General features: G+C 31.8%; 4 protein-coding genes across 5 annotated transcripts; 3 read left to right on the forward strand and 1 right to left on the reverse strand.

The window, feature by feature from the left end:
- The first annotated feature begins 10,715 nt into the window (after positions 1-10,715).
- Positions 10,716-13,112, forward strand: LOC8277871 (microsomal glutathione S-transferase 3). Its single transcript, XM_002526148.4, has 3 exons — positions 10,716-11,176; positions 11,279-11,451; positions 12,882-13,112. The coding sequence occupies exons 1-3, from the start codon at positions 10,985-10,987 to the stop codon at positions 12,955-12,957; spliced, it is 441 nt and encodes a 146-aa protein (XP_002526194.1). The 5' UTR covers positions 10,716-10,984; the 3' UTR covers positions 12,958-13,112.
- Positions 13,113-27,770: 14,658 nt separating this feature from the next.
- LOC8277872 (auxin response factor 8) lies at positions 27,771-41,430 on the forward strand. Its single transcript, XM_015723585.3, has 14 exons — positions 27,771-28,364; positions 28,573-28,688; positions 28,812-28,910; positions 28,991-29,047; positions 29,152-29,307; positions 29,411-29,495; positions 34,110-34,200; positions 34,276-34,440; positions 34,514-34,636; positions 35,466-35,541; positions 36,519-36,666; positions 39,544-40,574; positions 40,654-40,844; positions 40,956-41,430. Exons 1-14 carry the CDS (start codon positions 28,322-28,324, stop codon positions 41,056-41,058), a joined length of 2,484 nt encoding a protein of 827 aa, XP_015579071.1. The 5' UTR covers positions 27,771-28,321; the 3' UTR covers positions 41,059-41,430.
- Positions 41,431-46,712: 5,282 nt separating this feature from the next.
- LOC8277873 (pentatricopeptide repeat-containing protein At5g66520) lies at positions 46,713-48,634 on the forward strand. Its single transcript, XM_002526150.4, has one exon. The coding sequence runs from the start codon at positions 46,793-46,795 to the stop codon at positions 48,281-48,283; it is 1,491 nt and encodes a 496-aa protein (XP_002526196.3). The 5' UTR covers positions 46,713-46,792; the 3' UTR covers positions 48,284-48,634.
- Positions 48,635-50,936: 2,302 nt separating this feature from the next.
- LOC8277874 (cysteine-rich receptor-like protein kinase 2) lies at positions 50,937-58,257 on the reverse strand. 2 transcript variants are annotated; one of them, XM_002526151.4, is made up of 8 exons: positions 57,711-58,253; positions 53,240-53,643; positions 53,016-53,135; positions 52,780-52,907; positions 52,489-52,702; positions 52,086-52,317; positions 51,586-51,736; positions 50,937-51,464 (listed from the first exon to the last, which is right to left on the reverse strand). In XM_002526151.4, exons 1-8 carry the CDS (start codon positions 58,091-58,093, stop codon positions 51,144-51,146), a joined length of 1,953 nt encoding a protein of 650 aa, XP_002526197.2. In that variant the 5' UTR covers positions 58,094-58,253; the 3' UTR covers positions 50,937-51,143. The 2 variants fall into 2 exon arrangements, with proteins under 2 accessions (XP_002526197.2, XP_048231017.1); XM_048375060.1 differs by having other exon boundaries at positions 51,263-51,501; positions 57,711-58,257.
- Between the last annotated feature and the right edge of the window lie 2,691 nt (positions 58,258-60,948).

Raw genomic sequence — 60,948 nt, forward strand, 5'->3', positions numbered from 1 at the left:
CTAACTCTTCACCTTGAGTTGATGGTGCAATATTAGGCTGCTAAAATTCTGGTGGTTCTTGGCCATCTAAGCTCCATCCAAAGGGTGAATGAATGCTCAACTCTTGATTGTAGGTGATTCCATATGAGTCATTTAGCCAACTTCCCGTATAATTCACCTGTTCATAGTTATAAGAACAATGAGCAACATCACTATATAATGGACAATCATTACTCAAATGTAAACCATAACAAAATTCACAAAAAACTTGAGATGAAAAGGATAGGAATGGAGAGTTGATCGGTAGCCCTACAAAACGATTCCACTCGAGCTTCTAAAGATGCGCGGGTATCCCAATATTTAGCACTCTATTGGTTCCTGATCCCATTTTCCAACGTGTCATACAAAGAGTTTGAATTTAGCATTGAACCTCCTTATCATCCACTATCTGAATTATAAACTTAACTAAATAAATATGTACAAACAAAACAGAAATAAATATAAATAAAAAAAATGGCTAAATTAACAAATAGCAAATTTCACTCTAATTTTCAAACATTCCTCGGCAACGGCGCCAAAAACTTGATATGTGCTACTTATGTTAGCTACAATCTAAGGCAGTGTACCTATCGATGCAGTCTAGCACTAATGGCGAGTATCAAGGTCGTATTCCTCGGGAAAGTGAAAGCCCAGAGTTACTCCTTTGTTCTTTGTTATATTAACCTAAAATGAGTGATGAATAATTTCTAAACTAACTAATAGCTACAAGCTAAGTTCTAAGGGAGATGCAGGAGTAATTGATAAATAAAATAACCAAGACAAGAAAGCAAACTCAAAGGGAACCTAAACTAGTTGGCAATTAAACAAAAGATAAAGGATTGGTGAGTCTAATTATGCTACCCGTGGATGAATTCTTAACCGAATTCGGTTTCTCTCTCGAGATAACCGAATTCCTAAACCTAATAACCTAAAGTTGGAATCTCTTCTTAACGATTGATTCTTAAATTATCATTAAGCTTTAATCCGCCTCTATTAAGCTTTGTTAATTCTTAATCCGGCTAGTTAACTATCCTTATCTCTAAGCGATTATTAACCAGTTCTTGCTATTCAAATTCCAATTGCCAAATGGACTTCTCAATCACACAAAGCAATCTAAACACATAATTCAAAACGTCTAATGAATAATGTATTATCTTATTAATACTGAAAGCAAGAAGAATATAAAACTAACCCAAATAATACAACAATATAATATCAAGCCAACATAGTAAAGAAATCCCAATAGATTTAATCAATCTAGCTAATCATGTTCATTATCAAAATCCACAAGAATTCAATTACAACAATGAGTAAAGGTAGAGAAACCCGAATACACCCTTGGATGAGAGTAAACAGCCCCAATTCCTCTTGCTCGAATTGAATCGATTCTTATTCCTCTTGCTCGATTTGAAAACCAATCAACGAACCTCACTCAATCTTTAATCTTTGAAGGGAATCCGATTGAAACCTTGATCCAAGTCTCCTTTTCCCTTGGTTCTAGCTCAGAAAACCCTTAGAGAGAGAAGTATTAGGGTTTGGGACGTTCTTCCCTGCTCTCTTCTTTCTTTCCTCTCATTTTTCTTTTAATTAATTCCCCCTGTCATCGCCAACACGGCCATGTTGATGCCCGTGTTCTCAACACAGGCTAGTGTTTATGCCCGTGTTACTCTCTGTGGTCGTGCTCCCTAAAAACTTCTTCTTCTTTGATGTTTCATGCACTCAACACGGCCGTGTTGGTTCCCATGTTGGGAACACGACCAGTGTTGAAATCAACACGGCCATGTTCAGCTTCCTCATGCGCATACTTAGCTTATTTCGGCAGCTTTAATGTCCAATTATGCTCCAATTCTTCCCTTTATCATTCTTTGACTTCTTTTGAACTTAATGCACACAAACAGACGTATAGGGTGAGTGTTCAGACCAATTCACATCCAAATGTCTATAAAATCAATCTTAAAAACCCCATTTAGATGTGTGTATTTTACCCACATCAATTAACAAAGCTTAATATAGGCTGATTAAATCTTAATGCTAATTTAAGAATCAATCGTTAGGAAGAGATTCCAACTTTATATTCTTAAGTTTAGAAATTCGGTGAGCTTGAGAGAAAAATCGAATTCAGTTGAGAATACGTCCACGGGTAGCATAATTAGACTCATCAATCTGTTATCTTTTGTTTGATTGCCAACTCGTTTAGGTTCCCTTTGGGTTTGCTTGCTTGTCTTGGTTATTTCATTTATCCATTCATTCCTGCATCTCCCTTAGAACTTAGCTTGTAGTTATTAGTTAGATTAGAAATTATTCATCATTCATTTTAGGCTAATATAATAGAGAATAAAGAAGTAACTCTGGGCTTTCACTTTCTCGAGGAATATGACCTTGATACTCGCCATGAGTGTTAGACTGCGTCGATAGGTTCACTGCCTTAGATTGTAGCTGCATAAATAGCCCATCAAGTTCTTGGCGCCGTTGCTGGGGAATGTTTGAAAACTAGAGTGAAATTTGCTATTTGTTACCTTAGCCTTTTTTATTATTATTTTATGGTTTTTATTTTTATTTATTTATTTATTTATTTTATTTGTACGTATTTATTTAGTTTAAGTTTATGATTCAGGTAGTGAATGATAAGGAGGTCCAATGCTAATTTCAAACTTTTTGCATGACATGTTGGAGAATAGGATAAAGAACCAAGAGAGTGCTAAAAGTTAGGACACTCGTGCAGCCTTAGCAACTCGAGTGGAATCGTTTCGCAGGGCTACCGATCAACTCTCCACTCCTATCCTTTCATCTCAAGATTTTTGTGAAATCTATTATGGTTTACATTTGAGTAATAATTGTCCATTGTATAGTGATGTTGCTCATTGTCCTTATAACTTTGAACAGGTGAATTATACGGGAAGCTAGCTAAATCACTCATATGAAAGCACCTACAATCAAGAATGGAGCACTTATTCACCCTTTGGATGGAGCTTAGATGGCCAAGAACCACCAGGATTTCAGCAACTACATCAGCAGCCTAGTCTTGCACCTTCAACTCAAGATGAAGAGTTAGTTTCAGAGGAGCTAATGATAAGGTTCTTTACAAGTCTTGAGGATATATTCCAACAAACAAAGAGGGTACTTGAAAGTCAACAAGCCGCGATTGAGAACATAGAGCATCAAGTAGGCTTGATCTTCAAGTTACTAGCTGTAAAACAATTGGAAACTCCATCAAACACTACTGAATCCGTGGAATATTTGAGTGCCGTCACTTTATGTTCAGGTGAGAATTTTTATGGTTTATCTACTATGTTTGACGATGATGCTTATGTGCAGGAGGACTCCTTGAACATGGAGATAGAATCAGAAAAGAAAGAGGCAAACATGATTAATTTGAAAGACTACCAACAGGAACGTACAATTGATGATGCTGAGTTACAGTTATAGGAATTTTTGGTGGATTTTCCATAAGTCCCTTCGATGATGGAAGATAAGCACAAGTTATCTAATGAATAAGTCTTGGAGTAGCTCGAGTTCCTTCTAGCAAGTGAACCAAGCTAAGGACTAGAGAAAACTATTGACATTCCTGAAGAAATTGCCCAACCGTTCATCCTTCCAATTGGTGAAACTTCAGCTTTCAAATTGGAAGAGCCCCTAGAGCATCTTGACTGCGTGCAACTATATAAGGAGCGAGTTTTACCCATCATATTGGCAGCCTGCTTGACAGTCGAGAGGAGGAAATTGACGATTATCCCTCTAAGCGAATACTTAAAGCCATTTGTTTGGAAGAAGGATGGATGGTCGTCGATCAAACCCGTTTGCTTTTCACCATAAGTCCAGCTAAGAAGACTCATCACATCAAAAAGAAGCGCTTTTGGGAGGCACCCCAAATTCTATTTTTCATTTTTAATATTCTAACCTTTCGTTTTGAAACATTTTATTGGTTTTAAGTTTTCATATTTTATTTAATTATTATTCTCAGTTCGATTATTTCTTTATTTTATTATTTTTAGATTCTACCGAGGAGGCACTAAATTTCCACTACACCAGCCTCGGCGGATGATCAGGGCAGTTCCCTAGAGCTTTTTATTTTCTGCATTTATTTACTTTATTTTTCGTACATGTCATGCATTTGGATTGTATTGCCTTTGTTTCTCCTAGTTGAGCATCTCATATGGGGTATCCATAACATTTTACATTGAGGACAGTGTGTTCTTCAAGTGTGGGGTGGTTGTGGGTAAACCTTATAATCTTTCTATCCCCTATAGTTTTTAAATATATCTGAAATTGCTATCACTAGGTGTTGTGTATTGTAAGGATGTTAGGATACTGTGTCTTTATGCACTTAAGTATGCTATTTTTGAGCTGATTGATGACTTGATTTATAGAATTGTAGTTACTTTTCTTTGTTGTTCATTGTCCTTGGAAAACAATTGATGGTGTTTTACACATCAGCCCTATCGTTATTCAATTGTTTTTCGAATTGTCGAATTTTAACTTAAAACGTTGACAATATCATATGCATATGTTTCTTAAGTAATGATTCAATTAATGATGTTGCGAACCAATTGCACCTAATACCATACCTCAAAGTGAGATTTTGAGCCAATTGAGCATTCATTATACTTAAGCTCTTTATATTTCTTGTTTGAGTGTGCATTGTACTTGACTTTGCTTCTAAAACTTGCTTTGTAATGCTTGTTGAAGTTACATGAATATTGTGAATACCATGAGATGATTTGGGAGATTTAGGATTCACCATATTTAGCCAAAAGCTTACCCTTTATATTTCCATTAGTTAGCTAGTTTTGAGCTTTAACCTTTTCTTCATAATCTACACCTATACACTTCAATTATACCATTCTTTGCATTTATCTTTCCTTTACCCTTATGCTGGAATTTCTTTTTGTGATTTGCTCACCCTTATGTGGAATTAAAATGCCAGTTGCTATGTTAGAAAATTCACTAAGTCTTTTTGACATTTTAGATGCTCCCTTCGATCCAAACTGTATTTTTATTCTTTACATATGCAGGAGCTTATAAGCTGCTAGTTTATTATTCAAAAAAGAAAATGAAGAAAAAAAATAAATAAACAAAATTCTTTAATTATTTATCTCTTTATTGGATTTAAAGCATTTTCGAGTGTTATTCTAGAAGTGAGAATTTTAGTGAATAATTCCTCTGGTATTGTTAGGCATTTAATCCTTTGAGCATATATTGTTGTTTATCGCACGAATTCCAGCATTTTCATACTTCTTTCCCAAATCTCTATACCTTTACTTGAGCCCCATTACAACCTTGGTAAAGACCCTTTGATTTTGGTATTTACTCATTCACAGTAGCGAAGATATGATTTATTAGCAAGCTTATAGTGAGCGGGTGTTTGTGCATTTGCTTTGAGGGATTTGTTTTTCATCTTATATACACTTCGAGTGACTTGAGTGATCCCTGTGAGGCACTGGTTTGTGATGTTTATATTGAGTTGTCATTTAAGTTATTCATGCATTAATATTATTTCCATTCTTTGTTAATGATTTACAATTTGATTTATGATTGAGTATCCTTTGAGATGTGTTGAATACTATCTGTTGTGGACTAGGGACATAAACTGTAAGGAATTGCAAACTGCAGTTTTATGAGGAGAGTTGATTTGATGTGCATAGTTTTACACATATTTGCTTGCATATTATTGCGTATTTTCTTAGCAACTATTGTGCTTTTATTCCAAGATCACTCGTGTTTTGTGTTCTTTTGCATTTCAGGAGAATTTATAGGACCATCATTAGTATTTGAGCAATTATAGATCAATACATGCGAAAATGGACGGAAATTCATCAAGATCGGATAAGAGCTCACAGTGCATACATTGAGCACGGCCTGGACTCTAGCCTTGACCAACCATGAGCTTTTGGTCTTCAAAACATGGCATTTTAGGAACGATTTCCGTAGCCACCACGGCCTCCAGCACGGCCCTTGGTGGCTGAGCACCGGTAGGGGCACGGCCGTGAAGAAACCCTAATTAGTGAGATTCGAATGTTCAACATCGCCTGGACTCCTTGACCACGGTCGTGCTGAGACAAATATATAAGGAAAACTATTTTTTTTAGGGTTAGCTAAGCAAGGAGCAAGAGAGAGCCCCGACAGCTGGTTCAGTTTTTGCATAGTGCTGAGTCTGTGAGAGAGTTGCAGAGAGGAAGAATCCTAGAATCGCAATGTTCTGAATGTAAAACAGTAGTGGAGCAAATCAAGAGGCAATTGGGGAGATCAATCGTAGTGCAGATTCAGATTTGGAGCTGTTCATCCAATTCGAGAGAAAAGGGTGTACATGTTTCATTTTCATTATTCTTTCATTGTAATTGATTTTCTAGTTGTTTTAAACATGAACATGTGTAGCTAGATCTGTTAAATCTATTGGAATTTCTTTACTATGTTGGCTTAGTATTAAATTGTTGGATTGTTTGAGTTTAGTTTTGTATCCTTCTTACTTTCAGTATTAATAAGATAATGCATTATTCATGAGACGTTGTGAATTGTGGTGTTTACATTGCTTTATGTGATTGAAAAGTCCATTTGGTAATTGGAATTTTGAATAGTAAGAACTGGTTAATAATCACTTAGAGATAATGATAATTAACTAGCAGGATTAAGAATTAACAAAGCTTAATAGAGGCGGATTAAAGCTTAATGCTAATTTAAGAATCAATCGTTAGGAAGAGATTCTAACTTTAGATTTTTTAGTTTAGGAATTCGGTAAGCTCGAGAGAGAAAACGAATTCAGTTGAGAATTTGTTCACAGGTAGTATAATTGGATTCATCAATCTGTTATCTTTTGTTTGATTGCCAACTAGTTTAGGTTTCCTTTGGGTTTGCTTTCTTGTCTTGGTTGTTTCATTTATCCATTCATTTTTGCATCTCTCTTAAAACTTAGCTTGTAGTTATTAGTTAGATTAGAAATTTTTCATTATTCATTTTAGGCTAATATAACAGAGAACAAAGAAGTAACTATGGGCTTTCACTTTCCTGAGAAATACGACCTTGATACTCGCCATGAGTGCTAGACTACATCGATAGGTTCACTGCCTTAGATTGCAGTTGCATAAATAGCCCATCAATTATGCTAGTTTTCATAAATATTTAGTTTAATCTTTTTAATTATATATGAACATTATTATCCTTTTATTTAATAGGTGTAAAATCAATATGGAAGTAAATAGATAAACATTATGTTTATATTTGTATTATATATTAAATTTATTATTATAAATTGAAAAATATTTATGTTTATGATTTTAAATTTAAAAATATTTATTATTTTATTTTGAATAATGATAAATTAAATAATTAATTTTCATTTATAATATAGGTAACCCACGTTAATAAAAGAAACTAATTTTACCTAAACGTACATTGTGGTTTATTATGCTTCTTATGCCTTTTCTCACTTTGAATTATTTCATCGATTTAATTTTTTTCTATTCTTTCTTCGCTTTTTAGTGTAAATACTACAATTTTGTTTGTAATATTATTATCACTGTTTTCATATTAAGTATATGTTTAGCCATGAATTCTGTTATGTTAATAAGCTTTTCATAATATTGAATTCTAATATCTGTACAGCTATAATTTTTTGTTTCTTTTTATATATTTCTTGAGATATTAGTTTCTTAGAATGTTTATAATCAATTAAAATGAGAAAAAATTTAAGTTTCTAGGAGTATTTAGAAGATTTAAATAACTGTCAAAAGACCAAATTTCTGTAGTCACTAAGAAGATTTAAAGAGTTGATGCAGACTATTTCTTTTTAACAAAATTAGCCCATTTTTATTTATATTCCTACCCAAATTATATAAGTAAAATCTGTTAAAAGATTTCTAATACTCACAATTTGTTTATCATGAAATAAGACCTTTTATGATCCTCCAATATTGTTCTCTAGCATTTAAGCAATGCAATTTTGTCCCAATAATGTGAGTTTGGCTTTCAAAAGTGATTAATTAAAATGGAGGAACATATGTGATTTAAGACATTCAAACTATAAGAAAAAGAAAAGCTTTTGAGAAAAAGTATGAAATTTATTTATATTGCCTTATAACAAATATGGGAAATGAGCTATAAAAGAATTATTTAACTTGAATATTATACTATATAAAATTTATACAAATGAATAAATTCAATAGTCTAAATAATATTTATTATGTGTAAAACTCTGTTATTTAATGTGTGAGGTTTGATTTAAACTCCACAATTTGAAAATCAAATAAGAAACTACAGACCGGCATAACTTGGTGATAGATGTATATATTAACTTAAATAAGATTTTAAATTCAAGTCTCCCTCTTTTCATTTATAACTCAATAAAAATAGAAATTTTTTTAACAAAATTCTCAAAAGATATACAATAATAAAATTGCAATTTATTTCTTATAAATAATACATAACTAAGAATAATAAGTAAATAATTTGAGCGAGCTCTATGGAGATCACTCCATTAATAAATATTTATATTCTTATGAATGCATCCTTTTATTAATATTAACAGTTATATCTTGCAACTATGAAGTAGTAAATATCATAATATGCTATTTTAAACAAAAATGGTATTTATTAATTTAGATTGTGAGATAGATAATAAATTTTCTTATAAGAGATAAGAATCTACTCAATATTTAATAACTATCAGTTATTATGTATATTTTAATCTTCAATTAAATTTACAATTGACTTACACAGTGTTATGGAAGTTGCAAATTTTATTATGCCCTCAATGCTTTAATAAATCATTAATTTTCATTTTTTTTACTCTTAAAATAATGATTTAGGCGTATATATATATATATATATATAAGCGCTTAATTCATCATTACTCTAAATAAGATTTATTTTTCTTCATAGGTTCTTTATGCACATTATTTTATTATCTATTAAATTTAATTTGACAACTTGGTATTTTATTAGGATGTGTCTAAGTTAATATTTGCAAATGCACGAACCATTCCTATAATAAGAAGTTCACAACAAGGTCGATTTCTCAAAGAACTATAAGGTCACTTATTATATAAACTAATTATCAACATAAAACAATAAAAGTAAATCTAAATACTGTAAACCAGTATTCTGAGAAAATAAACACTTATTTTCACCATATTACATATAGAAAATATATCATTAAAACTCTAAAATATCCTAAATATCTATATATAGTTTGAACCTATCATATTATCAGTATATACGCATTGGATTACATTTGATGTCTCGGAATTATGCTATAAAAATATTTTATAATTATAACTTGGAGATGGTAATTATATAATCAAATTACCTTTGACATGCACATAATAATTTCATAAATTATTTATAAAGAGTTTTTATATATAAATATAAGTTTGACATATATAATTTTTTCAATAAGAATATTTTTGCTATGTCCTTTTTATATAGTTATTAATAATTCTCATTTTAGTAATGTTAATAATTTCATTATTATTAGAATAACTTGCCGACGTGAAGCTACTTTTTTAATCTATAAAATATATAAAAGTGAGATCCTAACTTATTTTATTTAATGTAAAACTTATTATTATTATTTTTCTAAAATGTAGTGAATTAAATGGTTTCTTGTTTTCACATTTTAGTCCTTGCTATCTTAAATGCTAATAAATCTATTTATATTACTTTACCTTTTTATCTCGTTCGTAGTTATGTTACACTAATTTTATTCTTAACCTTTATATATATTTAATTTAAATCTTATTAATTTTATGTTTCATAATTCATGATGGATAATAAACAAGTTATTAATTCATCACCATTATAACTATATATAAGTGATCATATTTTCATTTTTTATTCTGCCATCTCAAAATAAAAATTGAAAAGTAAGTGAATCAATCAAAAAACAAATTATTTTTCAAGTAGCATTCTAATAATTTTGTGGCATAATTTTCAAAACAATAAAAGTTTTTTAAAGAGTCACATAATATGGCTAAATTACATTTGCGGTCACTAACCCTTGCATTTTATGATAAAAAAAGTACTAAATCTTCAGTTTGTAAGTAAATGGTTACTAAACTTTATTTTTAATAACAGCGATGAGTTTTTCCGGCAAGTATAAGAAAAAATTATATAGGCGATTACTAAAATTTACACTTTACAATAAAAAGGTACTAAAATTTTAATTTTAAAAGATACAATAAGTGGTACTTTTTGTAATAAATTAAAAGTTTTGGTACCTTTTTGTTACAAATTGTAAAATTTAGTGATCATATATGTAATTTATCTTTTAAAAGCGTCTAAAAATCCAGTGTTATTAAAATTAAGATTTAGCAATCATTTAATTACAAATCAAAGATTTTGTACGTTTTTGTTACAAATTGTATAATTTAGTAATTGCCAATGTAATTTATCCTATATAATATCTATTTATTTATTTACGGTTACAAATGTTTTTGTAATTTCTTATTTGATTATACTGAAACTAAGTTTGACTTGCTATTCTATGAATTTGATATGATATGGATATTAAAAAAATAAATTATTTTACCAATAATGTTTCTTACAATTAAATTAAAATAAAATTTGTTATTCTCACACGAAGTGGAGGCTAATATCTAGCTAGAGTAGGAATTAATGTCTACATGTGCGGACAGAAAGGATCAACCTCGAACTGCCGGGCGACATGGCGCTGTATGACTCCAAAGGCCGAATAGCTAACCTGTATATATGCTGTGAATTTCTTGGGAGATAAACCTGGGCCGGCCTTCAGTTTACAAGTTGGAATTATTTAATTCCCAAGCTACCTTGAAGAAAAAGCTAGAACCCAAACGAAAACAATAAAAAGAAATGGGCTAATGGATTGGGTAACAAGTCAGATTCAAGACCAAGTCGACCTCAATTCTTTGATAAATACAAGGAAGGAGAGTAAGTGGGTAATTCACTTCTAATAGTTTCCGAAGTTAATCAACCGTACAGGAGGAGAAAGGGAAAGAAAATGGCCGAACTGCAAATGGTGGTGCCAAAAGAATATGGATATGTGGCTTTAGTTCTGGTAGCTTACTGCTTTCTTAATTTATGGATGGCAGGTCAAGTGGGTAAGGCAAGAAAGAAGTACAAAGTCTTTTATCCAACACTATATGCTTTGGAATCTGAAAATAAAGATGCAAAGCTCTTCAATTGCGTCCAGGTTTGTCTTTCTTTTGTGTTTTTATGTTCTTACGTGTTAAAATGATTATGGGTTTTATGGTGAGGTAATAATATTGGCATATGTACGAGATTATTTGTGCAGAGAGGGCACCAGAATTCGCTGGAGATGATGCCAATGTTCTTTGTGTTGATGATCTTAGGAGGGTTCAGGCATCCTAGTGTTTCTGCCATTCTTGGCTGTCTTTATATCATTTCTCGTTATTTCTATTTCACTGGCTACTCTACTGGTGATCCCCAGAAACGTCTCAGTATTGGGTTAGTTTATTAGTTCTCTATTTTCTCTAGCTTTTTTCTTTCTTTCTATGGTGATTTATTTATTTGCTTTAATTCTTAATTCTCAGTTTTGTTTCATTATTGGAGCTTTGTGGGAATTAAGTGAAAACTATAGATCTTTTTTTTCCTCAAGTCAAGGGATTAGAAAGAAACCAAATCAAAATGCATTGAAATTTCACTCCACTTATCAAAACCTGTGAGAACTGTTTAGGGATCAACTTTCAAATGTAGATAGAGATAATACTTCTAAAATAAATTTACTAAAACCTATTGGGTCCAACTGCTATTTTAGTTCATGCAATAAAAGAAAAGTCAACAGAATTTGAGGTTCAAGGTTTATTTATTCTATTTTTGTGATTCAACCTAGAGATTTGAATTGTTATGGTGAGGCATGGACTCGAATTGTATGATCCGGAATGCAAGGGTGGAAATTTAACTTGAATCATAGGATTCCAAATCTCCAGTGCTGATCCATGGTTTTGGCAAGTTCTAGTAAGTTTTCCTTAATTTAGAATAGAAACATGTTTAGAAAGTTTGGTGAGAAGTTAGCAGGGAATGCAATTGGATGATTGGTAGTGATTATGCAACTTATTTTGGTTGATTTTTATACAGACTTTGGAGTTCCACGTTAGCAATTCTAGAAATTATTGTGCATGAATTTGAGTTGACAGTGTCATATCACTTGGCATCTGCGGGTTTCTAGGTTTGGAGCAAAATGTCTTCTCAACGATATGCTGCTATCTATTTCAATGACGAGACCTCCTCTCGAGAATATGGATGATGTGGTTTTTTTGTGGTTATTTTATATAAAGAAGCCTTAGTCTTTAGGGTGAAGAGTTCATATGAAATAATTGATGGTAGTTCATCTCCTGCCTTCGATTCTAGCCAGAAATGAGTTTGAATGTGGAAATGGAATGGGCCACAAAATTAGAATGTTTCTCTGGCTTCTCTCATTTATGAACGTCTTTTGACTGATGTTGAAAGGAAGCTTCACCATCTTGTGCAGGATTCTAAATCTTTATTCGCCAGTTCTTATAGTGATCAAGGCAGTTTGCTTCTCATGCCCTATCATTTGCAAATTCTGTTGCTGACATGATATCCAATATAGCCTTCTAGGATGCCATCTCCTTTAATATCCTCTAAAGATCTGCTAAAGTTTGCCTCCACATGATTTTAGCAGTGTTAGTTTCCAAAATATAATTTCTTGTTCTTGCTTATTTTTCATTTTCATAGCTCTGGCCCTCTTCTATTCCCTGGAGGGGGGGAGAAAACAGATAGTCTAGCTCAGTCTTCAATGTCTATTTGATAACTATACTAATGTGGAGTTACTTGAGATTTCTTAGCAATTTTAAGGACTTTCTTTCTGGTATTGCTAGTTAGTGATTACATATTTACATTTTCTTTCTCTGCAGGAAATATGGGTTCTTATCTTTGCTTGGACTTATGGTGTGCACAATTTCACTTGGCATCAGTCTCCTTCGAGGATAACTTCTTCTGCCTGATATAAATGCTTTCCTGTAATGTTTCATGCAATCTATGGTTCCTCCTTTCTTGTAATGGCTTTCTTTGTGCTTTAAATAAGTGCTAAATCTTTTCAGGAACAGCTGTGTTCAAAATATAAAAGAAATGCTCTTTTTTCATGATATTTGATATTGACAATATTAAACTTGGATGTTAGCAATAATTATTATGGTTATCAGAAAGCCAACCCAAAACCAAATTAGTCCAAAGTAAATATGCAATTGGAATTCTGAAGGTGCTGTCTTCTTTTATTTTATTTTTCCTTTTCTAAGTTTATGAAGAAGTGAAAAATAACGATATATCAAATGCCAAAAAAAAAAAATCACTTTTCACATGCTATTTATAAGTTTGACAAATGTAATTGATTTGTTTAAAGGTCTATTGGCCAACGAATACAAATTTGTAAAAAATTTATAAATGAATTAGTAGTTTATATTAAGTTTATAGATATAATTTAATAATATTTTAAATATTTAATATTAATTTATATACTTTAAAAAATAATAGTAAACTAATTATTTTTAAATATCTTTTATTTTTTAAATATTTTATTAGTGAAATAATATAAAAATTATTCTAGAATATTTATTTATTAATTTTAATATTATATAAATTATCAATATAATTGATATTACTATTTTTAGAATTAGAAATTATTATCTAATTAAAAATTAACTTATTAGTGAATATAATATTTGAAAATATTATTTCTATAATTAGAATCATTATCTAATTAGAAAATAAATTTATTAGTTAATATAATATTAAAATATAATTAGTATGATATATTTTAGAATAATCATTATTTAATTAAAAAATTAATTGTTATCTACTTAGAAAAATAACTATTATCTAATTAGAAAAGTTATTTTTTATGATTAGAATAAGTGTTTAATTAGGAATGTAACTTATTAGTTAATAAATTAATGGAAAAAACTACAAAATTACACATAAACCTAAACTCCATGTGTCAAAAATAGTACACATGTCAAAATAAAAAATTATATGTAAAAAATTAAGTACACATGTCAAAAAAAAATCTAGATTTTAGAAATTAATATATATGTTATTCTTAGTTATTTGACATAGACAATAAATGGTGTTGATCTAGAGTCGTGATGTAGCAGAATTGCATATCAAAAAGTGTTGTATTTTCGAGATATATAAAAGGTGGGATTAAATAATTAACGAAGTATGCTCATATTGTTATTTAACAATTTAATGTGTTGATCGTTTTGCATAAAATAATAAAGGGGGTTCAAGAGTTTATCAAAACTACAAAGTTGAAAAAAACGTTAGTTTTCAATACAAAAAATGATGCATAGTTTGGAGTTTGGTAGTTTAAGAGTATGAAATTGGCAAAATATATAATTTGGCCCCTATATTATTAAGTTTTATTTTAATAAGTTTTTGCATATCTATTTTGTTTTATGAAGCCCTCCAACCTTTACATTTGTCCACATTGAAAAGTTTTTTACACCCATTTCGTGTGTATTCTATTGTCTAATGACGTTTATTATTATGGTTAAAAAATAAAAGAAAATCCACATGAAAAATGATGGAGGCAATATTTACTTGCCTACGTGTACATGTGACTTCTCAATCTCAATAAAATGGCAAAATTATGATAGCAAGTGCAAATTAGGAAGATGGATTTTGTACCTGTCATGTTTTATTATGCAAGTGGTAATGTCAATGGTTTCAAACCTTTTATTCCACCCAACAATGATGTTGTTCTACCTCAGGATGAGCTAACTTGCCATCTTTTTGAAGATGTAATCATATACTGCTTTTGCAGACAACGAGCTTGATTGCTAGATTTAAGGACTCACAATAATCATGAGAAGAGATTCTAGAGGTTTCCTACTTTGATGGTAGTATGTTGACTTTATTAATTATAATGTGTTGAGTTTTATAGGATACATGTGACTTCTTTAAATGGGATGATAAGTGGTCAATGAGAGGTCTATAACCTTGGTGAATGAGCTTAGAACACTTAATATGCATCTTCAAGCTCTGGAAGTTAACAACTTAAGGCACAATAATATGAGTTTGGGGGATATTTAGTTGCTTTTTTGGAGATATGTAAGACAATATAAGAGATGTGTGCTTAATGTCTAGTTTACACTTAGTGTAGTTTATAGGATAAAAATCTGGCCATTTTATTAAGGTATAAAATTTTGTACCAATCAAAGTATTATGTAATAAAAGATTTGGCAATAAACTTAGATTGCTAATAAAATTAATATCATCCTATCATTTAAATAGAAAATTATTTAGATTGGAAGATGAGTATCCAAAAAAACTTAAGATTCTAAAAAAAAAAAATCAACCTAATCAAAAGCGAAACATTATCCTAACACTTAGATTGCAAGTTGAGTATCCAAAAAGACTTGCAAGTTGCCTAAGCACAATTGATCTACAAAAGCTGCCTAATCACAATTGAACAAACAAAATTACTTAAGCTTTTGATATTTTGAACTTCACTTAACAAAAAATAATAAATGTTATTTATTGTTTGCCATAGTAATTGTTGCTCTCCATTATGAAGTAATTTATAAAAATTCATGAACTCTTTAAAAGTAATTCATTTAAAAAAAATCTATAAATGTCTTTAGAGATCTTAAATGAATACACCCTCCTAAAAAATATTCAACTAAGACTAGAGTATAGTTTCATCCAAAATTTATAATTACTATTAAAGCTTAGAATAACAAATTTAAAAGAAATATAAAATAACAATATTATTTGATTTATCTTACTACAAACCTTAGCTTATGATTTGATAATTGTTTCGCATTTGTTTATTTAATTAATTAAGATTCAGTTCTTTTTTTTTCTTTAATAGATGTCGAGCAATGGAGACAATATAAAAAATACAACAGATAGTGCAAGTGTCGCCCCCATAGAGCACTAATAATGGTGGGAGTTCATCAAAACCATCAATGTCACAAGAAGTTTGAAAGGTGCATGGTATTAAAAAACGATTATGGGTTTGAGAGCATTTTGAAAAGATTAATGAAGAAGAGTATAATGAGTGAAAACCTAAATGCAAATATTGTCCTAATACTCTTATATATCCATCTATTATTGAAACTAGTTGTTTGAGCAGCTAGTTATGTAGGTGTAAAAAGTCTCCATATAATATGCATAAGAGGCGAATGACTTTAGCTTTTTAACCCCAATTACATCTAAATAAGGGAGGCATTACACACTCACTTGCATCTTGAAAGTTTGATTAAGAATAATATAAGAAATTTCTAGTTGGGATGGTTATCATTGATGAGTTGCCTTTTAGGCATGTAGAACATGAAGGTTAACATGAGTTTTATTATGTTATATAGTCATATTTTATAGTTCATTCAAGGCACATTGTAGCTAGAGGTTGTTATAATCTTTCAAAGAAGAAAAGAAATGATTAAAGAATTATTTTAAGAAATTGCCTTCAAGAGTATGTCTTACAACTAATGCATCCATTCATTGTCCATTTTATTACTGATGAGTGAAAATTACAAATTTGTTAATAATTTTTATCATTCTAGTGAAATAATGTGTTAGGGTGTTGAAATATGATTGCTTGACTAAGAGATTGAAAACATATTTACTGTAACAATTGATAATACAACCTTAAATGATTTGGGCACAAGATTTAACAATTGGAAATAACATGTCTTACATGGTAAATACTTGTATATGAGATCTGTTGCTTATACTTTAAGCTTGATTGTTTAAGAGCTTAAATGAATTTGATAATTTTATTATGAGAATACATTTTGTAGTGAGAGTAAGTAAGGGCTTCTCTTGCTAAGATGCAAAGATTAAGTCTTCTGCGGAGAAAGAGAAAATAGAGAAAATGACCTTTCTATGCTTAGATGTGAAAACTAGGTGGAATTCCACTTAACTCATGTTGGAATCCACCTGAAATCTCAAAAGGAATTAGATTTATTAGAGTTAATAAATAGCAAGCATATGTCTAATCTTTCTTTGAAGAATGGTGTGACAACCTGACTTAGAGAAGCGGTCCGACGAGGGGGGGAAGTGGACGCCGGGGCAAAGATAGAATGCCTGGATAAAGAGCGGCTTCTGGCAGACTTCAAGGATGGCAGCATTCTAAGGTACGAGGGTACATGAATAAATCGAATTGCACATTGAAATGGGACGGGGAATAGTTGATAACATATATGTAAAAAGTTGAAACTAATCATATAAGGCGTTTTTTTTTGTTTGTTTAGCTATGGAGTTGTAGGAACTCCAAAGTTAAACGTGCTTGGTTCAGAGAAATTCCAGGATAGGGGACCTCCTGGGAAGTTATTAAACCCGCAAAGGGATAAAACTGTGAGTCCAGTGGGGGCTAAAGCAGACAATATCTCATGTGATCTGGTTCCAGGTCGTTACAAATAGAGTACTCTATGATAGTGATTATGAGTATTTCAAACATTATTGTTGATGTGTGCTACTTTGTGTTTGCTACAATCTAAGGCAGTGTACCTATCGATGCAGTCTAGCACTAATGGCGAGTATCAAGGTCGTATTCCTCGGGAAAGTGAAAGCCCAGAGTTACTCCTTTGTTCTTTGTTATATTAACCTAAAATTAGTGATGAATAATTTCTAAACTAACTATTAACTACGAGCTAAGTTCTAAGGGAGATGCAAGAGTAATTGATAACTAAAATAACTAAGGCAAGAGAGCTAACCCAAAGGGAACCTAAACTAGTTGGCAATCAAACAAAAGATAAAGGATTGTTGAGTCTAATTATGCTACCCGTGGACGAATTCTTAACCGAATTCAGTTTCTCTTTCAAGATAACCGAATTCCTAAATCTAATAACCTAAAGTTGGAATCTCTTCCTAACGATTGATTCTTAAATTAGCATTAAGCTTTAATCCGCCTCTATTAAGCTTTGTTAATTCTTAATCCGGCTAGTTAATTATCCTTATCTCTAAGCGATTATTAACTAGTTCTTGCTATTCAAAATTCCAATTGCCAAATGGACTTCTCAATCACACAAAGCAATCTAAACACACAATTCACAACGTCTTATGAATAATGCATTATCTTATTAATACTGAAAACAAGAAGAATACAAAATTAACCCAAGCAATCCAACAGTATAATATCAAGCCAACATAGTAAAGAAATCCCAATGGATTAAATCAATCTAGCTAATCATGTTCATTATCAAAATCCACAAGAATTCAATTACAACAATGAGTAAAAAGGTAGAGAAAACCCGATTACTCCCTTGGATGAGAGTAAACAGCCCCAATTCCTCTTGCTCAATCTTAAATCGATCCTTGTTTCTCTTGCTTGATTTGAAAATCAATCAACGAACCTCATCCAATCTTCAATCTTTAAAGGGAATCCGATTGAAACCTTGATCCAAGTCTCCTTTTCTCTTGGTTTCAGCTCAGAAAACCTTTAAAGAGAGAAATATTAGGGTTTGGGACGTTCTAACCCTAGCCTCCTCCTTCTTTTCCTCTCTTCGTTCTTTTAATTAATACCCCCTTATCGCCTCCAACACGGTCGTGTCCCTGGCCATGTTGGGGACACGGGCTGGTGTTCCTGGCCGTGTTACTCTCTGTGGCCATGCTCCCTAAAAGCTTCTTTTTCTTTCATGTTTGATGCATCCAACACAGCCGTGTTGGTGGCCGTGTTGGTAACACAACCATGTTAACCTTCCGTATGGGCATACTTAGCTCGTTTCGGCAGCTTTGACGTCCAATTATGCTCCAATTCTTTCCTTTATCATCCTTTGACCTCTTTTGGACCTAATGCACACAAACATACATATAGGGTGAGTGTTGAGACCAATTGATGGGAATTGTAGGTTTCATCAATTAACTCCACAATAGTAAAAATACTATGATAAGTTGAATTAGAAGAAAACTAGAAATTACCAATTTAATCCACAAATTCGGATCGTTCAAAGATTGAAGTAAGAAGATGGATGCTACTTAACCCCTTTACCAACAAGGATAAAGATACTAAGATAGACTTTGAATTTCCTCTTATGCCACAAACAAGAAAGTTTGATAAATAACAAGAAAACAAAGATTTAGATTTTGACACCACAAGCTAGAATTCTTGGACTTTCCAAATGTCCCTAATTAAACCCAATATGGCTTGTTGAAGCTTCTTGGATTTGGACCTTGTGATTGGGCCTTCTTGTACTATTAATGGATCTTGGATCTCTTTAAGCTTTGAACTTGGATTCACATCACCAATTCACATCTAAATGTCCATAAAATCAATCTTAAAAACCCCATTTAGATGTGTGTATTTTACGCACATCAATTGTCTTTTCTTAAAGCGTTGGAATATTGATTTTTTCTTAGTGTAATATTAATAGTTTGAGCTTAAAAATTGGCTTCTATAATATAAAAATATTGGGTAAATATTAATGATATTACCATCATATTATTTATATTATAGTCCTTAATCCTAAATGTAAGTTAGAGTATGTAAATTAGATTATTGACACATCATATGATTGCGAGACTGCTAATACTTTAAAAGAAAAGGTGAATAAAATTTTTTATTCTATTTTTGATTTTTATGGTTCATCCTAAACTTCACTTGATCTTGATGTGCAACCAATTCAGCAGCCTCAAGAACTGGTTCAAACACAAGGTAAAAGTTTGAACAATGATAGTGCTTTTCTGAATTCTCTTTATGAGAAGCAAAAGGTGTATCAAGAGGGAAGTGAGTTAAAGGTAAAATGGACAAGTGCTTGAATGAGGATGTATTACCTACTCCTCGTTATCTGATCCCCAACCACTCGGCATAATATCTTAAATTTGAATGTCAACTGAAGGAGGCCTCGAATAACGAACCTTGTAATTAAACTTGCACGAAGGTTTCCCTAACAGGTCTTCACATTCATCCTGAGGAGGTTTCTCTTCTTACCAATCCCATAGTCTATGAGGTCTTGAATTTCGTGCTTCAGATGATTGCGTTGATCCATCAAATGTCCGAAAGTTTGCTTATACTCACAATATTGATCATTGTGAGGGATAGAACCACTTCTCGATAATAATGGCATGAGTTTCCTGCTCCTTACTAGGTGATTGAACACCTTAGATAATGGTGCTCCTAGCTAAATGAAGGCTCTTTATAGGCTTTTTGGTTCTGGCTCTAGCTTAGTTTTGGGTAAAGTATGTCTTGGAAGGAATTCATGATCTCCTCTTTACTGAAGTTAGAGGTGACCGTGGATACTTAGTTTAAGGGTGGTGTGTTATTATAATTAGGCATGAGACTTCTTTTAATGTTGGGATGGTCAGGGTTAGTTAATTTTTTAGCATTGATGAAGTCTTATATTTCATGTTTTAGGCGGATATAGTTCTCAATGTGGTGTCTGGGTGCTTGATTGAATTTGTAATATGTGTTTGGCTTATATCCAGGTCCGTTGAGGTTCGGTGAATTTTTAAAGAAAGTGGGTTGGAGTAGGCCATTATATACCAACCTTTCAAAAGAGGCTGCTTGAAATTGGAGAACCTCATCGGTTACTCGACAACATTTACATCAAGAGTTTGGCTCCCTCCAACCTGATAGTTCGTCCTCCTATTAGTTCGAACATTCTTCCTCTTGTCACTCTCGATTTCTTCAACTTCAAGCCCGTCATCATATAGGCCCATGAAAGTTTTCAGGTTCATTATCTAAAGCCTCTGACCTAAGCTAGAAGAATATTTTGGACCACCAAATGAACTTGGTCTTTCTCAAAAGGTTTGTTCTTCATCAACCCAGCCTTATTCCTCTACCTAGTTAATAGATTAAAGAAGGGCTTTTTTTAATTTTTACTTAGTGGACTCAAAATCCCTTATTGACACTTTGAAATGAGTGTTATAATTTTATTATTTAATAAAAGAATTATACAAATATCGCCATTCAACTTTGGCGACCTTTCTAATTCATGGTACTACTTTACAGTAGGTCCTTGTAAGGACAGTGCAAATAGCTTGACAACTTGGGTCTTACTTAATTGAGTAGTTCCCATGATAGTAGCATACTGCTTCAAATGAACCTTCGGATCACCAGTCCCGTTAAACTTTTTCATCTCAAGCATTTTGAACTTGGCAGGCAGCTTGTCCTTACCCATTAGGACCAACTCATCAAAGTCAAAGGTCGGGTCTAAACCCTTGATTTCCAACATCCCTTGTATCTTGTCAAGCCCTACACTCAAGGCACTTGTAGCCTCATTACTAGCAAAGGCAGTCTCCTTCTTAGTCTAATCTAGCACAAACTTATTAAAATCCCAAAAGTATTGGGGCACTCCCTTCCTAGTAGGATCTCTAGCATTAGCAGCGGCGACAGTAGTGGAAATTTCAGCAACGATGCAACTAGGTTAACCACATAAGGATTAGCTATTGCAAGAGACAGCTGGTGCAACTAGAGCAGACGGCGGGGCTTGATTTGCATCCATTCCAGCCAAAAGTTGTTGGAGCTCTTTCTAAATTATAACCCTTAGATCATCGATGATAGCGTTCTTGAAGATCTCAACATCCTACTTATTAGCTCTTTTATTGGTCATTTCAGGTATAAGTTCATAGAATATTATTGCCTTGCTCTCTGAAGGTACTCTAACATACACAAAATCTCTGGTGAAATTTGTACCTCTCCAGCCTACCGCTCTCTTGTCTTTTCCAACCCAAAAGAGAATCTATATGGCTTCAAAATAAAGAGTTTTTATGATGCATGGAATGTATGGTATGCATGCTGCATGAGCAATGCACAAGATTATGGGTTAGCAATCACAAAACATTTACAAAGTACTATTCTTCCAACCTTATTACTCTTGTGCACGGTTCAAGGTGAGTCTTTCTTTTCTAGAATTTTGGACCTGGCCTTTCTATCAACAAGGGATAGTAGTCCCAACGTGTGTGTAAAAAACTCTCGGAGCATATTAAAACAAACAAGGTGATATTTTTCAATATAAATGTAAAACTTGCGTACTATTAGTCTAAGGCCTCACATCACATGTCTTGGGCCAAGACCCTCCAAAATGGAGGCTTAAACACTTATGAGGGAAAATATCTCACATAGGAAGCAATTGGATCCCTAGGAAAGATTACTGCAATCATTACCATAGGCTGAATTTTGGGTAAGGATAAAGGCTCCCACAAGTAAAATATATTCTTCTTTTACTCGTTTCCCCACTCAAGGGTCCATGCGACGAAGGAATTTACTAATTACTTATGAGTGATGGTTAAACAGTGTCGTAACTCTAACGTTCAAGTGGAACCAAAAAACTACTAACTGACGCTATCGAGGCTATAGGGAGCAAGGTGCACAATATATAAAAATAGTGTAGTGATGCAAGAATAAATTTTTAAATAATAAAATTAAAAATATGGATACACTAGAATCAACTTATTTTATCCCTAGCGGAGTTACTACTATAGGCGGCGATTTCGGATGCGCACCCAAGTGTTTCTAGTAACTATGACACTGCAAGGTTTTTCAACCTAATCTGAAACATGCTAACTAGTCATAGAGACTAGCATGGAGAAAGGGAGTCGCCACCTAGGTAGTTTTATAGGACACTTTTACTAATTGAGTGGCGTTTTCATATTTCATAAGGAAGCTTTACCACATCTAAATATGGATCCAGAATCCAACTTCCTTATTTGTGTATCCATGTTTTTTAATCTTATTGTTTATGGGCTACTCCTTATAGACACAACAATTACAAATTTATAATTAACCACTACAGCATGCGAGGTCCACCTAAGTATAGGCGAGGGTTTCAGGTACGCACCCAAGTGTTTCTAGAGACTACGACACTGTAAGGCTTTTCAACCTAATAGGAACATGCTAACTAATCACAAAAACTAGCGTGGAGATGGAGTCACCATCCGAGTAATTCTTTCGTATACTTTTACTAATTGAGTGGCATACTAGATTCCATAAGGAAGCTTTGCCACATCTAGAGATGGATATGAAGCTAACTTCCTTATTTGTGTATCTTAGTCTTTAATTTTATTAATTAACGAGTTATTCCCTATAAATGCGACATATTATATTTTACAAGCATTCATTATAATATGTGAGGTTCTTTTAAGTCTAGCTCAATTACTAAGCCCAACCCAAGCTTGATTTATTACCTTACTTAACTAATTAATTATGTACAAGGCCCACTTAGTCTAATCCAATTATAAGTAATGCATTTAATTCCAACCTTTAAACCTAAATAGGCTACCTTTTATGCTGAGGCCTAGTTGGGTGATCTTAAATCTAATGTGGCCTAATTAATTTAGTTAAAACATGGCAAAACTCACTAATACTCTATGGATTTTAAATTTAAGCCCACTTAACCTATGAACTATTTAGCATCCATCAAGTAGAGAATAAAAATAAAATGCAAGAAAGTAAATCTAACTACTACAACCCACCTACAGTTAAGAAATTGAAAGAACATGCAACCCTAGAACCTTCATATAAGCATATGGACTAAAACACATAGAAAATACAAAAAAAGAATCAGACAGAAGGTAATAACATATTACATGGTAGACTCTAGATTTGAACATGTAACCTTAGAACCTTTATATAATCATATAATTATTCATATAAAAAACAATAATTCATATAACCCTAATCCTTCTAATCATTAAATTCAAAATTCAGCATAATCATATTATCATATGTTCAAAACCCAAGACAGATCACATTATCCGATTCAAATCCAATAAAATCAACATGTTAAATCAAGAGAAACCCTAATTTAATCATGTGAATCATGTTGTTCATTCCAAGATAAACCTAATCATGTTTCTAGAATCATAAATCAACATAAAGAAACCAGTAGAAAGAATATCGATTTAATGATACTGGATGTGAGGGGAACCCTTAGGTTGTCATCATAGATTGCTACTCTACGAGTCGCTAGAGATGATGAGGCGGTTGAATTGAAGATTGGTTGAGAATCCAGTCCTACTTAGGCTTGAAAAATCTTCTGTCATTCAAAAAAAATATTTCCAAATCTCAATTCTTACTTAGTGGCTTTTCCTCTCTATTTTCTAAAACTTACTCTACTTTTTGAATGTCTATAAATTCTCTTAGGTTGCTAGCAATCTATGCTTAATGAATATAGGTCTAATGATTAATGAGTGTAGCTAACCCTAGATCTAGGATGTCTTATTCTATTTATAGTAGTAGGGTCAAGAAATGCTAAAAAAGTAGATAAATACTTATTTATTTAAATTAAAAAATTAATCATTTATCTTTTCGGTTATCAGATTAATATCCAATAAAATAAAATCTTTAAAACTTATATAACTATCAATAAATATATTTTTAAAATCCTAACATATATCATAAATATCTTTTATAAATTTTTTACCAATTTTGGTGTTTTTGGTAAAAAATATGCGTAAAACGGCGTCAGATTTTAAAAAATAGCCAATTGGCACTATATAGAGCTCAATGGCTCTACGCTAAGCCGATAAGCTCTATATAGAGTCGATTTGTCTGTATGCCGGCCGATTGCCTTCAAGGGTAAAAAGTTTTAAAATTTTAATAATTTAGTCCCTAAACTTGTAAAAACTATCGTTTCACCCTTTAAACTTAATTTTTCTACCAATTGGGTTCAGGTTGGTTCTAGAAAAGTAATTTTAGTTAAATTATTCTCCATCCTAACTTAGATTCACTCGTCCTCGATCTCCCTAGACTCAAGAAAGACAGCAACTTTCATCATTGGATTTTCTATAATTCTTGCGATATTTTGATCTAGAAAAGAGGTGCTCAGAGCTGCCCTAGGTTTGTCAAAATTTATAAGCACCCACGTGATTAAATAAATTGAGACAAATTATAATATCAAGGATATGGTAAAAGGATATATTGATGAGCTATGGAAGCCATGCCCCGTAAGCTTAAACTGATGTATAAATTTTGATTCGATGTGGGGACCACATCCACTTGAGTTTTGAGTCCTAAGCTTGCTTTAATTCTCAAGGACTTCGCTTACTTAAATTTTTGAGGACTTCGCCTACTTTAATTTGAAAACTTCGCCTGCTTAAAGTTTTGACAACTTTGCCTGCTTTAATTTTGAGAACTTTTCCTGCTCAGAGTTTTAAGAACTTCGCCTACTTCAATTTTGAATTTCTACTTGACTTACCCTCTTTCGGGTAGTAAATTTGAATTTTTAATTGAAAATTCCTACTTTGGGATGCAACTCACTTGACAAATGTCTTTTGGAGATTACATTGATAATTAGCCCATCCGGGGACTAAAGCATAGTTTTGGAAGGTCAGGGATCAAAATGACATTTTCACCTTCTTTAGGATATATATATCCATCTCTCATATCTACTTCTTATCTTCTCCTTATTTTATCTCAAAACCCCTCTCTACACTTTTTTCGATTTCTCACACATTTCTCAACCAAAATTTGTATGGTACACTTAAGTGGTTCAACGAGCTATCTAGTTTTGTGCAAGCTAGGATTGGTGAAATCGGGTTTCGCTTGTTTGTTGACCTTTCTTTGATTGCTAGGTTGTTAAAAGTCTGATCAATTTTTAACTTTTTACTCTTTATCTTTTTTTTTTATTCATTTATATTTTTTTTCTTATTATTCCTGGTTATATGCAGTCTCAATAGATTAAAGATTGATTTTTTTTAATTTCTTCTTATATACTTGTATAAAATTTTATTTTAGTTAATTTTATAAATTTATTTAAATATATTTTTTAATTATGTAATGCATGGCATATAATTAGTTTAAAAAATGAATTTTTTTTAATGAGAATAGACAAATAGAAATGTCAAATTCTAGGATATTAAACTTATTATTTGGCTATATCAATTCGAGTAATGACCTTTTAATTTTATTAAAAGATTAAGAGCATAAATTATTGAAACTATTAATTTATTGACAGTTTAAAAGAAACAACTAAAAAGTTTAATGCCATAATGAGTTTTGCATAAAATAGTAGGAGAAAGGTGCATTTTTGCCCCCAACATTTATAGTTGGGAGCATATTTTTTTTTAAATTATTTTTTAGCACAAATAAACTATTGAAATTTTAAAACTTTATAATCTAAACCCTTCATTTAATAGAGAAACTACGCTGTTATCTAAAGTTGATATTAATATCTTGAAGTGGGACTCTTTATAAATGCCACATCAACCAAATATTTTTTCTTCTTTCTTTATTCTCTTTTCCTCTCTATCAGTAGTATGCATACTTTCTTTTCTCTTTTCTTTTTGCATTTGTTAAATAAAACCGTTAACATGTAGAAAATATAATTAAAATGCAGAATCACTTCAAGAAACAATTATCATTCTTTACGCAAATAAATTTCGGTATTTGCCATGCCAGGAGGTAAATAGATAATAATAATAAGATCAACAAAAATAAAAATATTATTTTATAAGAATTCATAATTAAAAATGTTAAAAGATATTTATCATATGTAAAATGTCATTTCATGCTAATAGGTAATGATTAATAACAAATTAAATATTGTAAATGCTTAGAATTGTATAACAGTCTTACATTATTAATGGTTGGCTATATGCGATGGTGACTGCATTAAAAGTGGAAGAAATTAGAAAAAAATTATATTTGAAAAGAATAAATAAATAAATAAATAAATAAATAAATAAATAAAAATCTTGACTTTAGAAAGAATTGCCATAGAGATCTTTATGAACATTATCTGATATTGAAGTAATACTAGTGGCAGTTACAATTGCATCGCTAAAAATAGCTCCAAAAGTTATAGCTTCCATAGATAATTTTTTGTTCGTTTTGGGTTCTTATTGACACATAAAATTCTACTCCCGAGGATTAATATCTTTTGAGCTTTTTTTATACTACTGTAAGCAAAAGCTTAGTTAAAAATAGCAAGAAAAAAAGAGAAAAAAATGCATAATAAGACGTTGATATTATAGGTAGAGAAAGAGAAAAAGAAGAAAAGAAGAATTTGGTTGATCTAGCATTTATAATAGGTCGCATTTCTTAAAAAATAAAAAAAAATACAAGTATCAACTTTAAACTACAGAGTTAGTTTCTTCGTAGATTTTTAAAATTTCAATTGCTATTTGCATGGTTCAAGAATGTTAAAGAGTATATAAATGTACTTTTTTCAAAATAGTAATATTATATTTTTTTAATTAAAAAATAGTTTATTCATTATATTTTTCACGGATTTGGGTTCTAAATCCATAATTTTTTATTTAATTTTATTTTAATTTATAGTGACGGTGCTAATAATTTAAAACATTTTAAGTATAAATATATAATATATTTTTTTGGCCGAAGCAAAATAATAATCCTAAAAGGGGAGTAAAATAATTATATTTATATAATTAACAAACAATAAAAAAGTAGAATTAAATAAAAGGCGTGGGTTAAGGGAAAGGATGGGATGGGAGTCACACTCGCACACATACATACGCACGGTCTTTCAGGGTCTCCCTCTCTATCATTCTTCAGTCAATTATTTTTATATTTTATCCTATTTAAAACAAAATACTAATACTTAATTTATTTTTCCTTTAAATTTATAAAAATATAAAATCCGTACCTCTGACAACGACCACTGAAGGATGGTGGCACATGCCTGCTGTCATTTCAGTACTAACCAACGGTCCAGATCTTCCTGTACGGATTCTTCAACGATCCGGATTCTATTTCCCCCTCTCCCTAACTCTTTCTCTCTCTACTGCTCTCAGGTCCAGTTTGGTCGGGTCCCTTATATTACACAGAAACTCACTCCCTTCTCTCTTCCTTTTTCTAGCTACTAGTAGTAACTGAGGTTTCAAAGAAGCTTAAAAAAGAAAAAAAAAATTTAAAAAAACCACTAACTCTCTCTCTTTTTCTCTGCCTCTGTATTTATCAAAATCGAAGATAGCGATAGTTTTATTTTTCTTTGCTTTCTTTTGCTCAGCTCAGCACTGCTCTGCTCTGCTCTTTCATGGCGATCTCGGAGAACGTGCTGTATTTTCGTATGATTAGGGCTTGATTTTGTCATGAAATTACTGAAGTATCTAGTTTTGAAGTGGAGATCTCTATGGATTTGATCTGATTTGATTTTTTTTTTTTTAACTTCGTTTTTGTGTGTTGTTCTTTTAGGGTTTTGAAGTTGAAAGTCTAGTACTTTCGGCCGATTTTAAGAGAGAGAGAGAGAGAGAGAGAGAGAGATGAGAGAATGTAAGGGTTTTCTGTTAGACTGGAAGATGATTACTATCATTACTATGGTTGCTGTGAGTGAGGGTTTTATTTAGCTAATAATTTGTTTTTTTATTATAAATATTTCTTTGGTTGTATTATTAATTAAGACAAATTATTTGAATAATTTATTTGTATACTTAAGAGGAAAAAAAGTGGAAGATGAAGCTTTCTACATCAGGGTTGGGTCAGCAGGGTCATGAAGGTATATATTTTATTTTCATTTTTCCTTTTTCCTTTTTGTTTTTTTCTTTTCTTTGTTTATTTTTTTGTTATTATGTGTTTCATTGTTGTTAGTTTTTGCTTTACATTAATTAAGCATGAAGCTTGCAATCACTCCATATTGTGATTAACAATTGATGTCTATCAACTTAATTGATTTTGTTATTGCGTATACGATATGATGATGATAGGAGGGGAGAAGAAATGTTTGAATTCGGAGCTGTGGCATGCATGTGCCGGACCACTTGTGTCCCTACCAACGGTAGGAAGCAGAGTGGTCTACTTCCCTCAGGGGCATAGTGAGCAGGTTCTCTTTTTCTTAATCTCTGTCTATTTGTTCTTTTATTTTCAAAGTGATCTATTTACTTAACTATTACATAACATGTTAGTCACTGGTTCCATATTGACTCAAATGAAATGAACTTTGTAGGTAGCTGCCACTACTAACAAAGAAGTTGATGGGCATATACCCAATTACCCAAGCTTGCCGCCCCAGTTGATATGCCAACTCCACAATGTCACCATGCATGTGGGTTTTTTTTTACAATTTTCTCAGTTTAATAAAGCTAACTTAAAATACTGAATCACAGAATATTCTTGAAATTTCAGGCGGATGTCGAAACAGATGAAGTGTATGCCCAGATGACTTTACAGCCTCTGACACCGGTAATTTTGAATATATTTTGATGTATTTTAGTTTTTAATTAAGTGAATTCTAGTTTGATAACTGTTGTTGGTTATTTTTCTATTTCTACTGTCTCCAAGTACAGCAAGAGCAAAAAGATACATTTCTTCCCATGGAACTGGGAATGCCAAGCAAGCAACCCACAAATTACTTTTGCAAGACTTTGACTGCAAGTGATACTAGTACACATGGAGGATTTTCTGTTCCTCGTCGTGCGGCAGAGAAAGTTTTTCCTCCTCTGGTAATCTCTTCCTGATACCTGACCTTCCAGGCTTCCATTCATTCAAATATTTAATAATGCTAATGCTATTGTATCCATATGTGTGCACATTTTGCTTTTGCAGGATTTCTCGCAGCAGCCACCAGCCCAGGAACTTATTGCAAGAGATCTGCATGACGTCGAATGGAAGTTCCGCCATATTTTTCGAGGTAGATATTGGATCTCGAATGATTTAAAATCAGCTGTTCGCCCTTTAGGCGAACTTTTCTTTTTAGCCTTTTCTTGTGGAATATCGTGAATGATTTTGATCAGTTATGCAAAGTAGTTTTGCTCATCTCTGTTGGAAGTATATATCCTCCTTTTTCTCTGGCAGTTTCAATTATAATTTCATTGGCATGAATGGTAGTTCAATAGGTAGTGAAAGGACTATCTGTATTTGGCCGTGTAAAGAATGTTTTACATTGGCAATAACTGTCATGTAGAATATCTATGAATGGTTTTGATCAACCAGTTTGGCACATCTCTATTGGAAGGCTACTCCTGTTGTTTTTCTTGCCCCTTAAAAATGTCAGTTCACTCTTTTGTATCGGGCATGGGCTGGGGTGTGGGGCAGATCCATAAGTTATGTTATATTGTTCCTTCAATTTGCTTTTTGGTTTAGCTAGGTGTGCATGCTCTATCCCATATGGTAAAAAAATTTTGTGAATTGGTATTGTCCATGGAAATATTTTAGTGAATCACTTTAATAAACAGTTATGTTGGATCAACACAAGTGTCAAATTGCATGTTTATTGGTCTATGTGGAATTTGTTGCATAGTTATGGTACAAGCATTAGGCAAAATCTCTAGGACTAGTGATTGTTGCTGTTCTGTGATTTTATCTAGAAGTAGGACTTGCCTTCTTGGGATGGGATTTTAGGTAGGGCTGAGGGGTTTGGTTCAGGTATACTGTGATTTTTCACCTAATTGACATAGCAAATTGCCTCAAGCTGTCTATGTTAGATCTTGACACCGATTGGGAGTTGTCAAAGCTCTAAGTAATTTTGAAGAATTGTACTTGGTTGGACTCATAAACCTACTTGGATCTGAGCCTCTATTTTATATTCCTTATCAAACTGGAAGGGCATAAAACCTTCAAAATGCAGAATAAAGTCTTAATTCACTAGGAAGATCAGGAAAAAACTGAAGAAGTGACCGAAGCCTAAGGCAGATCAACCATTCACGGTATTACTAACCATGAACCAATCTTAGCTTCCACAATATGCTATTGATGGTGATGTTAACAAATTCTGTTACATTTACTAGCCAAGTTAAGCCAACTGACTATGGATAATGCTGGAAAAACTATTGATAAGGATGAGGTGTCATTTAGAACCAAGGATTGGACATATCCAAAAAAGGCTGACCCTCACAAGTTCCTGGATTAACTTGGTTGTATCATTTATTAGAAGAAGTAGAAGAAATAAGGAATTGATTAGCTGAGTTAATTGATAGCTAATTTGGATCAGACAATAAATCAAGTTAGTTACTGGAGTAGTTGTGGATGTCATGAGATTTGTATCAGCTGTTATTTCATTCCTAGCATCTAGTTGCTTCTTAAGGCTATATTAATAAATTTTGTTGTTTTGGGTCATCCAAAGAAACAAACACCATAACTAAATTTTTGATTCTTCTAGACCTCTTAGTTGTCTTCCTTCCTCTTCTTCCCTTCTATTTTCTTTCTTTCCCTATAAGTTCTCTTTTCATTTGATCTCTCCACACACACCTATCGAGTTAGGAATTGCATCCAATAGTATATCCATTTACTCTAAAGAGTTCAGGACCTGACAAATGAGCTTCGGAACTTTATTACAAACATAAATTTATGTTTTTCTTTTGGGATTGTGTTGTCATGGAGGAGGGAGGAAGAGATAGGGACATTGATGCATGCTTCCAATCTCATGTGGGGCTGTGGCTTGTGGCATTGAGTTATGGTGGAGTAAAGTGCCATGCGAAGGAGGATAAATACAAACATTGAAGAAAGTTATTTTTGCCATTTCATTTTTGCCATTTCATTTTTGCAAGGCTATTATGTGCTAGTCCCATTTTTATTATTTTGTTCTTTTTGCAGTAATCTAAACTTATAGCTAGAATGTTTGTTTCAGCCAAAAACATGTGGAAATTAAATAATACAGAAGTAGAAGGCAGGCTTTCACATTTCTTTGTAGGGGCTTAATTGTGAGTTGATCCAAAAAGCTATGCAAAATTTGATAGCTCATACACAAGGCATTTCTAAAGTCCCAAGACCTTGGGGTTGCCTTAAGTTAATTTGCCTGACCTTCAAGCTGCTAGAGGGTCAGAAGCACACCATTTAAAGGCTTGACTTTTGGGATTAGCATTTTGTTTGGGAATACAAGGGAGGGAAGAAGTTAAGGAAGAAGTTTTTTTGGAAAGTTTCTCAATTTATTTCCTCATTTCCTTGTTGGACCCTTCTATATCTGGATTTAATACACTTTTAGTTTTACAAAAAATTAAAATTGGAGACACCTCATCCTTATGGGTACCTTATTTATTATTAAATGTTTTCATCTATTCTCTTCCTGTTTCCTATATAAATTGGAGACACTGGTAATAGAGGAATAAATTGGAGACACTGGTAATAGAGGAAAATTTTAGCATTATTTCCTTTCCTTCATTATTTTGCTTCCTCTTCCCAAACATGGGAAAAGTTAATTCTCCCCCTTATGTTCTCCTATTTTCTTTCCATTCTAATTTTCCCTCTCCTTATTCGGACAGTATTTTCTCTCTCCTTAACATAGTGTAAGACCTTTTAGAAACAATACTAGCTTTTTGTCTCATGTTTCTTCTATGTGATAATTTTTCTTTTTGAGGTTTCCTTCTATGTGATAGTTAATGATTTTACTCTGTAGCTTCTTTTTTCAAATTATAAAGAAATAACTTCGAATCTTTGTATGTACTTGAACACAAACGTATGTTAGAAGTTGAATAAGCCAGTAGCATTGAAATTCAAAAGTCATAATGACTTAAAATAAAAAGTTCAGCTATATTTGTCTTTACATTGTACATGACACACGGGTTAAAGTTGAACAGAAAGGAAAACTATATTGAGTTCTGATTTCTGGAAAGCTGTTAAAGCAATGTATCAAATTACTATTTTTGTTTTAAGACCAATATTTCCATCGTTTAAGAGTCCAATAGTTCAGTATAATTGAAGTGTCGTATATATAGAGAAATAGCTAGTGGTGGGGTTACCATTATCCTTTTTGTAGTGACGGATCTTGTATGATATATACATGTTGCAGATTTTTAAGAATATGATGACCATTTTTGTTAGAGTACATATGTATTTGCATAAATTTCCTATTTATAAACATCTTAAAACTAACTTAATATATATCTTGTATGATAGGGCTGATGCCACAATTTAACAATAAAATTAATTACAGTTTTAGTATTATAAGTGATGACATCAACTCTATCAAAATTATAGAATTATCTCAAGAGTTCAACTTACATACAATTGCTCTATTACAATTAAAAATGAGAAAGCAGGACACTTCTGAGCTATTACAGATTGAGTAACATCTCTGTAAGACTATTTATTTTCAATTCTGTTCATGTCATAATGTTTGTATTCACTTGACTCTCAGTAAAAATTTCTTCAAACATTTATACCTTTATGTGTCAGATTACATTCTTGCTTATAAAACAAGAATGTCTAGTTTCAAATGGACATCTCGTGAGTTGTGATCACAATACAAGTAGAAAGCCTGTATTCCTGGCTATAAAATGCCTATATTTCAAACTCTCTTGAAAAACAATGATCTTTACTTTTTAAACAACCACATAGCACGATAGTGGTGCTGCAGCGGTGGATGAAGTTTGAATTACCAGTGATTAACAGGAATGGGTTCTACATTCGAGAACCTTATGTACAATAACCATAAAGCAAAGATTGAAATCCCCAAAAGAAAGAATATAAAAGTTTCAGCTGAAAAGAAACTTTTTGATTAAGTTGGACAAACACTTGCTGAAAATTCTAACTTTTGTATTGAATTGCTTATTTGTTGATTACAAAATTAAATGTTAGATTCTTTTCCCCTTTCCAGTTGAACAATAATTTGTGTGTAAAAGATAATTCCAACATAGGAAGGGCTGTTGGTTTTATGAAATATCCCTAGAATAAATAAGAAAAGGGCATGTACCTACTGTGATGGCGATATGGTGTGTCTTGCTAGTTGTAAGTGTTTATCCATGAAGTTGGTTTATTTTGTGACTATTTTAGGATAATCTGTATTGATAACCCATCTACTTAAATCTTATCATTAATATGCATTGAAATAAACCCATCTACTCAAATCTTATTACTAATTCCATCTGATTGTCCATGAGATCCCAAGTGTAATTGTCAGAAGCAAGTATAAAAGCATCCTTTGCATGGTTAATTTAGGTTGTTCAGCGCTGATGATTTGAGACACAGTAAGATGTGCTGAATTTTGCATTATTGCCACTGTGCTCAAGTTGTGGGAGGTTGAGATGATACCAACATGCATGCTGAATGGATTATTTAACAGGATTCATTTTAAGGAGGTGCTTCTCATGTGGTTAAATTGACGATTTTGGATGCTTCCATAGGCATTTTTAGATGTTCCTTGGTCTGATGAATTAGGGGTGTGTGACTTTCTTATTTTGGCTTTGGAAATACTGTTTCCTTGGTGTATAATGATATAACTTGATATGGGCGCTAGGGCTGTCTTCTTTATATTTTTTCCAATGATTTGTAGTGCAAGGTGACATATACTTTTTCAATGTTCATATTGCAGGACAGCCAAAAAGACATTTGCTTACGACAGGATGGAGTGTATTTGTCAGTGCTAAAAGACTTGTGGCTGGAGATTCTGTTCTTTTTATCTGGTATTTCATCTTCTTATTTTATTGTGTTAGAAATATTCAATCAGTATATCTAACTATGTTAATTCCTGCCATTAGGAATGAGAAAAATCAACTTCTTTTGGGAATCCGTCGGGCTACTCGACCACAGACTGTGATGCCATCATCAGTTTTATCTAGTGATAGTATGCACATTGGACTCCTTGCTGCTGCAGCTCATGCTGCAGCTACTAATAGCTGTTTTACGATTTTCTATAACCCAAGGTGCCAACCATGTTTTTCAGTTTCTTTTCAATAATGGTGTGACTTTTTCACCTAACTTGTTTTCATTTTGCAGGGCTAGTCCATCAGAGTTTGTTATTCCCCTTTCAAAATATGTGAAAGCAGTATTTCACACGCGTGTTTCAGTTGGGATGCGTTTCCGGATGCTCTTTGAGACTGAAGAATCAAGCGTCCGTAGGTATTACGGGGGTCGAGGGTTTATTTTGGTATTCATATTTATCAATAACTATTTTTACTTTTCCTTAGATCTTCCATTTTGTATGCCGCCTAGTGTAAACTCCAAGCCTATATGAATAACCGACTCGACAACTAGAGGTGAAGTTGAGCCTGTCCATGTGGCCCAAAGGTCAACCTCTAGGTGTTATTTGCAAAGTCCAAACTTGCATGAATTACTAACAACTAGAGTTGGGGTTGGGAGTGTCCATGTGGCCAAAAGTCAACCTGTAGCTATTAATAGTAACTTGCTTAGGCTTTTATAACAACATCAAATCCACAATCACTTTTAAATATGGGATGGGGTGTTACACCTGGTCGCTCTCGTTATTGATGATATCATCAGTGATGTCATGGAAATTAATGTATTTATGAAGAAAATAACCTATGTTTCATTTATTCTAAGTTGTTAATGTACTTTTACTCTGTCAATTAGTTATGTCTGAACTTAAAGTCTTGGGTTTATGAACAATATAATGCAGATGCGGTTTTCTTGTTTCATGGTATTGAGGACTAGATGGTGTGTACATGTGTATTTTTCTATTGGGGCAGGAACTGGGCTCTCAAGATATGTCAAACACAATTTTGAGAATATGATTCATGTATCATTTTGAGAATATGAAACATTGTTAGTACGCTGTGGAATATAAGTTGATGATTTGATCATTGATTATCGTTGCATTTGCACCAAAAGCGTTTAAAATGCACAATGGCATGAAATTGCTTCCTTTAGATCGCTCATTTTATTGTGCATATTCACAATCTTGTTGATGTGAGAAGCTTCTTCTTGGCAGGTACATGGGTACAATAACTGGCATAAGTGATCTGGATCCCGTACGTTGGCCAAATTCTCATTGGCGCTCTGTCAAGGTAATGCTTGCTTACTCTATATGCTCTGGCTTAGGACAATCATGCATGTCTATGCCATTCTTCTGTTAACATCTTGCATGAGTTTGTGCATATGCTCAAGGGGTTGAATATTGAGTTGTGCTCCAGCTTCTCTATTTTTATACTTATTTGAATGATAGATTTCTCTGGTAAATGGCTTACTGAAAAAAGGGGGTTTGTTTTGGTTTTGGTTTTGATGGTGTGTTTTCCGGGTGTTGGGTGGATGGGGTGGGAGGATTTCTGTGTAGAGATTTTCTCTTATATGCATCTTATTCTTTTCCTTTTCTTACTGCAACAATGATTGGTGGCGCTAACGTCGAAAAGGAGTTCTCCCTGCATGTCTTTTATTAACTCTCATATGCAGCGTTGTTGAAACAAGGGTCTGAAAATTATACACCACTGTGGTTTAGGTCATATGCTGTGGCTTCTTTCTGCCATAAATTCTAGGTCATGTCTAATACAATATTATGGTTCTTGTAATGGCCATATTAGGTACTAGACAATGGCCATTATACCTGTTATTTGAAAAAAAGAAATACAAGGACCATATTTAACCTTAAGATTGTTATCCTGTGTTACTGTTGAATTTTACTCCATTTATACTGTTCATACAATTTCAAATACTCTAGTGCATAACCAGGCTCATATTATTCTTGAATACTTGTTCATTTGGCTTAGAATTTGAGAATTCCTGATTTAGACTTTCATTTAATAGATGGAATTATTAGGCTCATTTAGTCAGTTTGAAGGTGGACCCTTTTGTATACAAGTTCTTTTACTTTTTTTTGCTTGCGTGAGTAATGTTCACATGGTCTGGCAGGATTTTTTATTATTTTTTTTCCCGGTGAATGATCGCTTCTTGTTTCCTTTCTGGACAACATGAAATGAAAACATTACTTTTGCCTAAAACTCCTATGTGACTTCTTGTCTTTTCCTCTACATTTAACCGTCGTATGTAGGTTGGCTGGGATGAGTCAACAGCTGGTGAGAGGCAGCCGAGAGTATCATTATGGGAGATTGAACCTTTAACAACTTTCCCAATGTATCCATCACTATTTCCTCTGAGACTCCGACGACCTTGGCATCCTGGGCCCTCGTCTTTGCATGGTATGTATACTTTTTTATGGACCTTTTGGTATCTTTCTTGAGAAAGCTTGGTGAATTTGCTGTTTATTTCAACATTTTGAAATCAAACAGATTTTGTGATTTTAACAAAATAAAAGGACAGAATAATGACTGGTGTAGGGGAACATAACTTGTGTGCCCTTACTTTAATTGTTTAGTTTGAGTTTTGATCAATACTAATATTCAGTAAACTTGCAGGAAAAAGAAAATTTCTTTTAAAGTAATTGTGAATGATGAAACTAAAGAATTCTAGTCAAGGTTGGGGTGGTGGACCTTCTTAGAGATTGGCAGGACTCTTTAAGTTAGTTGTACTACGTTACTTGTTTCTGTGGGAAAAAAAGGTGTATTATTGTTGTACTCTTCTGTCTTTCTCAAGTAATTCTTTTCTTAGAAAAGGAAGAAGGAATAGGAATATTGGCCAAAAATGAATTTCATCACAGCGTTTCAGCACTTAGACATGGAAGTAGAATTGTCATGTTTCGCCGATGGTGTTTAAGCTGGATATAATATGCTAAAGATTTAATTTGCTTAAAAGTAGTACTAACATGTCAAAAGAGAATAAAGTCATCCAAGTGTTTAAAGCTGGTCATGACCAGAAAATTGGAAAGGATAGAATAAATTGAAAGATAACTTACACCTATATCCAGGTTCTATGAACATAAATTATACACAGTTTAACACAAAACTACAATTGGACTTTATAAGAGTTTGAATGTTTTGTGAATTCTTAGGTTTTTATTCTATAGAGTTGGATGCCTTTTTTAGTGTAGGACTACAGTCAAAATGAAGGCTGCTGATTTTACTCGTGTTACTTTTTTAATTAGGATGTTACATTGTTGGCGACATGACAGGAAAAATGGAAAGGATCCTGTAAATTGATAGCCTGCTTACACCTATATTTTATCATACAAATGTTAATTGTCCATAGTTGAACTCAAAACTATGATGTGGAATTCATAAGAGCTTGAATGGTTCTTGAATTCCTATTTTTTCGTTCTGTACAGAGCTGGATGCTTTCTGAATTATGGTCAAAAGGCACAATGCTTTGTGGCTGCCAGTTTTACTGTTATTACTTCAATTATGATGTTGGACTGGAAAGCTGAATTTTGAAATGACAAGCACAGTTTCTTTCCCTTTTCCATATAAAAATTACCTGCTCCGGAAAGCTCTATGCTGCATGTCTATGTCTATGGTGGTTGCTATATAGTGAAATTGTTGGCTGCATTTCTCATTGACAACTCTAGACCTGGCCACGGTTCATGACAAATCTAGACCAGCTGGTTCCATCCAGTGGAAAAGAAAATGTAATTGGCTTGAATTTAACTTTCTTACCAAAAATTAAGCTGCCTATGTATCCTTTTAGGGTTTAGAAAAATAAAAGCCTGCATAGTTCTCTTACCTATTTTCTGAAAAACTTATCTATACCTTTACCTTTTTAATTTAATCATTACTTACAATGTTCCATTTGTTTTGAGGTCGAATAATTCTTCATGTATGATGTATATAGATTTTAATGCAACGGTCTGGTGGCCTAGTGGGAGTGGGTTGTCATTTTGGTTTTCTTTTACTTTTTCCTCGGGTTAGAATCAGAAGTGGAGGTTACTGAATTAGAACTGACAATTTCAAATCCAACTGGGGAAAACCGGCTCTGAATCGGTTCCTCCTTGTTGTAAAGTTTAAAATGCTTATAACTCATCAAGCTATAAGTATTAGAATACTTGTGTATCACTTTGAGATAAAATCACACAACTGGGGGGAAAACCAGCTCAATAGTGAACTAGAATGATTTTTTTTTGGGTACATGTTTGTTGGTTTTAAATTGACAAACACAAACTAAGGGGATTTATTGTACTAATCATTATGCTCTTATTATTTTTTTCTTCTTCTTTTTCTTTTCTTACGTTTACTTTAAACATTGTTCCACAAAATGTTATTGCAACTCTATACACAAGTAATAGACTTCATTTTATTGTTGTGTCAAATCCTATCCGCTTAAACTTTCTACCTCACAACATGATCGCTATTGTATTTTGTTAAGAACGATAGTTCTTTTTTCAAAAAGAAATAGTCATATCACGATTTGTTTCCAATCAAATCACGAAGTTCATATCATACTCATTATATTTTGTGCATTATGTAGCCACACTTAATCTTTACACCTCCCACACTTATTTCAATAAAAAGAAATTCCTCTCTCTACCTCTCTCTCTTCGATCTGTTCCCACTTTCTCTCCACCTCAAGATCTTTTTTACAACTTGTTTCTTTCTCAGATGTTGTCGTTTATAGATGAAGTGGGTGAAGATGAAGAGATTGAAAATGTTATGGACTTGTAATCTGATTTTTATGAATGTTCCTTAAAAAATATATATATATATATATATATATATATATATATATATATATATTAAATTTGTTGCGTCCCTGCCGCGTCCGGTACTCGTGCTCGTGCCCTTTCTTTGCTTCACTGCAAAGTTGTAATTACTGAGATGTTTGCCAAAAAGAAATATATTTGTGACTTTAGCAACACAAACTTTTTGTTGCCAACCTTTAGGCTGATGTTGAGCAGCTTGTTGGAAGATTTGCTCATTATTTGATTGCAAACTATCAAAAGTAGTTTGAAGTAAACCTGGATATATTGAAGAACCAAGGAATTTCAGTACTTCTGTTTTAGTAGTAAATCATAAAACTGAATTTGATGTCAGAATAATGTCAGTGTAACATTCTCATGCTAGATCCTAGTCCAATCTTCTGTGCAGGTCCCACCCAGACCGCCCTCCCTCTCCCCCTCCCTGTGACCCTCCCCCTTTTGCTTCCCTTTTTATCTTCTCCACCCATATGCTAAACTCACCATATTGCAGATAACAGAGATGAGGCTGGCAATGGCTTAATGTGGCTAAGGGGTGGAACTGGCGATCAGGGTCTTCATTCTCTGAATTTTCAAGCTGTTAATATGTTCCCTTGGTCGCAACAAAGGCTGGATCCAGCATTGCTAGGGAATGATCAAAATCAGTGGTACCAGGCTATGTTGGCAAGTGGTTTGCAGAATGGAGGAAATGGAGATCCCCTGAGACAGCAATTCATGCAGTTTCAGCAGCCCTTCCAATATCTTCAACAGTCAAGCAGCCATTATCCACTGTTGCAGCTACAGCAGCAACATCAAGCTATTCAACAATCAACCTCCCATAGTATCCTGCAGGCGCAAAACCAGATTTCAACTGAGAGCTTGCCTCGGCATCTCCTGCAGCAACAACTCAGCAATCAGCCAGAGAATCAGGCACAGCAACAACAACAGCAGCAGCAACATAATTATCATGACGCACTTCAGATGCAGGGCGAACAACTCCAGAGGCAGCAGTCAAATGTGCCTTCTCCATCCTTCTCAAAAACAGATTTCATGGACCCAGGCAACAAGTTCTCAGCATCTACTACCCCTATACAGAACATGCTCGGTTCTCTATGTGCTGAAGGGAGTGGCAATCTTTTGGATTTCACCCGAACTGGTCAATCTACATTAACTTCACTAACTGAGCAGTTGCCCCAACAGTCTTGGGTCCCAAAGTATGCACATTCACAGACCAATGCTTTTGGAAACTCGGTGTCGCTCCCTCGATCTTATTCTGAAAAGGATCCTTCTATAGAGCCAGAACATTGCAACTTGGATGCCCCAAATGCAACTAATTTTGGTGTAAATATTGATTCATCTGGACTGTTACTGCCTACCACAGTGCCTCGATTTTCCACATCGTCTGTTGATGCTGATGTGTCATCAATGCCGATAGGGGATTCTGGATTTCAGAGTTCTATATATGGTGGTGTGCAGGATTCTTCTGAATTATTGCCAAGTGCAGGGCAAGTTGACCCTCCAACTCTTAGTCGAACATTTGTTAAGGTACAGTTTGACTGCAACCAATTGGATTATGCTTTGTTGCTGAAAGGTCTAATTGATGATATGCCATGTCCTTTTGCAGGTTTATAAGTTGGGGTCAGTTGGGCGCTCACTAGACATCTCCCGGTTCAGCAGCTATCATGAGCTGCGAGAGGAATTGGCTCAGATGTTTGGCATCGAGGGGAAGTTAGAAAACCCTCATAGATCAGGCTGGCAGCTTGTATTTGTCGACAGGGAGAATGATGTGCTTCTCCTTGGAGATGACCCATGGGAGTGAGTAATCATAATACTTAGTAGCCTGGTTTGACTTCTGTTGTCTACGTGTGCAGTCCATCATCTTCCCTTGAGTTGTAGTAGCCTGACGTGGTTAATATTTATATGCAGGGCATTCGTGAATAATGTTTGGTATATCAAGATACTTTCCCCAGAGGATGTGCAGAAGATGGGGGAGCAAGGGGTGGACTCTTTCAGCCAAAACATAGGCTAAAGAATGGAGAACAGCATCTTCAGACCATATTATCTCTTGCTCGCCTGGACGCTCTGTTTAGATATGCTTCCACGGACCTCTCGAAATTCTCGCTAGGGTCGAGATAAATTTACTAGGTTTTCCTCCCTAGTTTGTGTGCACTACTCTTCCTGTCATGCACATTTTCTCTAAAAAAAATTATTATAAAGCTCTGTTTTGCCTACTAGATTAACTAGTTCTTATGTATTTTACTTTAGTTGTGGATAATATAAATGTAAGCTGACCATGGCACTACAAAGATTTAGAATGCCAGAAGGTCGTAGCATATCTCAATTTGTGTGAGCGATCATAGCACTTTTTGCTACTGTGATCAATCATAGTTCTTTTGCTGCATTCGATATGCTTCTTCTTTAGGCAGTAAAACTTTCCTTTTTGAAAAAATCCATTCTTTATGCATATGCAAAATGATGGCAGAATTCATGTTGATTAGAAGCAGTGAAGTTTAGGCTTTTCAGCGGACATGCTGGAGCCCCCTGTTAGGGGATTTTTCATTTTCATTTTTTTCTTTTTTGCCACATCTGATATTGATAATGGTACACAAGCTTATAGGTCTATATAAAGTTGGCATACATCATTTTGAGGACCACTCTTATGTTGAAGGTCTAGGCCTCTAAATGTTTCGACGTCCGGAATGTTTCTATGTAGCAGAATGCTTTTGATATTAGAATACTGTGAATTGTTACGATATTGTTAAGTGTTTCATTATCGTAAACGTCGAAATGTTTCAATATATGAACAGCTCGACATTTGAAATCTCCGGTGTTTTTTGTTTTAAAGATTATAATTTTTATAATATATTAAGAAATATTTAACTACAAAAAGTAAAAATATTATATTTAAATTAAAATCATAATTTTTCAATAAAAAGTATTTTAAAGAATATTTAAATATAACAGTGCATTTAAGTCCAATAAATTTTTTATATTTAATTTTTATATATTTTTTATTTCTATAATATTAATGGTTTTATTTTTTTTAATTTTTATCAATAGAAAAATAAGAATTATAAATATTAATTAATCAAGTGTATAGAAATTTGTAATGCATTAATTAAATATAAAATAGAGTGATGTTTGACTTTACATACGTAGAGAGCTAAATTAACTTTTTATTTTATATTTAAAAATTAAATAATGCATTAAAATATGTTATTTCATAATATGGCTCTTTAAATAAAGAATTTGATATATATATATATATATGAAGATTGCATTGAAGATGCTTTTAGAAATAATATATCAACAAGTTGAATCATGTAATAACTATATCATCAATAATAATATCATCAATAATTTTTATTCATGTTCTCTTGATTATTGCTTTCGAATGAAGAGAATCTTACGGAGGACTATTATAGTTGTTTAATTTATCATTTTTGGAAGTTATTTAAAAAGAGTTGTCAATTGATTCAAATAAGTAATATCGTTATAATATATATTTTAAAAAAAGATTAGAAAATGATCCAAAACAATATTAAAGCCTAGTAAACACTATATAGGCTCTATTTGTTTTGTAAGAATATTGTCAAAAAAACTATATCGCATTTTTTTGTTTGTGCATTTAAATAATTGGTTAATGGAAAATATCTTTTTGATAAAAAAGAAAATTAAGTTATTTTTAAGGAAATTTACTTTCTTTTTGAAAAATGACTGATGAATTTGTTGTAATAATGGAAACAAGGGGATGTCATGATGGTGATAAAAATATTTTGAATATTATTTTACATGTGTTTGCATAATGTCTTGGAAAAATAGAGAGAATATTATATAAGACGAGATATCATCATATTACGGATTAAGTCCCATTTTAAAAATGTTTAGGATACATTTGGATATATGGATTTGAATTTAAAATTTAATATTTGAAATCCTTCAATTTAAAAATCTTCTATTTAGGTTGTCTACAAATTTTATATATATTGGTCGCATACCTCTTTATTCAACAAATTTGAATTTAAAACAAAATTTAAAATAACTACTAAACATAATATTCTGAAAATAATATATAATAAAAATTTATTATATATTTTAAGATAGTAACAATGAAATTAAAAAAAAATAGTCACAAAAAATCACTAATGTCGACAACTTATTAGTTAAAGGGTGCCAATAAATTAAATAAAACAACTAATCAAACATTGTTCAGAGTTCAAACATTTATTGGTTATTTTAGATTTTTTATTAATTTGTGGTTTACATGTACTTGAAGCAATTCAAATTTAAAATTTCAGGAGGTTTAACAAATTCAATTTTACAATGTACCAAAAACTCAACAATAACTTAATACTTTATATACCAATTAGCAAAAAGTAACTTTAAAATACCTAAAACTCAACAAATTTAAAATTTTAAACAATAAGGTAATCAAATAGTTAATAAGCAGATGAATTAGTGTAATTCTTGATGCACCTAAAATCTAGTGAAGTCTTAACCTATAATAATCCCACACGATTCTTTCACGAAGCGCTCTCTCAGACGTTTCCACTCCTGCCCCCGCAAGCAAAGAGGTTTCAAGATATCAGGCGACCAAGTGAAAGTGAACAGCCCCGAGCAAATCTTCTAGAGAGCGAAGTTTTGGAAGTTATGAAGATCTTCTAAGGTCACTCTAGGGCTCGGGGTCCAGGCCCAGCGAAGGTCAACAAAAGGTCAACTCGCTTCAAAAGGCTGGAGGTAACATAAGATTCCTAAATGCAGGGGTCTCATGCATTCCAAGTAGCTAAAGTTAACATCTGCATCAAACCTAGTAAAAATTTACGTTTCATGTGCTTCAAAAAACGTCTAAAAAACTTTCAAAAGAATAAGGATTAATAAAATATTTTATAATTAAGCAAAATTTCTATAACTCTATATGATAATTTATTTCACCTATAATTTTTCATAATTCATCTTTTATACTTGTATAAAAAGTATAACATATATAAGTAAATAATAGATGGCCAGTTCAAAAAATAAAAATAAAAAGATAACATCTATATCTAATAAAATTAAAATGCAACAAAACTACAATAAAGAAACAAGAAAAACTATAAATGAACCATCATGTATCTTTACATATTCATTCCATTTCACAATATCATCTATTGTGATAACCACCCTCTTCTTATCATCATCCTATTTGAACTTTGTCCTTGTTAGGATATTGGTGATTACTGAATAATGTATTTCCTAAGCTTTTATTCTGTTCTTGACATTACTGATCACCAAGTTGAAACCAGTATCGCATTCAAAGCATTTGCTATTGCTTGATAAGCTTGTGACTTCCACTCCCCTTTACTCTTGCTACCTAATGTTGCTTAATTATACAAAACAATAACAAATAATCAATTTTTCTATTCCATGCAACATATGATCTTGAGCTTTCCTTTCCTTCGTCACTTATTCCGAATTGGGAATTGGATGACAAGGATTGACCTTGCATATTACCTTCAATTAGTGTAGACTGAAAAAATAAAATATATAATTGAGATTGCATAATGATTGAGGTCACATTACCTTTAAGTTTTTATTACCTTAAACCAGTTTTACTTGTCATTATCTTGATGATTCATATTTGGGCTGATCTCTTTGATATAATACTTGCCTATTTTCATCACAGCTTTAAGCACCACATGAAATTGCCTACTAATTATTTCTCCGGATCATGCAAAACTTACTTTTACCCAACTATAATTAATTCCATGAGCAAGTATATATAGAAATAATGCAACAATTTCTTTAATTGTAACATTTCTTAAAGACATCAATCCTCTTTTAGATTGCAAAATGTTAATATAACTTTTTAAATATTGCTGGGTTAAGACGTAGTAACTCCATGCTTAGAAGTTTTGCATTTTAATTTTTACATTCAAATAGATCTATAATGAGCATATTCATTTTCATTCCAAGAAATTTCTCTTAACCTATATGTAGGTGAACAATTGTCAACCTCAATAATAGACTAATCAAATATATCTATAATCTGTACAAGAGCGTCATCTAATGCAGATGTGCATAACTTTATCAACTCCAAACACCACTCATCCTTGCCAGTTAATATCGAGCAATAATTCTTATCAACGCTTCACTTATCATTTTAATACACAATCACAAGCCATTGCAAGTATACATCAAATAAACACATATACTCTCTCTATATATAATCTCCAGAAAATAGATGTTCTTACCTCATAGGCATAAGCAAGAAAAGAACACAAAATAGCCAAGTAAAAGCATTTCTAAGCAAAACATATGCATATATAACAGTAAAATCTTTCTTATGTCAATAGAAATACAAATAGTTAAAATGCCATAAACAAATCAATTAATCAAAACCAACGCTGCATAACATCAATTAAAATATCTAGCAAAATTAAATCAAATTAATAAAGCTAACCTTCACATCATTTTAAATCAAAATACAACAAGACGAGAGTCAATGTAATAAAAATGCTATTTGTTTAAAACAAACAAAGAAGCTTAATTTTAAATAATACATGCATTTTCCTATTTCAGTATATAACAATTTAGATATGAGTATTCAGAGCTTCACTCCACCTGGCACTACACTTGTTAAATAATTAAACTGGTTGTAAATACTATAAACAATAGGCATTTTCATTCAATAATACTCCTCTTTTTTTATGATTTTCCCTTTATATAAAGAGAAGAGCTCTTCCCTTGCGTAGCTCTCACTTCATGTGGACACAATTTTCATTTTACTTTTACTTATTTATGCCTCTCTCTATAAAATCCACATATCATAAAAAAAGGAATTATATAACAGAGGCAACAAAAGTAAGTAGAATATGGTGATGGACTTCAAAATTTATCTATCTTATACAACCTTAAGAACAAATAAAGAGAAAAAGTAATTACCTGCAAATTGCTACTATTACTGTAAGTGAAGGATGTGCTAATTAAATTCAAGTAAAATGAGCACCTTTAATCCACTTATGAATTGTCCAACTGACTAAAATGGGCGCCTCTCATGTACAAAGTATAACAAAATTAATCACTTAATTTACCAAGAATTCTTATAAGCAAATAAACAAAAGCAGATAAAAAGGAGAATATAAAATCAATTCTTACCCGTGCTCAAGAACAAACCAGTGGTTAAGAACACAAAGTAGATAGTAATATTAACATCAAGTATGTCAATAATATTCTATTCAGTGAAGGATATAAGTTTTCGAATTCAAGCAAAAACGAAGAAGAAAAATGAAACGATCTCTGAAAATTCTAGATTTGCATAATCAAAAATTACATATTTGATTGATTGAATTTCTCTTAACTGAAATACTGATAGAGGGGATAAACTGGTTTGACGATATCATGAACTTTCTTGAGAAAAGGAGAATTTTTTTTTAAAGGGAGAAGAAGGAAATTTAAATTTGAAATAATATAGTCTAAGAAGTTATTTGAAATTCTAAACTATTGAGCTTTTAAAATTATAGAGTATCTGATTGAAATCTATACCACAGATAAGTATCCAAATAAGGGGGTTTGATCCAAATCTAAATCCATAGCCTAAATCCTTAGTATCCAAACATAGGGTCTAAATAGGAGTATAATTGAGATTTTAGCAATAGTTCAGGGGGTTAACTGTATCTTTTTATTATCAACTTTTTGTTATTGAGCTATTTCAACACATTCAAATCTAACCCGCCAAAACCAAACATATAAACCGTCATCACCCTTATTCGATCATCAAATTCTACATGTACAGAAAATCCATGTTATCTTCCACATACGTAAAAGCCTCCAAGAAAACGCTCTTCCTCTTAGATAAATGCCGTACCATATCCCAAATCAAACAAATCCAAACCCATCTCACCGTCTCGGGCACTCTTAAAGACCCATATGCCGCTGCTAAAATTATCTCCTTTTGTGCTCTCTCTAGTAATCAATTCAGTCTCTCTCACGCTTACCGTCTCTTTCTTGGTCTTCGTCATCGATCCACCTTCATTTGGAACACTGTTATTAGAGCTTTCGCCGAGAAAAATGAACCGAGGAAGGCTATTATGTTATTCAAGAACATGCTTTATAGTAATTTCTTGCCGAACAACTACACTTACTCTTTTCTCTTTAAAGCTTGCACTGATTTAAATAATTTGTACTTGGGTTTAGCTTGCCATTGTCAATCTATTAAATTGGGCTGGGAGTTTTATGACTTTGTTCAGAACGGGTTGGTTCATATGTTTGCAATTTTTGGCTGCATGGATTCAGCTCGAAAGTTGTTTGATTTGAGTTCTAATCGAGATGTGATTACTTGGACTGCTTTGATTAACGGGTACGTGAGAGCTGGTCAAGTTCTGATTGGACGGGAACTGTTCGATAAAATGCCTGAGAGGAATTCGGTTTCTTGGAGTGCTATGATTACTGGCTATGTACGAGTTGGGTTTTTTGAAGAAGCGCTTGAGCTTTTTAATGCTATGTTGATATCTGGGTTTTGGCCGAATCATGCTGGAATTGTCTGTGCTATTAATGCTTGTGCTTCTCTTGGTGCTCTAGATCAAGGAAGGTGGATACATTGTTATATTAAGAGAAATAGAATGGACTTGGATAGAGTGATGGGTGCTGCTCTTATTGACATGTATGCTAAGTGTGGATGTATTGAGATAGCTTGTTCTATATTTGGTGAATTGAGAAATAGAGATGTTCATGTTTATACTTGTTTGATATCAGGTTTAGCAAATCATGGGCAGAGTGCAACTGCTGTTGAGCTCTTTGAAAGGATGCATAGTGAAGGAGTTGTACCAAATGAGGTTACATTTGTAAGTGTTTTAAATGCTTGTAGCCGAATGGGGCTGGTGGATAAAGGGTTGAGAATATTTGAGAACATGAGTAAGATTTATGGGGTTGAGCCACAAGTTCAGCACTATGGTTGTCTAGTTGATCTCTTGGGAAGAGCTGGAAAGCTAGAGGAGGCAAAGAAATTGGTTAAAGAGATGCCTATGAAGCCGGATTCATATGTCTTGGGTGCATTGCTAAATGCAAGTAGGGTTTATGGTGATGTTGAGTTGGGTGAAGAGACAGTTGAGAGCTTAGCTCAACTGAGTCTTGACCATAGTGGTGTACATGTTGTTCTTTCAAACATGTATGCCTCTGCTAACAAATGGGATGAGGTAGCTAGGGTAAGAAGGGGAATGGGAGATAAAAAGGTGAGAAAAGTGCCAGGTTGTAGTTTGATTAAAGTGGATGGAGGGTAAAACATGTCTTGTCTTGGGATACCTCTTGCTGACACACTTTTGAACAGGATGATATTTTGGTTTAACATACAAGTTGGAAGCAAAAGTGATATATTATTGGGCCCATATCAACGTTAACTTCCAAAACTACCCTTCACTACTAGTATTAAACAAAGGCAAAAATCCATTATTAAACCCCTAAAATTTTCTCTTTTATTTTATTGAGCTCTTAAAATTTTAATTTATTTTTTTGAGCCATTACAATTTTATTTTTAATTTTTATTAAATACTTCTTATACACATTTCATGTGACTTTTGTTTGTTGTATTGAGTTCTTATATTTTACTTTTTGCTTTGATTAAGAACTATTAAGTCCTCAATACAAATAAAAATAAAAGTACAAGAGCTTAATAAAATAAAATAAAAATTAAAGAACTCAATAAAATAAAACTGAAAGATTCAAAGGCTTAAAAATATATTTTGCCTTAAACAAAAGGATTAAATCTTATGTAGATCAAACACTAGTTAATCCCTATATATTTTCTATTACATTTATGCTTTGTTTAACACAATTTAATTAATAATAACTAACTGATATTCTTTACTTAGAAAAATAATTTCAAATTTTTTAAGATAAACAAGAATTTAAATGGACATTACTACTTTCATATTATTAAAATAAAAAAGCATATTACACATACTGTTCTTCTAATTTAATTAAAATTTAAATTTTGGTTGAGGCAAAAATTTGAAAGTTTAAAATAAAATTCATTTTATTTTGAATACAAATTAGTTATAAGTTATGTTCTACCATTTCAGAGCCTCACAAAAGCTAGATATCTACCATTTTATTTTATTTTTCTTAATAATACAAAGCTGCAACAACCCTGTAAATTTTATGCTGAAATTTATAGCATTATAAAACCTGAGGTTATTGCCAGCAGACTTTCAGTTGTGAAATCTCCCCTGCTATCCTTCTCATATCCTGTTGGTATTTTAAGAAGTGTTATATATAAAGCTTGGAAAGGTTACTGAAAGCTTGTTGACTGCTGAAGTTTTGTATTGTAATAGAATTTGGGTGTTACTGTCAACTATCCTCGCCACCAAGAGAAGTTTTCTGCTCAAGTTGTTTAGACTCTTGGCTGCTTGCTTGGAAGAATGACAAAACTTGAGACCAGCAGTTGTTTTGGCCTCCAGGGATAAGGTTTTCCCATTGCAGGATAGTTATTCTCCAACTACGGACAGCTAATGATGTCATATACGTAGTTAGGAGCTTTATGGTTGCAGGAAGAGCCGCTCTTAATAAGGATACTAGTTGTTGAACAATAACAAGCTATTTGGAAGTTCTGACTAAACATGAGTAATTGCTTGTTTCTGTCATTGAATGAGTTTATATTACCCGCATGATTGAATTTGTGTTTAAATGAGTTTCTACTGGCAGGAGTTCCAAAAGAATGGAACCATTTGTAAATGCAGAGTGTATAAGCAGTTGCAAATGAACTAGAAAATGGCAGCTGCATATACATAGAAATGCCTTGAATTTTAACAAGGAAAATGGAGAGAATGAGATTCAAAATTTGGAGAGTTTCTACTTTGAAATTGCAGTGTAATCTACTGCAATATTAAGAATCAAGAGTCAAGAGGAGGAAGAGATATGCAGATTTATTAAAATAACCTTATTGATTATTAATTAATTAGAGTCAATAGAGCTACAATACCCTGAAAATAAATTCCACATATAGCTGGGAGAAAATGATATTTTACAATGAAAGAAAAAGAAAATGTCCTTTCTACATGCATTTAGAACAAAAAAAAATTCAAGCTAAGAAAAAGAATTGGCACAGCCGTGAAAAGTAATAATGCAAGGTTTGAGGGTGGTGGTTGGATTGGCTGACGGTTTGCAATTTCTTTTTCTCCTGAAAGGAAAGCTTTTGTTTTTAGTTTAATTAACATTTTTATTTTTGTATTTATTTTAATTAATTGAGATTAGTGTTTCTAATAAGTTGTGAATGACAGCTTTTGGAATCTTTCTACAATGATGGTTTTCTTGGCTCCAGAGATACAAAATACACTTGAGACTATACTTTGTTAGTCCTAAAATTACAATTCAAACAAGGCAACCCTTACATGAGAAATGGATGACAGACATGAAATCAAAGTAAACCCAAAATATGCAGCTTGATACTGTTCATTGGCTGAAGCAATTTCTGTTCCATCCAAAAAATGACTTCCAGCTTTATTGTTGATCTTGGAAATAGTAAACTTAAGAGTCAATAGTTGTTATAAAGTATGTGAAGCATCTATGGTTATATTAAAGGTTTAAATATATGAAAGATTAAATCATTGAATGTGATGAATATGAATAATTAAGTTTGTAAGTGAAAAGTTATATAGGTGTTATTATAAATAGCTTATAATGTTAGTAGTTTAGTAGAGGTAAGAAATATCTCTTGTTAAGAGATAGAGTTTGTCAAATGTGCTTTGATTATATAAATTTATATTGGTGATGTATCTCTCTTTTTAAGAATTTATTTATATATTGTGTTTATCTCCTTTTCCTCTCCAACAGAATTGGTCCAACAGTCCACGGAAAATCTCATAACATTAACACCATTATGGCTCTTCCAGTTCTAAATGACATTCCTGTTTGATACACTAGCTCTACTAACCATCATTCTGCGAAAGGGACATTTCCATTTGTTTATTTTGGTATATCCTATCATAACAATCTTCAATGTTAAAGCACCAATTCTGAACAAGAATATGATAATTACATAATAAAGAAAACAGCACATATATTGTGATTCGTAGTATCTATGATTGATATGTCTTGAAGGTTCTAAGCAAAAACTTGCACTTCACATTTTGTGAATCTGCAAGGTTACCGACCTGACACCTGAGTGATAGAAGTAGTAGCGTTTGATGAAGAGGATGCGGTAGAGATGGACCTGTCCTCATGAATGACCACCCTTTCGTCAGGTTCAATAAAGGGAGGCCTCGTTGGTGGCCTGTGCTCCAGCGAGCCTTTACTTTTGAGCAGGACAATCACTTCAGACATCGTTGGCCTTAAAGCAGGTGAGGATTGAGTGCACATTAAGGCAATCTCTATGATTCTCTTCACTTCTTCTGCTTCATATTCATTTGGCTCCAAGTTTTTATCCACCAATTCAAGATGCATGCCATTCTCATATAGCTTCCATGCCTGTTTTAGGCGTTGTTGAAAACAAAATGACTCGAGACTGAATTTATAGCTACATATAATAAATAACTGGATAGTATATATATAAATGCCACAGTTGAGGTTTCAGCCCTGTAACACTCACCCGTTTAAGGAGGTAGTCTGAACCAGGATCAGCTAACATCTCACTGTTCTTTTTGCCGCTAATGGTTTCTAGGACAACTATGCCGTAGCTGTAGGTATCCACCTTTTCTGATAACTGTCCATGGATTGCATACTCAGGTGCTGTGTATCCCCTGGCATTAGTCAGAATTAAAAGAGCAAACCAAGCACTAATTATATATTTGATGAGGTTTCTTATAATGACATTTCCAACATTCTTAAATTAATGGAGGCTGGTAGTATAATCACTACACACTTGAACCTTAGCTTGGGGATAGCTCTCTATCATTTATATATATCTCCCAACACCAACCCAGTAGAACTTCAGCTTCAGATTCTATTGAAAATTTAAATTTTTGTTGGTGGATATTCCCTTGGAGATTCAGACGGTGATAATTTTTTTTATACGTAAAAGCAAGTCTAAGCATATACGTAATTGTGTCTTTTGAAGTACTGATACTGTAGTAATAAACCATAACTTACAATGTGCCAGCAAATTTGGTGCTTAGATGAGTCTGATTATCAGGCAGAAGCCTTACCAACCCAAAATCTGCAATTTTGGGCTGGAAGTCATCATCCAGAAGAATATTACTGGGTTTAATGTCTCGATGAATGATGCATACATGATATTGTTCATGTAGATAGGCAAGACCTTGAGCTGTGCCGATGATTACATCAAATCGCTGTTTCCAAGTGAGGGATCCTTGTCTATTACCTGCTTTCCAGAGAAAAGAAAACTGAATTATAATTCTAACATGATCCAACAAAAGTCCCATTTCAGCAACTCCAGTCTCTAATTTAAACACTTATGTTTAACCAAGTCCTGAAGTTTTCTGACATTTCAGCCATTTAGTTGATTCACGTGGGGGAAATGAAGTTAACTTACCAAATAATAATCTGTCAAGGCTGCTGTTTGCCATGTATTCATAGACAAGAAGTAACTCTGGTCCTTTGCTACAACAGCCAAGTAAACGAACAAGATTGCGGTGATGAACATTACTTATTAGTGTGACTTCACTAACAAAATCTGCTTGCGCCCTCCGGGATTGGCTTAGAGCAAGTTTCTTTACTGCGACTATTTTCCCATTCTTCAAAGTACCCTGATTATTGCCACATGTTAGCATAGATGTGAAGATCTGCTTTAGAAAATAGAAGTTGCAGGATGGCTTCATTGTACCTTGTATACGTCACCGAAACCGCCTTCTCCTAGTTTGTTTTCTTCTTTGAAATTCCTTGTTGCTGATTTTAAGTCTTTATAACTGTAATTGACAGGTCCCCGCAACTCAGTTGCGCCTAATATGTTGCCTGCGACAAAGGAAATTAGCCAGAATTTCATTTTCAGGTAGACAGATTGACAAAAGAAAGCTTCAATGCCACTTGATTGCTTCTAATATTTTGTTTTTTTTTTTTTACCTCTAGGAGCTTTCTTCCTCCTTGAGAGCTTAAACCAAATGAATAACACAGTAAGCAGCAAAATAAAACCTACACCCCCAGCCACACCTCCAATAATAGGTGCCTTTGCGCTTGAACTTCCTGTATCAAATTCAATGAACTTACAAGCTCTTTTTTGTAAGCTAAAATAATGGATTAAGTAAAAGAAGAGAAAAAAAGTTAATATTTAATTCCTGTTATCTGACCTGTTTTCAAGAAGGGTTCAAGATTGATAGTCTGGTTATCTGCAAAAAAGGGTCTATCTGAATACCTCATGAAACACCCAGAATCAACTGCCCTACCATCTGCATTAGGAGGACATCTCTGAAGGTTTCTGTAAGCTGTTTGCATGCAAGCTAAGCAACCAGCCATGTCAATTGTCTGAACGCATTGCGCAACAGCATAAACTGATGCATTACTGGTACCCACAACTTCCCTCTTGCTGGCAGCAAAGAAACCATTTATCCTTGGTGTCGCAATTTCAAGATCACCTAGCAACCTTTCCACTGCTGTTTGGAAATCAGTAGCTGGTGATGAGGCAGTTCGATTCCCACAGTACTCACGATTGGCATCTCGCGTGGTCTCCCCATAGAAATCACTTCTCTCATACCTGAGAAAAAGCTTGGAACATTGAGCTTTAGTAATAGAATAATACACTTAAAAGGTTGCTGCTACTCCATTAATCTTGATTTGCTAGCTTATTGCGGAAGATGACTGCAGGAGAGTAACAAGAGACACTAGTCATTCCATTGAACAATCCCTGGAAAACTTTAGGATTTAACAGTTCACTTGAACAATCTCTCTTCTCAATATCAAAGCAGCTCAATTCGTTTGATACAGAGGTTTGAGTTTTTGACGTCCTATATCGTTTGTTCCATTTATATGAGGATCATATTACTTTACATTAACAACATCAATTATAACTTAATCTGGAAAGATCTTTTGGCTATTAAAATAAAGCTGCTCTATGCAAATAATTAGCTAATTAGTAATTCACTCCTTGTACACGGGCTAATTATCACTATCACATTCGTAATTCCAATTGCATGGGGACATAAGCCTTCTCACCTTGGATATGACCTAATTAAAATCTTATTACCATTGTTTTTGGGTGTTGGAAATGTGAGATTTTGCAGAATGTGAAATTTGTTTTAGTTGAAAAGGAATGGCAATCCTAATAGGTAGATAGTTATTGTAGACTGGGAAAGAAAAAAAGAAAGAACTTCTGTTATAAAAAGGGCACTGCAGTAACCAGACAATATAAGGAAGAAATGAAAAAGAAAAGAAAAGAAAAAGAACTTATGTTATTTTCGTTGTTATGGTTCTTTAATTTTTGTTAAAATGATTCTTGTTTGTTTGCTAGAAAATGCTTTTTGTTTGATCTTTCTTTTTTCAGATCACAACATTGGGGGTTAAAAGATATTAATTTTTAATCTTTCTATTTAATAATTTATTTTTTGAACATTGTGTATAAACTATTTTTATTCAAATTTATGTTTAGAAAAAGATAATAATTTATTTCTTTTGAAAGGTAACTTCTAAAATTTAATTGTTTTTATTTTAAAAATCTGTTTTTGACGTGGTTTAAAAACACATTCGAAGTGAAATTTAATTATATAAAATTTGTTTACGTACACTATATATATACACTAGAAAAAAAAAATATATATATATATAAAAGTGTTTAATACTTTGAAATTAAATAATTAACACATACACCATTATTTAAAATTATTAACTCACTTAATATATAGATAAAAATATATCCAATGGCAAAAAGCATTTCTTAATTATACTAAACATTCTAAGTACATATACCGAACCAATCAAATGCGAGGCCATCAATTTCATTTTATTAGTAGTAATTGATATTTTAGTAAACTTTCATAGATATTATATTTAGTTAATAAATAAAATCACAACTGATTTCCTCTAATTTTCATTAATATATTCTTGACATTGACGTAGAATTTTGAATAATAAAAATAAAATTACAAGATATTTTAAATATAACATTGAAAATAATATTTCAGAATTTGTAATTAAAAATTACTCTAAATTTTCAAATTTCATAAATATAACTAGAAATTACATAGAATTTTAGATAATAAAGACAACGTAGTAAATTATCAGTGAATTCTGCAATTCTTGTTCTTCATAACAGATTTAGGTCATAGTTGCCTTTTCTTCTTTATACCGTTTATAAATTGCATTAAACATATAGTAAAAACACATTTTCGGTTTATGAATATATTGTAAGATTTCCATAAATTAACTCTTTAAGTTTTATAAATTAATATATGGTAATTCTATTACAGGTTAAATAATTGTAATAATAATAATAATATACTTCAGACTTAGTTTACGTTATAAAATTTGGTATAAAGTACGAGAAATTTTAGGTTTGACTCTTGTTCACACTATGTGACTTTTTGTTCTTATGATTAGTGGAAAGAGATAATTGCTTCTGGTCTATAATTAATTAATCTTTCGTGAATAAGAAAATGGCCTAATAACAAATAAGCTATAAACTTTACAGTTTTTAATAATTTAATTCAATTGTTTCAAAAAATTTTAAAGAATACCTATTTTCTTAATTTATTTTAGAAATATTTTCCAATGATAATTTCTGAAATTCGAAGATAAAAAAGATGATATAGGAAATTGATTATAACTACTAAAAGAATAATGATTATAAATCAACAAAAATAGTTTATTTTATACTTAATAATATGATCATTAAAAATCTCATATATGTGTATTCTATCACATATTTTACATATAAATATAATAAGTTTTTTATTGATTCACTAGTTTTTATATTAGTAAATAGAAATTGACTTGTCACGTTATTTTTTTTTCATTTTAAGATTTTAAAAATTATAATCGAAAATATTTTTAAAAATAAATTAAAAGCATAGATAGTTATTATAAAATTTCGAAACAATTAGATAAAATTGTTAAAAAGTGTAAAGTTCAGGATTTAATTGATAGTTAGGCCTAAAAAAAAATCATAATTAAGAGAGATTATAGTAATTTATCCTTTCAAATTTCATAATATTTTGAAAGCAAATTAATATCTTTAAATTGTTTTAATAAACATTTTAATAAAAAAGTGAAATATTTTTTTATTTGATTTTATTTTTAAGAGATCATACTAATCTATATATCTATATTTGTATAATTATGAGATATAAAGTTTTCTTGACATGCCTCTCTATTATGACATATAAAATTTTTATATTGACATATACACTTATTTTTTACACATAAAATTTAAGTGTATATATAATTTTATAGTCTTTTCATAATTAACTAGTAATTACATTCTTAATTAAATATTTAAATAATAATTCTAATTTTAAAAATAGTAATTTAATTATATTTCTAATATTATATTAACCGTCAAATTAGTTTTTTAATTTTAAAATATAATATTTTTAATATTATATTAACTAATAAGTAAATTTCCTAATTATACAATAATTTTATATTCTAAAACATTTGTAATCTCAACTATACTTATAGTATAAATTATATAATAATAAAAATTAATTAATGAATATTTTAAAATTATTTCTATATTATTGTATTAACAGAACTTTAAAATATTAGACTTTTTTTTAAAATATTATTAATAGTTATAAAATAATAATTTTTTTATTAATTTTATTTATAGACATAATTTACATAGCACATATAAATATTTTACAGCTATATAACACACATATAAATAATTTATAATATTTTTCTATTATATGATAAATATGATGCTATACTCATCGTTATAAAAAAAATAATCTCAAATCTCTTTTTTCAAACACAAAAAAAGTATTAATAGCACACAATAGTTGGAAATTTTATATTAAAAAATCTATATATAAATTATAAGACATACGAGTTTCAATATATAAAATAAAGTTTTTGAGAAATGATGCATAATTTTTATATTATTAATTAGTATTAATTTTATTCTAAAATATTTTAAAATCAACAGCTAATAACATAATTTCTAAATTAAATAATAATTTTAATTTTTAAAAAATCAATTCTTTTTAATATTAGTTTATTTAAATATATATTAATATCTTAATTAACAAATTAATATATTTTTACAAATTTTATACAGTATATTTCTAACTCAATAAAATAAAAGTCTAATGAAATATATATAAAAAAACTATTAACAGAATTAAAAATAAAATATAAAATCTTAATAGAGTAAAATAAATATTTTAAAGACTCAATAAAATAAAATAAATAAAATCAAGGACCTAATAATAAACTTTTCCAAAACAATTCTAACTAGAAGTGTAGAAGTGTAGGCTGCGGTCAACAGAAAAGTGCTGTTAATTGTCATAATAATAAATAGAAACGAAATCAAAACGGAATTCTGTAATACGACACCTACTAACTACCAATCTTTAGTATTGGAAGTCGAGTTACATAGAGTTTCATACTTTCTCTTCGGTCAATTTCGAATATAGTGATGTATTTCTTTAAATTGAACCAAACAATAGCAAGTTAATCAATTAACATCATATAAACTTAACACTTATTAGTAATTTTACCATGCTAAAATAAAAATATATAAAAAAAAAGGACCCGTCAACCAAAATCTTTCATTAGAGTTCACCTCAAGATATTTCTAAATGATAAAATTAAGTTGGTAATTACCTAAGAAAGCAACCGTCGTAGACGACACGACCACCGTTAGCGGCGGAGCAATTGCGAATTTGGTTAGAAGCAGCAGCGAAGCATGAAATACAATCAGCAGAGGACATGTAATCTCTGCATTGGATCATAGCATAAACACCGTCTGCTCCGGTGAGCTGTTCAGTCGTGGCGAAACGTTTGCCGCTATCGAGCTGCGTCCTCAGGTCTCTGAAGCTGGCGTTCAGGTTTGTGTTGAAGTTTGATACGCTGGAGACGTTGTAGGTGCTGCAGCCTTGGTTTAACAAGTTGGTTCCTGGATCTGACACTGCAACTTTTACCATGTAGCAGAAGTTCCATATTGTGATAATTGATAGTGTGTGGAGCATCAAGGTTCTGGACTCCATAATTAATCTGTATTCTCTTTCGAGTCTTCTCTCCCTCTCTTTCAATTTAAGGAGTTATTGACATTTCTGGAATTGTTTATGCAATAAGGATTATATATAATTGTATAAGATAAAGTTAGGAACAAAGTGACAATGAATATTTGCCGAATTATGCAAAGAATCTGTGGGTTGTTTTTCTTTTTTAATATCTATAAATAGTTGTATTTTTAGTTTATTACACGTAGCTTAGATAATAAAGATATATATCTAAAACTGAGTTAATTATGTGATGAACAAATAGTTGTAATTTAAATATAAGTAAAATGTGTTCTTGAGCCTTTTAACTTTTTTTAATTTTATTTTATTGTGCCCTTTAATTTTTATTTTATTTCATTGAACTCTTATATTTTTATTTTTGCTATTATTGAGGATTTAATAGTCCTTAATTAAAATAAAAATAAATATATAAGAGTTGAATAAAACATATAAAAGTTTGATTAAATGTGTAAAAAGTTTTTAATATACTAAATATAAAAGTATAAGGATTAAATGGTATAAAATAAAAATCTAAGTGTCCAAAAAAGTAAAATTAAAAAATTTAGAGGCTTATTAATGAATTTTATCTTAAATATATGTACACTAAAAGTATAATTGTGTAGTTGTATTTTAATTAGGACTATAATCAAATAAAGCCGAATCGAACGTCAACAAGTTCAGGTTTGGTTTGTTTAATTTTGATACAGGCTCGAGCTCGATTTGAAATTTTATAATAGAGCCTAAGCTCGGCTTGTTTGGAAATAATTAAGCTCATGATTAGCTCGAGCTCAGTTCGCAACTAGGTCGATTTGACGAATAGCTCGAGCTTGGTTCAAATTTGATTCATTAAGTGGTTGTATAATGATAAAAGATCGAGTTCGAGCTCGTTAAGTACAATTCCAGCTCGAACTTGAGCTCGGACTCGTTAAGCAATTTTCAATAATTAAGTTAATCAATAGGAACATCTAAAAATATAACAAAGAATGATGAAAGTATTGAATCTAGTAAAAAATTTTAAAAATTCAAATTTGTAACAAAATAATCAAAATCAGCATCTAAGAATATAACAAAACATGCAAAAAAAAGTATTACTAAAACAACACGAATAATGAAAATAAAAATCAATAGTACGTAAAAAATGCAAGAAAACCATATTAAACATACTACAAATTTGTGTTAACTTAAAAGAGTATATAAACTAGTCCCATAATTATATTTTTAGTGGCACTCACTTTTTAATAAATGCAGAAATATAATAAAGGGATATAATAAAGTAGCTAAAAGTTTTTTGTAATAATACATTAACTTATATAAATTACAGTCTTAATTTATTTTAGTTTCAATTTGATTACCATTTATAAATATAAACGTAAATTCAATTCAAAGTTTTAATTAAATTAAAATTTTCTCAAGGAAACCGATAATCCAATACCGATACTCCACTTTATTAATTTCAAGATCGAGTTAGACAAATATGAGATATTTAAGAATTGAAGAGCACGAGATTAAAAAGAAAATATTTTATGTTAAGGTTAAGATATATTTAAGGTTTCACAATAAGGAATATTCATTTAGACACAATGTTTGATTTTTTTTTCTTTATACGCTAGCACCTACTTAGTCATGACCTATTATATACTAATTAAGATTTTAATAATAAATAATTTTTTAAAATTAGTATAATTAGATGATGCATTTAGAATATTCTTACCGTCATAAAAATATAATTAAATTTATAATACATTATAATTCATAAATAAAATAAAACTATAATAATGAGTCAACTTTATTTTATATAATTTAAATAATATTTATTTTATTAAATTATTATAAAATATTTTTATTTTTTTATTATTTTTATTGCAACTCTTACTAATAGTAATGGCTACACTTAAATGTTATAGTTTTATTATATTATTATTTTTATGATTTTTTTTTTGAATTTGAGCTCGAGCATACTCATGAGTCTGCTTGTCGAGCTTATAAACGAACATATTCATGAACTTTAAAAACGAATCAGATTGCGTATTTGTTCTCAAGTTTTATAAACGAACCGAGCTCAAGCTTAAACTCACAAGCCTGGATGCGAACATGTTCGCGAGTCAGTAAACAAAAAGGTTCGCGAGCTAATAAACTAAATTTTGTCAAGCTCGAGCTCGGCTTGATAAAATTATTGAGCTCAAGATTAAGCTCGAGCTCAGCTTGTTTAAATTAACAAACGCTCTCAAATGAGTTGTTTACCAATCTAAACTCTGGATAGCTTGCAAGATGTTTAATTCATTTACACTTTTATATAACCTTAATTTTAGTTTATGATGAGATTGACAAGAAAATAATTAAGAATAAAGCCTTGCCCCGTTCCTCTTGGGAAGCATAAGGTAAGGGCGTTACCTGACCCTGAGGTAATTAAATTATGTCTTTCAAACGATATATAACCATAGAATAAATCATTGTATTTTAAAAAGAGAAAGCATTATATGCTATATTAATTAATTAGTAATTAAATGTCTAAAAGTTAATGTAAATTTAATCACATTTCTTATGGAATTGGTACCTAATTGACGAGTATGGAGCATGCTGGTAAATTAAAAAGAAATAAACCGGATAATAATCCAAAACCTCAAAAAGAATTCTAATACTGCAGTAAAACACTTTTTAAAAAAAAATTAATATTATTAAACAATAATTTATTATTTTTCACATATTATTAATTCAATTTTCCAAAGGTAACTAAGCAATTACAATCCAAACTATTTTACGGGCTAAAGCATTCGAGTAGAATTACTTGCCACTGAGAGCTTTTTTTTCTTCTTTTTTACTACATCATGTGAATACATACT

Source organism: Ricinus communis, chromosome 5 (genome assembly GCF_019578655.1).
Source record: "Ricinus communis isolate WT05 ecotype wild-type chromosome 5, ASM1957865v1, whole genome shotgun sequence".
In the NCBI taxonomy this organism is placed as follows: Eukaryota; Viridiplantae; Streptophyta; class Magnoliopsida; order Malpighiales; family Euphorbiaceae; genus Ricinus; species Ricinus communis.

What these genes read in the sequence shown, in the direction of transcription:
- LOC8277871 (XM_002526148.4), top strand. Translation starts at nt 10,985, where the DNA reads ATGGCCGAACTGCAAATGGTGGTGCCAAAAGAATATGGATATGTGGCT. An exon ending in AGCTCTTCAATTGCGTCCAG is followed by an intron (nt 11,177 to 11,278) that starts GTTTGTCTTTCT and finishes TTATTTGTGCAG; the next exon opens with AGAGGGCACCAGAATTCGCT. An exon ending in CAGAAACGTCTCAGTATTGG is followed by an intron (nt 11,452 to 12,881) that starts GTTAGTTTATTA and finishes CTTTCTCTGCAG; the next exon opens with GAAATATGGGTTCTTATCTT.
- LOC8277872 (XM_015723585.3), top strand. Translation starts at nt 28,322, where the DNA reads ATGAAGCTTTCTACATCAGGGTTGGGTCAGCAGGGTCATGAAG. An exon ending in AGAAAGTTTTTCCTCCTCTG is followed by an intron (nt 29,308 to 29,410) that starts GTAATCTCTTCC and finishes TTGCTTTTGCAG; the next exon opens with GATTTCTCGCAGCAGCCACC. An exon ending in CTTGGAGATGACCCATGGGA is followed by an intron (nt 40,845 to 40,955) that starts GTGAGTAATCAT and finishes ATTTATATGCAG; the next exon opens with GGCATTCGTGAATAATGTTT.
- LOC8277874 (XM_002526151.4), bottom strand. Translation starts at nt 58,093, where the DNA reads ATGGAGTCCAGAACCTTGATGCTCCACACACTATCAATTATCACAATA. An exon ending in GTTTCGGTGACGTATACAAG is followed by an intron (nt 52,703 to 52,779) that starts GTACAATGAAGC and finishes GGCAATAATCAG; the next exon opens with GGTACTTTGAAGAATGGGAA. An exon ending in CAGACTACCTCCTTAAACGG is followed by an intron (nt 51,465 to 51,585) that starts GTGAGTGTTACA and finishes CGCCTAAAACAG; the next exon opens with GCATGGAAGCTATATGAGAA.
- LOC8277873 (XM_002526150.4), top strand. Translation starts at nt 46,793, where the DNA reads ATGTACAGAAAATCCATGTTATCTTCCACATACGTAAAAGCCTCCAAG.